The sequence below is a fragment of the Periplaneta americana genome, chromosome 1, assembly GCF_040183065.1.
Source record: "Periplaneta americana isolate PAMFEO1 chromosome 1, P.americana_PAMFEO1_priV1, whole genome shotgun sequence".
Classification (NCBI taxonomy): domain Eukaryota; kingdom Metazoa; phylum Arthropoda; class Insecta; order Blattodea; family Blattidae; genus Periplaneta; species Periplaneta americana.
Genome location: NC_091117.1, coordinates 155,335,342 through 155,407,430, shown reverse-complemented (window position 1 = coordinate 155,407,430; position 72,089 = coordinate 155,335,342).

Here is a 72,089-nt window from a genome sequence, read left to right as displayed (position 1 = left end):
AAACACAGAAGTTTGCGGCCAGGTTGCCAAATTGGATCACTCACAATGATTCACATAAACATTGACATAAACATTGCCGTTAGACGTTAACATGAAAGTTTGCAAACTCCAAACTTCCTCATGCGTATGCTTACGTGATTTGCAAACAGTACACACTCGTGAAGCGCTGAAGTATACAACAGAATGTGAGGAAATGGCGTCGTTGTTATGTTTCCATGGTTACAAAGTATCTTTGCTGTAAAGTTTACATTTTTAAGTTAACGCTTACGTTATGTTTAATTTTCATTGTGAATGAGCCTTAAGGGAATTTTTTTAGACATTCAACAATTAACGACATAATCAAGAGAGCATTAAAATCTTCTGGTATCCCTGCTATTTTAGAACCCACTGGGATTAGTCGCACGGATGGAAAGCGCCCTGTTGGATTAACCTTGGTCCCATGGAGCAGAGGAAAATCGCTACTGTGGGCTACGACATGCGTGGATACCTTAGCTTCATCCCACTTGCCATCAACTTCTAAAATCGCAAGCTCTGCAGCAGAATCTGCCGTACGAAGTAAACGTCGTAAATACGTACATCTAGTAGACAATTACAGCTTAATCGTTTTTGCTGTCGAAACACTAGGCTCCTGGTGTAAAGAAGCAAAAGACCTGCTTTCCGAAATTGGTAGAAGTTTGGTGACTGTTACTAGAGACCCTCACTGCACCAATTACCTACGGCAACGAATAGGAATAGCCATCCAACGTGGAAACGCAGCCAGCATTTTGGGAACCTTTCCAGAAGCCAATTCTCGGGATGAGATTTTCCTTATTTGAATATCTGAAGTAATTGCAGTTTTCGTTTCCTAACATATTCATATAAAAAAAATCAGGAATCACAATGAAATTTTGTATTTACACACATTTAAACTGAAATTGTAACATTTTTCATCTGTAAATTTTTAAATCTAATAAATAGCCAAATTCAGAAAAAAAATTACATAGCTTTAATCTCATAAAAAAAACCTAACAAGTTTTTCAGTTATTGTTGTTAAACATAATGGAAGAAGATTTTCCTGTGCATTTGTAAATAAATAAATAGTTAATTTGCGTACTGAATATTTCTGACATTTCTTCCTCTCTCCCAGTTTGTCAATGTCCGGTTGACGATCACATGAGCTTAGTTTTAAAGCACCAAATGAAAATTTGTTATGCTAACACGTGACACGCTTTTGATACTATTAATTTTGTAATATAATTACTGACAAGAACAGGTTTAGTCAAACATACAAAGTAAATGTCCATCTTGTAAATGAAAGCAGTTCAGAAAAAGCGTTGTCTGATAACGATATGTACAAATCAAATCCTACCTTAGCGTGGCATGTAGGGTAAAGTTGTCTAATTCCGTGATACTTTGTAAAAACTGAATGTCAGTCAAAGCTTTGCCGTTCGACTATAGCGCCAGACATCTTTCTCGAAAGAGTGAATTTTTTACCTACTTTTGAGACATCGGTGAACTTCCTAGCAACATACCCAATCCCGTGACATTCAGTGAAAAAACGTATCACGGAATTAGGAGTATCACGAAATTAGGCAACTTTACCCTAATTAATATAGGCCTAAACATTGTTTTGTACTTCCAAGTTCTAAATGTATGAATACAGAACTTCTGAAGGACTGAAATACAGGAAGTCACTAAAAAGACAGAGTTGCTTCTCCGCATACTTAAATAATCCATCGCGCGACAGCCCATGGAGGGCCAAAACCTACCAACAGGTTTTTGGACTCCTGTACATATGCCCCAGCAGAGGTGAACATTCATCTAACAAATACCGGGGTAAGATGTGGTTAGCACGATGATCCTTCCAGTCGTTATAACTGGCTTTCAAAACCGAATTTCGCTACTCATTGTAATTCCCTAAATTCATGACGATGCTCGATGGACTGGACATCAGTCCCATACACTGGCCAAATTTTCACGGGAAAATTTCTCTCCGCCAAGGAAACAAGAAACCATCGCTCATTTCGTAACGCTAGTCTAACAGGCTAGATCATAGATGTCCGATTGTAACTCGTACGAAGTAACCCCTGGCGTATGTAACCCGCAGCACATATTCTTTAAGGTCGTTTTTTCTATTATATATATAGAAAGTTATTGACCTTAGCAGAGCAAGCTTGACGTGCAATATCTCCGGGTTCTATAGGCGTTTGGACACCCATGGGCTAGATCACGACAGTACGGTGCGGGACAGATTTAAATTAAAAAAATTATAGTGAAACACCCCTTGAAATTCAATTTATAGGCTATATAACAGTCATTTTCAACCAGTGTGCCACGAGCAAATGAAAATAGTAAAGGTTGTCGTAACAAAACTTGGGAAAGTAAAAGTGGAAAGGGTAGTAAAAAAGTGAGTCCACAAGGGTCAACTTCCAGCATACGCGGTAATAATCAACATTCAATAAACATAGCGTAATGTGCGAGTAACAGAGAAGAGAATGACTGACGAGCAGCCATGGTTTCCAGATCAGTAAAGTTGAAATGTCGTACCAACCTTGAATTGAATTTGAATTTAAGGGAGGGAGAACTACGACCCATCACTGCCATCTTATTAGATCTATTGCGCTGACAGGACGACCACACTAAAGTTCGCTGCGTAACCAGATTTCGAGCAGGAAACCCCATTCATCCCTAGCCCAGCACTCTCAATTCGTAGCCAACCGATGTTTAGGGAACGCTATGAAATGGTGATGGAATAATGTAGATGCCTAACATGGAGAAACGGGAGAACCCGAAAAAAAATCCTTACTGCGATCTTGTCCGCCACAAATGTCACTCTGGACCAACCTTAAAAATATCGTATTTTACATGTTTTTATGAAAAAGCACCCCTATAAAAACCACCCGTTTAGATTCTATGAGTGTGTCGCGGGATTTTAAATTATAACTTGAGTGTGCCGCATGTTCAAAAAGGTTGGAAAACGCTGGTTTATAATGATAACAGAGGTAAACCCTATACGTACAAAAAGAAAATCATCTTCACACTAGTTATGGGAATGGCAAGGAGAAGCGCTTATTTCAACCATAATGTAATACTACCACGCCACTGAAGTACAGAACTAGAAAGTAATGTTGTGTTTGTTTCACTTTGTTCTGGAGAAGTTCGTAGTTGGGACTAAAGGGAAAGTTATGATGTATCGCTCCAAAGAGAGTCCTTCACATAGGTGGAGTTATGGAGGGGCATGGGGTGGGGGCGCTGCCCCCCCCCCCAAACTTGTCTCAACGCTTTTTTCTATTAACGTTAGAAAATATTGAATTCAAACAATTTTTTTTTTTTTTTTTTTTTGCTTTTATTTATGATCAAGTTTCTGTGCTTAAATTGATACATTAGTGTCTTCAGATCATGTGTCTGGACACAATATTTATTTTAAATTTCTGAATGTATAAGAATTTCTATACCTCATTTGGGGAATGGAAGCACTGTAATGTTTCTTCTGTAACAGCCTGTACTCATGTTTGCAGGTGTTCAGACCGCCACTTGGAGAAATATGAATAACATACTGCACAACAATACAGAAAAAAGAAAAGTAATCCCGGTATAATGTGTAAACTTAAAAACGAGATTAAATAAAGTAATTAGAGTTTACATTTCATATGATATCTTCAGGAAGGTAAACTTCATATAAAAGAGTTTCCGTTAGCACTGTTACGTAATTCTATTGATGTATGCATGCGTTTCTGTACGAGAGAGAAAAAAGAGGGAGATTGTTTTAAGATATGCCGTATTATAATTTGTAGTAGACCTACAGTTCAAGCCCTATACAACTCGGTCCGAAACATCGTGGATATGGATGTAACACTGTAAGAAACATGCTCTCGAAAATACCTTTTTATTGAATGATATTTCAATATACTGTACCACGGTCAAGCTACAATGGGGGAAGAGGTAAATGATGTCCCCCATAATCCCGTTATATGAAGATTCTATGGTTTTGCTTTGCCTCCCCCCCCCCCCAAGGAAACGCTTCTCTCTCCCCCTACGGACTCCTTCATCATCATCATCATCATCATCATCATCATCATCATCATCATGTTGGAACGGAGGAGGAATATTGGGAAGCAAAACCGCTTGCGAATATCCCAACTGTCGCCATTATAGAACAGTTTAGCTCTGAATGGTCACGGAAGCAAAGTAACAGAAGATCTTTATACTCAAGTTAGCAGGTTAATAAGTTGTACTTCTAGAACACACTACATAAAATCCAGATCACACAGATGCATATTACTTACATCAAACAAAATGAAGCCACAAAATTACAGAAAACTACAAACAAATCAACTGACACGCTAGAAGCGCTCGAACAAATAGTACAGCGCTAACACTCGACTAGATTTACATTGCCGATGTTGCAGCTAGACTAAGCTCTCCGAACACGGACATAGAGTGCTGTCATATCCTAAAACTTAAGTGTGTATCATTACGCGCCGCGTACGAAAATCCAGTGCTCTCCTATTGGATATCATAAATATGATTTTATTTTGTTCATAGGTTTGTTACACTCGGCCTACGGCCTCATTTCGCAAAATTTCTGTTCACAAAATAAAATTATTTTTAGCACTTGTAACATGTTACTTACATTTTCGTAAAATATATATATATATATATATATATAATGCATAATGCCGATCACAAGCCAACAATTTCCTTCATATCTTATTTATTATGTAGTATAAACTGACAAATAAAATTGTATAGTTCGTAACAAAGAGAAAATATTTCTCCAGAACAGTGAACTATTATTATCTACAGAATTATTTATACCTTATTTGTGATTTCCGTGTCAAGTTCTATAATCTGAAGCATAGAAAAATCAATATGAAAAACCACGAAACGTTCAGGTCGCGAATAGAATATTTGAATCGTACAATTCATAAATGAAGTTAAGCCTACACAGTACTTACTTATGGCTTTTAAGAAACCCGGAAGTTCATTGCCGCCCTCATATAAGCCCGCCATCAGTCCCTATCCTGAGGTAGGTTAATCCAGTCTCTACCATTATACCCCACCCCCTCAAATCCATTTTATATTATCCTCCTATATACGTCTCGGCCTCCCCAAAGGTCTTATTCCCTCCGACCACCAAACTAACACTCTATATGCATTTCTGGATTCGCCCATACGTGTTACATGCTCTACCCATCCCAAACGTCAGGGTTTAATGTTCCTAATTATGTCAAGTGAAGAATGAAATGCATGCAGGTCTGCGTTATGTAACTTTCACCATTCTCCTATAACTTCATCCTCTCAGTCCCAAATATTTTCCAAAGCACCTTATTTTCAAATAGTTTTAACCTCTGTTTCTCTCTCAAAGTGAGAGTCCAAGTTTCACAATCTTACAGAACAAACGATAATACAATTGTTTTATAAATTCTAACTTTCAGCTTCTTTGAGAACAGACTGAATGATAAAAGCTTCTCAACCGAATAGCAACACGCATTTCCCATATTTATTCTGCGCTTAATTTCCTCCATAGTATCATTTATATTTGTTACTGTTTCTCCAAAATATTTGAATTTTTCCACCTCTTCAAAGATAAATCTCCAATTTTATATTTCCATTTCGTACAATATCCTGGTCACGAGACATAATCATATACAGTGTCTTTTCAGGATTTACTTCCAAACCTATCTCTTTACTGCTTTCAAGTAAAATTGCCGTGTTTTCCCTAATAATTTGTGGATTTTCACCTAAGATAGTCACCTCATCCGCATAAACAAGGAGCTCAAGTAACTCGTTCAATTCCAAACCCTCTCTGTTATCCTGGACTGACGTTACACAATAAAGAATTAAATTGTTGTGAGACTTGTAAAATATATTTATTGTTTAAATGTGTCATTTTCACCACACAGTTCATTTTTACGACCTGGTGACAAAAAGAGGTGCGCTACATCTAAAATGTTAGTTAAGAACTTATACAAGATACCTAAGTCTCCGTGAAAGAAAAGAGATAAAGATAATTATTAATTTTTATCGTTATTATCATCATATCAAGATTGGAGGAAGCTGGGTTTGCAGTGAAAGACCTGCCCTTGGGCAGAACACTAAATGATGATGAATGATGATAATCATATCCAAACACAGCATTTACTTATAATCCTACAAAAACTTTGCAAAATTGTTGACTCCATATTGAACTTGGTAAAGAGTACTCCAAATGATCACTCGAATTCTGAATTCCGGATAGAAGAACTCCCGAAAATTGAGCATAACAATAGAACATAGAAGAAGAAGAAGAAGAAGAACAACAACAACAACAACAACAACAACAACAACAACAACAACAACAACAACAACAAGAAAACAAAACAAGAAAAAGAATAAACATGTTAATGACGAGGAAGATTAATAAGAGATTAAGTCTAATTTACAAGTTATTATCGTCATTGTTATCAACATAATCTATTCACAGATTAGGACAATTGCTCCATACCGCTTCCAAGAAAATTTTATACGAACAATCGTATAAATATTTATTCAATTATTTCTCTAAACTATTTAATTACATTGCTCATGAAGTCTGTTTCTTTCATCTCTACACTAGTCAAATACTGTCACTATAGTTTTGTAAAAATAAAATAGGATATGACAGGGTTATCTATCGGAATTCGAATAGAGAACTTTCCATCAATTATCGAGATTGAATGAGCAGCGATACTACAGCGACGGTCTGGCGTTTTAAACTTGTGTAGGTTCAATTAAAAAGTATGCTTCTAAGGTATGTATGGGAAAAGAAAACAGGTTTTCTCGTCGCAGTCAAGGACTTAACACGTGTAACTGATGTTTATTCAACTCAGATGACCACAAACCATTCTCACTCAGGCCCACAATGTGGTTAAAGATGAATGGAGAGTTCGGAAGGTCTTGGTTGCTATATCAAAATGCAGTGGTTAATGCAACCTAAGAAGAGAAGAAACACGAAATTTGCTCCTCGCCAGAGTTATTTCATTTTATACAGTTATTGGTAACGTAAATAATTTAAGAAGTTTTTTTGTATAGGATATCATATTCTGTGCTTTCCCCACATACTCAACATCTTATTTCTGAGCGAAATCTATCCAGCCTACGACCTTGCATCTAATTGCTCTCGAACCAGCCATAATATTGTCCTTACGACTTTCTTTTGGCTCTTGCTTTTAGCTTCACGTCAATTTTTACATGGTATTAGGGTACTTCTTCTTTAACTGCCTACATTTGTCAGCATTTATCTAAGCCCGTCTTTGGACTTACTGAACACAACAATACAGACGATAGAATTCGTAATATGGAATCGACGATATTATCAAATAGTCTATTCATTTAAGACAGTGGTGCATATTCAAACCCGTACGGGCTAGAGTGCGCGACGGGCAGATTCTCTGCGGGATACTTCTCTTCCTCTACTAATACGCACCGAAAGGGAGTCTATGTATAAGTCAAGTAGTGCAGCGATGTATAGAACAAGAAGGAGATGTACTCTCCTAGTCCTTAATATGTGGGAAACATTGCATTATTAAGAAAAGCAGTAATTAGAGACGCTAAGTAGAAGTGATTCAACCCAAATTAGAGCTCTTCTGTAGCCCCCATTCCGTAAATCCAGGAAATTTGTCTTCAGAGCTGCAGCTAGAATTAATTGATGTTTCATACTGAAATGTACGTATAATGACAAGAACTTCCTTAGCTATTACAACTCTTTAAACTATATCCGAGGATTCGTAAATTTGCAGTGGAAATTAATCTATTACTATTTTCAGTAGCACATTACGCATCAGTAGATTTTCATGAACCTAACAAAGCTAAGATCAAGGGCTAAGTTATTCGATCATGATAAGCGGCCTTTGCGTAGATTTGATTATTTAAATAACATTTTACGAGACGTAATAAGGCTGGTGTGACATGATGAGAAAAAGCAAATATCAGCAAATGGTATTAAAACTATTAATTTACACAACGCTATACATAATAGTGTAAATAATGTTTGATCAATGTAGGCCTACATTCTTTATGATAGTGTAAATAGTAAAAATAACGCATTGTAGTGTACAGTAGTGGCAAAAAAACCGGACCGACCCTTGTAGCTGATTTCAGAGCCTTGTTCACTCCAGAGCACGACAGACTGGTAACTAAGACTTTCGTGGTTCGAATCCTGTCTGGGAAGGAAACTTTATTTTGTTCCTTATTCAAATTTATTCCCAATACTTTTCGATTGCTGGTAAAATTCATGTTCTGGGAATAATAAGTTAATTAAGTAGTAAAATATCGCTGCAATCGAAAAGTATTGGGAATAAATTTGAATAAGGAACAAAAAAAAGTTTCATTTCCAGGCAGGATTCGAACCACGGAAGTCTTAGTTACCAGTCTATCGTGCTCTGGAGTGAACAAGGTTCTGAAATCAGCTACAAGGTCAGTCCGGTTTTTTTTCCACTACTGTGCATGGTACTGTAGTAGTGGTAAATAATTTAAATTATAAATATTAATGTAACTGTTAAACTGGTCCACGTTTTATTCTGCTCAACTTGACCAAACAGGAATCGCGTAAGCAATCAGTCAAGCAAGCACTTCGTTTGCAAGATGCACACTCGTCGTCGACTTGAAAACTCCAGTAATACTAATCTTATGATCTCCTGAGACAAAGTACGGTCCCTAATAATGACAATTCATATTCAGTGCCAGTGAAACTATATAGAGTAGGCCTAATAGTTGAATTAAGTTATGGATGAAAGAGAAAATTGACGTATTCGACCGAAACTGTTTCACAGTCGCTTATATTACTCTCGCTTAAATTTGCATTGCATCTAACTTGGGTTCCTCTCCTGAAAGTGCTGTCCAATTGCAAAGCTCTGCTCTCTACCTACTGAAATGACTTCCCTATAAAGAAAAGTAAAATCTCCATTTTCCTTACCGGTATTCGGACTCAAAATGGTTAGATCTATAGCAGCCTGAAGTACCGTTGTAACAAAGCAGCAGGCACTGTATAAAATCTGAAACACATTGCCGTGCCGAGTGGTTGTGTTGGATCCCCGGGAACACTTCAAATAAATCCAGTATTAGGGAATAATTCAGAAGCCGAGCACGCGGAGATAGGCGCCTCTTGGTGAATAATACATGCAGCATCCCGCCTTCTCTCCACGTGCCGACAGAACCACTACTGAGTCTCTAAGGTGACGACCAAGTTCGGTTCGTGAACGATTAATCTACAACTGTTAAAAGATGACCTTCAAAAACATTCTCTTAAGTAAATGATACTATTTACTACATAATACAACGTCCCGGTAGTAATTGCATACTTTAAGATAAAGTCTAGCCTATTTCAGAATTACATCGAGAGATGATGCAAGTAACCATCTTCCCATATATGCGGGAATTAATTTACTTCTTTTTTACTTGGTTATTTAACGACGCTGTATCAACTACGAGGTTATTTAGCGTCGATGGAATTGGCGATAGCGATATATTTGGCGAGATAAGGTCGAGGATTCGCCATATATTACCTGACATGATTCCACCGTATATAGTCCATACTACAGAATGTCCATATGATAAAACGTCCATAAGATCAAAATGTCCATACGGTGAAAATGTCCATGTACTAAATGTCCATACGACAGAAAGGCCATATGATAAAACGTCCGTTAGGTCAAAATGCCCATAGTGTCAAACGTCTATAATGTAAAACTTCAAAGGAAAATTCTGCTTGAATAGAACACAATAAATTTTATTCCATAACTCGTACAAATAAGTTATTAATCATCGGGAATCGGAGCCCCTTTTGAGATGGTAACTAATACTTTTAAGATTTAAGAGAATTTATCCTTTTTCTTTGCACCTGCTGTAGTTTCTCACAATCTGGAGAATTTGTCTTTGATTCGTCAAATAAGTTTCATTCCCGGCTCTTTAATTTGTTTGCTTGCAATATTTGTGTCCAAATTCCATTTTCTTCGCGCTTTAGGCACTGTATAAATCGCCAAGTGGATGGATGTACAGCCATCACGCGTTGAAGAAGATTGTGCCAGTCTTCTACCGCGTTGTTTGTGTGCTGCATGTTTTTCAGGCTTGGGAGGTTCATGTTCCTGTATCGCCAATATATTTTTGTCTTATCTCTATTAAAGTCATAATGTTGGTACAGGTATCCACGAAAAGAAAGAAGTGGTTACCCTTCTGTGATGGCACTAACTAAGGATTTCGTTCCTTCTTTAAAAATTTCAGTTCTGATGAGTTCTGCATTTGACAGTTTTTACATAGGTTACTATAACTACCATGAACAATGGATATAGTGTACATTATAGACCTATGGACATTATGACTCTGGACATCAGAGTGAAGTGGACGTTATAGAACTATGGATATTTTGACTCTGGATGATTTAACATGGACATTTTCAACGTGGACATTATTCCATGAACATTTTGACGTATGGACATTATAATCCTGGACTTTATGTCTGGTAATCACCTGACATTTGCCTTACGGTTGGAGAAAACCTCGGAAAAACCCAACTAGGTAATCAGCCCAAGCGGGAGTCGAACCCGCGCCAGAGCGCAACTCCGGATCGGCAGGCAAGCGCCTTAACCGGCCGATCTACGCCGGTGGCTAGAATTAATTTATTTGGGATTATTTCGTAAACAATAAATTCGTGAAAATAGTGTTAAAAGAGACGAAATTATTTATTTTAAAAGAGCTTATAGTTTATTGCCGTTTAGGCTACGGCAAATGGCAAAAACAGTTGCATTAACACAAGTAAAATTTTTTGATATTGTTATCAAGATTATTAAAAGTAAAAGTATTGTTAAAAGTTATCTGAATCTTTTAGTGCTATAAGGCGTTCATAATCAGCTTATTATTTTAATTTTAGTTCATATTTCTAAGTATATAGTTGCATGCACATTTTGGCAGTTTTTAGTGCATATAAATCCTCTGTCTATTCATCATATTTTCATGGTCTTAAAATTTAAACTTAAAATACTCCCAAGCACGAATCCTGGAAACGGTTCACGAAACGTCAAAATAATTGTTTTCGACATATTTATAAAACCACAGGCATAACCTTTGAGGAAGTTGTCCACAATTTGGAGACTATTAGAGGAAAGAATTCCAAAGCGTGTGCTGAATTAATATTTCGCGCTTCGTGATTTGTATCTACATGAAGATTAGTTTCGCTACTCTCGTGACAAGAATATGTTACCCGGCTATATATAAACATAATTGACGTTCCTGCTCATTTACTGGAACATACAGTGACGTCAACAGTCACAGTTTCTTAGCAACAGTAGCACTAACTACGGAGTAATACATTACATATAATCATTTTATAAATCTATGAATGCGACACACGCTTATTCTTTGGACACAGTATTAAACTTCTAAAAAGACTTACTACGTAATACCACAGTCTAGTATATACAGTCGCGAAGCTTGATTTATGAGGGTGCTAGGAACAATAGACTGTGCCGGTACTATTTCGCATTGTCTGTAATGAGGTGATATTAGCGATCCTAGTGGTTAGCAACTATCTATGGATGCATATTTACTACTTATTGAGCTTCGTGACTGTATATAGCCTACTAGACTGTGGTAATATAGTAAAAAGGTGCAAGTACAATTCTAAACAGTGGTAAAGGATTTTTTCTCTTTCTCTGTTGTTGTCTCTGAAAAAGTTTCATAGTAGATTAATGTTCTATCATGCTGACAATGAGTAACGCCATATTTCTTTATTTAATGCCCCTTTCTAACCGTTACAGAAGTTATTCTATAATAGTAGAATGATTGGTTGGCTGTTCACATATCAAACATTTTACACGGCTTATTATGATAGCCTATACATTTTCAACGTTTGTCATTTACACGTAGATGATTCTCAACCAATGAGATTATGAATGAATATGTTCCCTCTCTTCTCTACCAGAGGTAGGGGTGACCAGATTCACATAGATAAAAAAGAGGACACAAAGCTTCAAAAAGGATGACATTGTTCGAAAAAAAAGAGGACAGAAAATATGTAGGCCTACTTAGATTTAGGCTTAGGTCTATATTATACTTTAAATTACGTCAATATCTACTTTCTTAAAGCTATTTACAGTACAGATTTAGGCTTATATCGTACTTAAAGTAAGTTAATATTACAAAAATAATTATGATAAAACTTAATAATAATGCTTTTACAGTTAGCTACATATGAAAGTCAAGGGTACTATAATTATTAAAGAGGACAGAAAATATCTATCCTATTTAGATTTAGGCTCAGGCCTATATTATACTTAAAATTATGTCAATATCTATTTTATTACAGTATGCTTATGATAAATTTAATAATACAAAATGATTTTGCAGTTAACTACATACGAAAGCCAAGGGAACTATAATTATTATCAAAATACAAAAAAGACCGAACAAAATGTGAATTTAATATTACTTTGCATGCAAAGAGAGTTATGATCGTTGGCAAAGAGTTGTCGATGCTGCTGCCATCTACAGAAAAATTACTTGAAACAGGCGTCAAATCAGATAATTCCAAAATATCAGACATACAAATTACGAAAAGGAGGACATTTCTTGATTTTGTTTAAATCCGTCCGGACCCCGGACAAAGGCCTAAAAAGGAAGACATGTCCGGACAAAAGAGGACGTCTGGTCACCCTAATCAGAGATCTCCCCAATCGTTATTGGGATGACATACAGTATATTATCAGGAGTTCAAAGATGTGTAATGACAGTTCTGGATATATTATTTTGTTTTTATTCGTCTTTATTCAAGAACAAAGGGATCTTTTAATGCAGTAAGGATGTAACGGCTTTACTTCCTCATCCAAACATAATATTTGTTCCGCCTAAAAATGCATTCTCCTCTGCAGGGTTGGAAACCTCGTCCTTGGGTCGGAGATAAACACACTAACCAGTAGGCCATCGAAGAGGACAACAGAGAAAGAGGCAAATTAGTTACAAAGGAAAATGAAATTTTAGGAGAAAATTTAGCTCTGTAAACTTCAAAGAGTTTGTTCCGAATCGATATCCTATTCGGTTCCATGTAGTAGTAGTAGTAGTAGTAGTAGTAGTAGTAGTAGTAGTAGTAGTAGTAGTAGTAGTAGTAGTAGTAGTAGTAGTAGTAGTAGTAGTAGTTCGAAATTCAACATGGCTGACAAATTTCGCATCGAGCTCTCTATGTCGTAAATTTATGGAACGAGCTTCTAGATTTATTTCCTTCCCAGAGGAAAACGTGCTAACGATCTTACCACCCTTTAAAATTCACTTTCTTTTGCCGGATTTGAACCCGCGAAACTCAGACTCAACCAACGACTTGTATGGTGACCGCTAGATCACCGATTACGAACGAACGAATACAGTTGGGGAAAATCTCGGAAAAAAAAAATTCAATCAGGTAATTAACCCAAGCGAGATTCGAACCTCCAACTTAACCACAGAGTACGAGTCCATTTCGCTAATCACTGTGCTCCTCCGCTGGCGGCCATTATTATTATTAACTTATTATTATTAATCATTTACAACAACGAATTTTAAAGGTTGATCCCTTTGGCTCCTTCAGTTCTGAATAAAACGTAAACATTTATAATAGCATGTCCCGCAGCCATGTGGTCAGCAAGTCACAAATCCACGTCTCTAAGAAAACACAGAAAAACAGAAGACAAGGGACATTCAGTACCTACAGAGGGAGATAGAATCATCTTGTCACTGGAGTAACCCCAACGAACTAAAAGTAGCCTAATCTAGTTCGTTGGGTAACCCAGACGGTAGGCTCGTTTGTTCGTTGATTCAGAGTTACGCTTAGACGTGGGTTCGATTCCCGCTTGGGCTGATTACTTAGTTGAGTTTTCCCGAAGTTTTCCCCAACTGTGAGGCGAATGTCAGGTAATCTATGGCGAATCCTCGGCCTCATCTCGCCAAATATCATGTCGTTATTACCAATTCTATCGACGTTAAATAATATAATAGTTAATACAGCATCGCTAAACAATAAACTAAAAAAAAACTATAAAAGATCTCCTTTCCTTCCCGGAATCGAATTTTGACTAGTTTTCTTGTTAGAAATGCTACTATTTGACGAAGGATTATTTTTATTTTTATTGGTAGTTGCGTATACCACAGTAGGCTATTCATAAAAATTTACACACCATGAAGGCCCATGGGGGACATAGAGACAGAGCTCCATGCCTTCATGATCTCGGTATTAGAAAGAGGTATAGTGAGGATCATGTAAGAGCAGTTCCTAAAAGACTAATTTGGCCGTCTCTTCAGTGTTACCAACTAATACCAGATATCACCAAAAGAGGGTAAAATCACAATGTGATGTACTATAATAATAATAATAATAATAATAATAATAATAATAATAATAATAATAATAATCTATACTAATAATAAATCTGTAGCCGAAATTTTTCTGGTAATTTTCGATTTTCCAAAAATAATTGGTCCTAACATATATAATTAACCACCCTGAAACCGAAAATAGCTTTTTTGAAATTTTTGTTTGTATGTCTGTCTGTCTGTCTGTCTGTCTGTCTGTCTGTCTGTATGTATGTTTGTTACCTTTTCACGCGATAATGGATGAACGGATTTCGATGAAAATTGGAATATAAATTACGTTCGTTGTAAATTAGATTTTAGGCTATATGGCATTCAAAATACATTATTTAAAAGGGGAGTTATAAGGGGACCTGAATTAAATAAATCGAAATATCTCGCTTATTATTGATTTTTGTGAAAAATGTTACATAACAAAAGTTTCTTTAAAAATAATTTGCGATAAATTTTGTTCTTTGAAACATTTTGATAGGACTGATATTTAATGAGATAAATGAGTTTTAAAATTAAAATAACTGCCATCTAAGGCCGTATAATGAATTAAAAAACAAATGACTTCGTCTATAAGGGGCCTTGGAAAGCAACAATCGAAAGCTATGAAAGATAGCCTACACAGAATGTTTATGTGTTTGTATGAAGTAATATCGGAAGCTAAATTAATCAATTTGTATAATTAATTATTATCTCACCATTGGAAAGTGTAGTTTCTCTAGATGGACATAATGCTATAATGTTATTACAGTAACTTCTGATATAATATAATATAATATAATATAATATAATATAATATAATATAATATAATATAATATAATATAATATAATATACTATAATTTATAATGTAATGTAATATTATATAATAATAATTTAAGTTATTTGAAGGGTTCAGAACCATATTGGACCAAGCGCCATTTACTGAATACGTAGAAAACAAGGGTTAAAATTAAGTTATTACCATAATTAAATGGAAACATATAACAAGTAAAATAAAGTATACACATTAAATCTAAATGATGTCAATGTTCATTAAACTATGGTTGCATGTAATAAAAATTAAGAAACATGTTAAAGGAATTGTCATTGCACCAAATGAGTGGTCTCTGGGCAAAAATGATCGCATTTTAATTATTTGGATGCAATTTAAATTAAGTAACATATTAAACGATTTATCCTTCTATCAAACACGAATGTTCACTGGATCAAATGTTCTATTTTAATTATGTAATTACTTTATATTTATTTCTAACGGGTGCAGCGGAGCGCACGGGTACGGCTAGTAATAATAATAATAATAATAATAATAATAATAATAATAATAATAATAATGTATTAATGATAACTGTCTTGCTTATTTAACACACCTATTCTTTATATCGGGGAGATGTTTTCTAAATGGTTCAATAATTTATGAAAGAGTATATTTTCCTTTTGGGCCTCTCGCACATTATGTTAGTAGTTAGTAGATTAGTGTATGATCTAATATTAAAATGTATTTTGTCTGACAACATGAAATTCATTGCTTTGATTAAACAGTTTACGATTTACGAGACCTAACCTAAAAATGTATTCTGTTTGATCACGTGAACTGATTAGTACGAATTCGAAAACGAATGCCACTTTGAAATGTATGCTTAAGAATACTTACTCTATTATTGTAATAAAAGTAACACGAAAGAAATTAATTAAGATGTGAAATGGTATTTCTATCGATTACCCAAGGGTATGGATCACACGAAATATATTATATTTATTTACACTTAGCCTACATGACTATAATCTTGAATTGTAACCAAAACACAAAGCAGCACATAAAATAACTATCATGTATTAATATTAATACTGATATTAATTTATTATTAGTATGTTCAAATTCACTAGCTTCCAGTAATCGGCTCAGAAATCTAGAACAATTTGAATTTTCAGAATTTAAACTACCGACAATCTATGTCACTACTGCCGACATAAGAGTTATAAAATCACTACCAGTTGTAGTATTTCTCAGTACCGAAATTCGAAACAAAGTTGGCAAAAGAAAATTCAATCTACAAACTAGAAAAATACCATAATCTACTAGCTTATGTAGTAATGGGGGAAAAATGGTTAGGTTTCACTCTTAGGGTATTAAGTAAGCTGACCCGGACTACATTGTGGTAGGAACCACGTTTAGACCGCCTTTTACTTTTGGAAAGATCCGATATTCGATTTAGCAGGAGGCTAAGTAGATCCAGGAACAGTTCTGGAGGATTTTATAACAAGAAGAATCCTAACACCAGCAGAGATTGAACCCAGGGTTTTCCAATCCACAGCCGGTTGCTTCACAAATTGAACTAATATAATTGCGTATTTTAATTCAAACTCAGTCCCCAGAGTGAAGTATTAATGTTCTCTAAGTTCAGCTAATGATTCACTCCTTATAGAGTAATGTGCAACTATAAAACTAAAACAGGATGCATGTAGAATGTGCATTTCCTGTTCTCCATTGAGTATTAGGCAGTAAAGAAGGCACATTTGAAGCTGAGAGCATGGTGAGGCCGCCACTGACATGTCCGTATCTATCCCCTTCAGTCACTCGGTGTAATGAAGAAGAGAAAGAAGGGGGTTTGCTGGGGCAGGTCACTGACCTCTCCTCCTCTGTTGCAGTGCGTGAGTCGTGTTCACGCAACACGCATCGTCTTGAGGCCTTCCTAACAGCCAGTACGCAACAAGGTTGTGCGCACCGTCACTATTATCTTCTCTCCCAACATTCCTCCTGTCTCGCGGAGCCATCTTGTCATCTGTCATGGCAGCAACAATCGAGATTTCACTACAGATATGAATATTAATGTTTCGATGTTTATTAGAAATCTTCACGAACAGTACAGACGTTATTATGTCTAGCATAGTAAACTCACGTCTGAGAACTCGTACAAAGCTGGCACCATTTGTACCGTGAGTTCTTCTGAACTGTGTGAGTAAATTCAGTTTTAATAATCAAAAACATTTCTGAGATCACGTATCCAGTAACATATTTTTTGCATGGTTCTCCTGGAGGATTAAGACAAACGTCGGGATGAACTTTGAAAGAATGGTCCACTGATTTACGTATAGTGAATGTAAAAGTCATCATACACATATTAAAATATCATAAATATTTTAAAAAAGAGTTTTGTAACCTCACTATGATAATTTATAATAAATAGAATATGTTGAGGAATAGATACAAATATAATATAACGTATAAAAAAGAAAGAAAAATAATTCTATGGAAAAATTGTTCCGACGCCGGGTACCGATCCCAGAACCTCTGGTTGAACGTACTAGCGCTCTACCGACTGAGCTACCCAGGAACTCCACCCGACACCGTTCAATTTTTCCCGGGATCGATACCCGGCCCCAGAACAATTTTTCCCTTGAAATTATTCAAGTCTGCTACACAGGGAGCCTTACCTGAAAACTAGACTTGAAAAATAATTCTAGTTCGAATTCCGTTAAAAAAAATAGAACCGTAAAGAAACATTTCAAATCAATGCGCAAAAAGTCTTCATACACAACTAAGTATTCCTCTGAAACAGCTGAACCTCTGCTACAGGTAGGGGGTAGGGTAGTATCTGTCCAGTTCATGGTACACCTAGATACAACTGTGTATAACTCGTTGCACGAATGATTGCCGATTTCAAGAGAGGCATTGGCGCTGCGTTATACGATACATGCTGTGTTTATGCTTCAGTTCGCCTACTGGCCGCCGGCAATCATTTGTGAAACGAGTAATACCAATGCAGGCTGCATTTGTATACTGTGTTGATGTAATACAGCAATATGAAGTGTAAACGACGTGAAACAACTGAAGAGGAGAGAAGAAATATAATCAATGTAAGTCTCTCTCCAAAATATAAAAAATTGTAGGAAGGCCTAGAGCAACCATTAGACTATACGTAACTGACAGAGTTGGTAAGTCAAAATCTTTCAAAAATCGAAGGAAATCAGGCCGTCCAACGAAAGTGAGTAAACGAACTGAAACACTGGTACTCAGAAAAGTAAAAATAAATCCTTATATCAGTGCTCCGAAAATAGCTAGTGAGTTAGACCATCCTTCAATAGTAAGAAGCTGCCTAAGAAATAACAATTTTCACGGTAGAGTAGTACGTAGAAAATGTTATGTCAATGAAAGAAATACAAAAAAGAGGATCTTGTTTGCCAAAACATGACAAAGAAGTTTCGGGATAGAGTCATATTTACCGACGAAAGTAAGTCTAATGTATTTTCGTCGAATGGGAGGACACTGGTATGAAGGTGGAAAAAAAAAACACAGAGCTAGAGAACAGGAATCTTAAACCCACTGTTCTTGTTTGAGTGTGTATGAGTGCTGTTGGTGTTGGATCATTGCATATTGTTGATGGTAACCAGATTAAATCCCATAGAGACTATCTCGACACCAAAATCAGAGAAAGGCAACTGAAGAAAAAACAGGATGAATGGAATAAAATTCCGCCTTCTGAAACTATAAATTTCGTGGCATCGATGTCAAGACATCTCACAAGAGTTGTGAAAGCAAAAGGAAATCCCACCAAGTATATTAATTTCTCTTAATTTGACGAAAAATGGAACATTAATTTTTAACTGTACGAACACTTTTTTTTTTTTTTCCTGTTTTAGAGAAAACAATTATTTTGTATTAACAGAATTGGTCCTGATTAATCATGTGCATATAAATCTGTTAGTTATGTTATTAGTTGTATAAAAATAATTGTTGTTGTTTGTACTATGTAATTAAACTCCGCATATAAGATCTGTCTTCGGATAGTTAACTAAACAAACCGTTTACGTATGAAAATATTATTCATCACATCACATCACATCACAAACACATGTCTTTGGTTATCTTTTTTTTTTATTTTACTAGGTTATTTTACAACGCTTTATCAACAGCTTAGATTATTTAGCGTCTGAATGACATGAAGGTGATAATGCCGGTGAAATGAGTCCGGGGTCCAGCACCGAAAGTTAACCAGCATTTGCTCATATTGGGCTGAGGGAAAACCCCGGAAAAAACCTCAACCAGGTAACTTGCCCCGACCGGAATCGAACCCGGGCCACCTGGTTTCTCGGCCAGACGTGCTAGCCGTTACTCCACAGGTGTGGACTTTGGTTATCTAATAGGTCAATAATGTGTATTCTAACACTCACACAAGCCGCGTCTAGCGCACTACCTTCCGTCCAGAAGACGGAATCCCCGGTCAAGTCGTGATACAATTTGTGGTATAGGCCGCGCCACTGATTTTGGCATGTGAAATAAGTAATAGGAACTTTAAGTGCAAGTGCACTGGTGTGGAGTAACGGTTAGCTCGTTTGACCATGAAACAAGCGGACCTGGTTTCATATTCTGGTTGTGACAAGTTACCTGGTTGGGCTTTTTCAGGGGTTTTCCCTCAACCAGAAGCAGAAATGCTGGATAACTTTCGACATTGGACCTCGGACTCATTTCGCTATTGTTAAGACACATATCAGCATCCATACCGGTTTAAGTTCACGGTGCGGCGTGCCGTACTTGTACAAGAGCGCGGCCGTTCGGCTAAGCAATCATTCTCAGAATAGGAATGGTAAGATCAATAAGCCTCAGACTGCAGTGCAAGCCTTCGGATCCCTTCTCTCTACAAGAGGAAAAAAAAGCCTCGGCCACGCCGCCATCTTCCCGCAATAGAGGTCCAGAGTGTAAAGAGGCTGACAATATGTCAATCATAAGATAACGTTGAAATTTTAATTAAAATAAATGTATATTAATATGTTTGATAATGTACTGTATGTATGTGCCCTAAATCTCTACTGCGGGAAGATGGTCTGCAGATGCTTACTACATAGATTTTGATTACAAATAAAGACTACCTACTTATCAACATATTACATATCAAAAGTATTTCTTTGTCACATAAATTTTTGATCGAGATTATTATAAAGCGAGAATGGAACAGTCGTATTGAAGAAATACGCGTATGTTATTATAAACTGTTTTTTTTTTCAGTTAGTTATTTAACGACGCTGTATCAACTACTAGGTTATTTAGCGTCGATGAGATTGGTGATAGTGAGATGGTATTTGGCGAGATGAGGCCGAGGATTCGCCATAGATTACCTGGCATTTACCTTACGGTTGGGGAAAACTTCGGAAAAAATCCAACCAGGTAAATAGCCCAAGCGGGGATCTAACCCGCGCCCGAGCGCAACTTCAGGCCGGCAGGCAAGCATCTTAACCGACTGAGCCACGTCTGTGGCTATTATGAACACTGGAGACAATAATGCATAGGCTACTTCAGTTTATCACTTTCTGAAAATTGAAGAAATAAGGAGTCATAAATGCAGTCAGACCTCTCTTCCGTAACAAGGTGTGTGTGTCTAGTATTATGAACGGCTCTTAAATTACAATAGCTAATCGAAATCAATACATCGATGGCCCAGAACCAGACTGTTCCAAGTCCATTTTACTATTTTTTTTTTTTTCAAGAGAGCTATTTTAAGCTCCTGACATTCAAAGCTTCATGAAATAATTTGGAATAGCTTCATAGCAACCTTATGGAGAGGAATATTTACAATTTTGTTCGATTCATATATGCAGACAAGAACTGGAACACAATGAAACACAGATTTCTTTCCTATAAAAAATTGGACTGGTTCTCAGCCATCGACATGATGGTATAACAATACGAAACACTGAAATTAAAATGGAAGAAGAAATAGAACGTTTCTAAGAAAACCTTCCATCTAGCACAAATTTCACAAAATCTATCGAGAATCTAATCCTAACTACATTCATAATTAGTAATAAGTACTTAACGTCGCTTTTAAACTCAGAGGCTAATCAGAGATACCTAATCAGAGCGTGGTATAGCGATAGCCGTGCAGTGATGGAATGAAAACGTCATAAAAACCTAAGCACATGGAGGAAATCTGCCAGGCAGTCACTATGGCCAAAGCATATCATAATAAAAGACTCAGGAGATTTCTTCGTAAGACGGTACATCATCATGTATAAGATATTTTGGCCTTCCATTGTACAACCAACACTAGATTTTCCCACATCACGGGCCCTTTCATTGAACAAACAACGCTAGATTTTTCCACATTAGGGGCCTCCCTGGCCGTCTGGTCAGCATGACACAAAGCCATCGCGGAGATGTCGCAGGATAAGTACAAGACAAGAAACAAACACCCGATCCTCTGGAATGGAAGTAAATCTCTGCCCTAGCCGGAACTCGAATCACGGACCGCCTGATTGGGATGCTCAGACGCTAGCCACTGATTCATAGCGGCGGACAGGAGGAGACTATTTATGCCAAAGAACACGTAACAACAAATAACATCTGAAATATTCACCCGTCCGTTCATATTATGTAGGCTTATTCACTAAAAAAAAAATGGCGATTTCAGGCAAGAGAGCTACTGTTATTCGTATTATGGACACTGGCAAGGACTGAAGAGTAAGAGAAATATCACATTCGTGGTAAGAAAACACAGATCTGCTTCACAAGTACAACGTGTACAATAGATAGCCTACTTCATTCAATTCTGTTTGTACATAGTGTTATAAACATTACCAATTTAATTGTGGAAATATGGTGTTCTTAAAAAGAGGCACAGACTGACTGAACTTTTTCCATTGCTTTAACGAATAAGGAATTCACAATTATATTCTTATCACTAATAACCTGCCCATTACGGATTTCATAGCCAATGACAGTACAGTACACACCAACATCAGCTTATCATATAATTACTGGTAGGCCTACTTGGAATAGGAACAACTGATATTTTAAGTTCCGTGTAAGTCATTTTAAACAACAGTAACTTCCATGAAAATGTCACAAAACGCGTAAGATAACTACCAGTAGTAATGGAGCATTCAATTTGCTTGAACTTACCTGCCTTGTGTACAGCTCGTTTGCGACCGCTCTACAGTTCCAGCCAACGCATACTGAGACTCGAACCCTGACTAGTATGTCCGTACCGGATCCACTCTTGCTATAATGTAAGTAATGTTCAGATGTTATTCATAAAGAAAAATGTAACAGGCATTTTTACAACCGCATTATTTACAATCGATACACGTCAGAGTTACGAAATATAAACATAGATATAAGCATCGTCGCATAACATTATTCATTGCTTTCAGCTTTCTATAAACGGCGATTTATCCGTGGCTCGGTGAGTTTGTTAAGACTTGAAACCGAGTTTCGAATCCAAAGTATTTCTATCATATCTGTCGTGCTCTGTTATCGCCATATCACAATTTCACCGTCTCCCAGTAACATTTATAGTTCAGAAGGAAAGTTATGTAAGTAAGAAAAGTACATTATGCTTATTTAAAAAATAAATAAATAAAATTGTAGAACATAAGGTAAACATATGATTTGGGACATACAGGTGACCCTTGTAGGAAGGAAAAACCACGACTTCCTTCTTAAAAATGATCACATCACACATGGTTAGACGAAACAAAGGAGCATAACATTTTACATTATAGATTGTCGTGGTATGTGATGCAAATCAACAATTAAATTTTTTAAATATTTTGTAGCAATTATTTGGAGAACTCTCCAAAAGGTAAACATACGGTAATAGTATAACAGTAACGCATTATATAGGTACCCATTGCTGAGAGCTGCAAAGATAAATTTGATAGTAATATGATGCTTCTAACAATAAAACTTAATTCGATAAAAACACAGTCTAGTATATACAGTCACGAAGCTCAATACGTAGTAAATATGCATCCATAGATAGTTGCTAACCACTAGAATCGCTAATATCGCCTCATTACAGACAATGCGAAAAAGTACCGGCACAGTCTATTGTTCCTAACACCCTCACAACTCAAGCTTCGTGACTGTATATACTATACTGTGATAAAACCTTAAAATTTCCTATACTTTTTAACTTTATTCATTTATTAGGCCTAAATAAAAAAGCTAATTTTTATTATTCTATCAACACAGAGACGAAGGCATTAGGTCTAACTAAAGAATTTTGTTGACTCACGTTTTATGATCCCTCGGAAATGGAAAGTACGATTTGGAGCAGTTTGTAATGCTGTAATTGTAGTAGTTATAAACAGCACATATACATCCTGACATTTTAACACATCAATAATTAACAAAACTACTGGGTGTTCAGTTCAAAATGTGTCATGGCTCGCTGTATGCCGTCATGTGGCTAGCCGATGAGCCTAGAGAATTCAATCTTCCTACACTTCCGCAGAGGTGTATAACCTAAGAGGCAGAGAAGTTGCCCAGTAAGTACGGCGTTCATTCCGAAGAGTACGTACCGATACGTACGGTAACGCCGGTAGTGGCAGGAATGTGAACTGTTTGGAAATACGTACTGTCGGGATATGGGGAGAGGGTTAAGACGATTACTTACGTATTTGTTGACATTAACTTCGACGGTCAACTTGGACACGGAGCATTTGATTTGTGTTGTGGAATGTTACCGTACGCAACCGATGATAACAAATACCCTGCGTACGACTTGCCGGCGCAAAACACAGTTCGAAAGAGGTTATGGTAGCACACAGACCGTACAGACCGCCATCTGTTGCTACGACGTTCAAGTTACACCGTACACGTTCTCAAGTTCAGATTGAAGAACGCCTTAAATAATAGGCAACTTCTCTAACATATAAACAGAAACTCGCTTCAAATCGGTGACCCAACAACAGTGACGTCATGACACACTTTGAAATGAACACCCAGTATATACTAGCCCAGTAACAATTCACATTATAGTAGATTACAGCTTGCTTCGCGGTAGCCGCCTAGGTAGCAGCACCTGCGCCGTTCGCGCGCAGAACTGCTAGCTGTCCGGTATTATTATAGTAAGGTATTTCGTGGTATGTCATGCAAATCAACAATTAAATTTTTTAAATATTCTGCAGCAATTATTTGGAGAACTCGCCAAAAGATAAACATACGGTAATAGTATAACAGTGTTTTGAAGTAGAATCATAAACAAAGTTGCCATTTTAGACCTCGAAGCGGTCATTGGCGTGCTTAGGACTGCTGCGTTTGTTTCCATATAAGTATCACGTGACGTGAGCAGAGAATTTCGTGATGTTCACTTTTTCGCATCAGCGCTAACTACAGGGACAATAATGAAGTATGAGGTGACTGTATGAGCCTGAAAGATAACGCATGAGATGCTGGATAATTTATTGCGTTCACCGTTTCCACCAGAGCATAAAAGCAAGGACGCTAAAAATTGCGAGTTAATAGTGGGGATTTTCCGTTTCAAGTCCGGCTCACGGTTCGCGGTCTTGAGCACTTTGTATACAGTGTAGTATAATGTTTTCCTCATTTTAAGTAAGTAATTTTATTATCTGTTTCTAGTAAATTACGAACATCTGCTGTTGCCATATAATCCTAAGTAAAAGTAACAATGAATTACAAATATTACCAAACCTAACATGGAAGGAAAAGGGGAGAAACAGAGCAAGAGGAAGAAGAAGGATAAAAGTAAACAACAAAGATACGAAAACTAAGATTAAGAAGAATTATTAGGAGGCGAAATCACAGGATTAGACGGAAAAAAGAAGATAAGCGGAAAGAGAACTTACACCACTAGGAAGAAGAAAAGAAGGAAAGGGATAAGAAGAAAAATAAGAAGAAGAAAATTATGAGGACGAGGAATATAGAGTAGAAAGAAAGAATAATATGAAAAAGACGAAAAATAGAATTAAGAAAGCAGGAGAGAGTAAAGTGAAAGGAAAACAAGAACATAAATCAATAAAGGGTGAAACTAGTGGGGACTGTCATTTCAAGAGAAAAGAAATTTCTGATTTTCTTACGACTGATTGGACGAAAATATTTTACTTTTGTAGTATGGTATGACGTGACTACAACATTTACTAAATTTCTACTAGCGGGACCTAAAGTAAACATCGAGTTTCGAACTCACTACTTGGCTTGGTTTTTCGAGGATTTGACCAGAACGGATTTTTACACTTAGGTTTCCTTCAGTCCACTGTGTCCCTATATATGCGGTGACTTCTAACAAGCAAACATTCTGATGGTAGGAAAAAAGTAATTTTTTTTCTTCCACCATGTTAATAATGACAAAAGAAATGCTTATACAAATTTTGGCCATTCGAGCGCAATTACGAGGCCATCCAGAAAGTGATTTTCCCTGGGGGCCGTTTACAGATAAAAACCACAATTGCATGAAAAGATTTATTGATACAGATACAGCAATTGTTGCAGTATTTGTCAACATATCCCACACTGGAATTGAGGCATTTTCCATACCCTGGGATCAATTTTTGTATCCTTATATCGTAGAAGTCAGCCGCCTGGGATCGGAACCAGTGTTTGACAGCCGTCTGCACCTCTCTGTCGATCCCATGATATGGCAAGTGTCTCAATTCCGGTGGGGAATATGTTGAAAAATAGCTCAACAATTGCTGTGTCTGTTCCAATAAATTTTTCCAACGAAATTGTGTTTTCTTTCTGTTAACGTCCCCTGACGAATTAATTTTTACGGGCCTCGTAATTACAGTCGAGTGGCCAAAATTTGTACAAGCACTTCTTCTGACATTATTAATATGGTGAAAGAAAAAAATTAAACTTTTTTATCTGCCCACATCAGAATGTTGCTTGTAAGTCCGACTGTGGTCCGGGTAGCATTTGTGAATCCGCTGCTAACAGGTCGGCCATCCTGCCTCAGCCCTGACAGAGCCAGACGAGTAGGCTGATAAGCCCCAGGGCCCGGAGCCAGAAGCCCTTCCTGTATCAGGTTCGAAAATCCGTATACTACCACCAGACTATTTTAACTACTATAGATGATAGGTAAAATGAAGGGAAGATGAAGAGTGTTGGTGGAATGAAACAGACAAACGGATGTACCCCAAGAAAAAATTATCTGCAACGTGTGCTTTGTCCAACACAAAGTCCATCTATCGAGCCCGGCCCGCCTGAATGGAAGACGAGGCGCTAGCGCTTGAACCATAGACATGCCTACTGCCACAAAAAGTCACGGCTGCGCCATTTCGTACGTAACGAAATGGGAAATGTCACTGCGATTATTGAAGTTTCCTGCAAGATACTCATTTAATCAGTAGAGTATCCTGTGTTAGTTACGTAAGTGCTGATAATCAGCTTTGTTTAGGTATTCGGATATTGAGCTCATAAACTGCAGAAATGTCCACTTCCTTCAACTAACCTTGTATAAATTTGTGTTATCACATGGGGACGTTAAGGGGAATTTTAGCTTAACTCTGGTATGTTTAACTCAGATATTTTGAAAAGCTCATAGTGGGCCAAGCGCCATTTATTAAAAACTGAGAAAGCAAGGATTAAAGTTAAGTGAATGCCATAGTTTAATGAATATTGACATATCATTTAGTTTTAATGTGTAGGGGAGCCGAGGGCAAAGTGGAAGGGGAGGGCAAAGTGGAAAATCGTTGTTATGCTCTTACAACAATAGAGAGCAGCACTATTCAGTATAATATTCAAAGCTTATGGTAGTATGTATGTTTCTACTTAGCCGCACAGTGCTAGTATCGTTGTACATGGTGGAATTGTGATTACAATGAAACGAGCTGCAAGAAATTATTTATGGTAAGTAATCTGTAGGCATCGCCATATATATAAAACATCTGATTTTATTATTAATGTTTAAAGCACAGTTACAAGTGTTGGGAAGAAGTTGTGATGACTAACTTTTTTATAAAAATTCATTTGGCAAGATACAACCACATCTAACCTGCAACTCACGTGGAGGGCAAAGTGGAAACTGAAAGAGTGAACTTTCCACTTTGCCCATGTAGTTTGGAATTCACTCATAGAGTCTGGATTCCCTCCTAATATGCAATTGCAAATCTAGTTAATGCATTTGGCTAATAGTTTACGTTTTTTTCTTGTTCTACGGAGGAGGGACCCGAAGGCTTACACTGCTACCTGAGGCTTATTGTGCTCACCACTCCTATTCTGTGAATGATTGGGTTACCGAACGGCTGTATTGTACAAGTACAGCACACTGCACCATGAACTGAACCCGGGATATGGTATCAATAATGATGATATCATTGATATGTGAATTAATGATGGCGAAATGAGTCTGAAGTCCAACGCCGAAAGTTACCCAGCAATCTTGCTTCAATTGGTGCTCCGAGTCTGGCTGGATCAAATGCAGATAATTTTTTGCACTGGTTGAAACTGTTGCAGAAATTGTCAGACCTAACAAAGAAAAGCCAGTGTTGTTGGTTCTTGACGATCATACGTCTCACCAGTCATTGCAAGCTCTTGAATTCGCTTCAGAAATTGGGATCATAATCTTGTCGGTTCCTTCACACACAACACACAAGCTGCAGCCTGTCGATGTTGCAGTTCACAAGCCATTCAAGACGCATTTTGAAGTTGCAGTAGACAAATTCCAGAAGAACTATCCAGGAAGACACATCAGTGAATATGATGTGGCAGGTCTGATCCGTGAAGACTTTGAGAAATCGTTCGTGCTTCCGAATATCACTAACGGATTCTCAAGGACTGAAATTTTTCCATATGGACGCAACATATTCACAGAAGATGATTTTGCTCCATCTTCTGTCCATTATTGCCAGTACAGCCTAGTAGTTACATTGATAAGCTATTCTTTGCGAAGATAGGTCTCCCAATGAAGCAGGAGAATACACAGATAGATGCCTGAAGTGTGGAACATCGAATGCGCAGCCTCATGTGACACCAAAAGATATTGCTCCACTCCCCAAAGTAAGCCTAGGCGTACTGCTTCAGACTGGTGAAACAAACCGAAAACGACGTTGTCAGAAAACTGAAATACTGACATTTCCATTTAAGAAGGCAGTCCGCGAGAAGCAGATGGGAAACCTGGCGGCAAAGGAGTGAAAACGAAGGCCGGTAAGACGATGCCGCCAGTACACTAAACCACACGCCTAGGTAGCAAGATGTTTTCTGTTTGGACTGTGGAGAGCAATATTCTGACCTACCATCGGAAGACTAGATTATGTGTTGTAAATGCAAAGACTGGACTCATTACCTTTGTGCTGATATTAATCTCCAGACTATGTAGGCTAGCCTATGTGACAACTGCAGTGCTTCAAAATGTTTTAAATATGGACAGTTATTTTATGTTTTACGTATCTTAAACAATATTTTCAATTATATAGTATGTTATGTAATTTCCACTTTGCCCTCTCCGAGTTTCCACTATGCCCTGTTGGTGAGGGTAAAGTGGAAAATTAAAGGGTCCTCTTATTTTTCTAATTACTTTGTTGTCTTCATTCATTATAAGATTATTTTTGTGTTTAAATGTTGACAGATGTATAACGTTTAGTTTGTGTATAAAAACTTTGTGATACAACTAAACACAAAGACAGGATTAGATGATATCAAAATCCATTCCACTTTGCCCTATCCTCCCCTATACTTTATGCTACTTGCTATATGTTTCCATTGAATTACGCCAATAACTTCATTTTAATCCTTGTTTTCTACGATTTTAGTAAATGCGCTTGGCCCACTAAGGTTCTAAACCCTTCCTTTAGACCCCTTGTGCTTTAGATCCCTCAATTCAAGTGCCCTGCTAGCTGCAACCAATGACGCTGTATAGTTACTTACCGACTCCATTCTTCTCCACATTCATATTTCAAATGCTTCTAGTCGCGTCTCTTTACTTCGTCGTAATGTCTATATTTCTTTTCCATACAATGCCACACTCCATACAAAGCACTTCACTAGTCTCTGCCTTAGTTATTTTTCCAGAGGTCCGCACAAGATGCTCCTATTTCTATTAAATGCTTCCTTTGCCATTGATATTCTCCTTTTGACTTCCTGGCAGCAGCTCATGTTACTGCTTATAGTACACCCCAAGTATCTGAAGCTGTCCACTTGCACTACTGCCTCATTTAGAATTCGCAAGTTTACCTTCTTCACTTTCCTTGCGTCAACCATGGTCTTCGTCTTGTTTGCATTTATCTTCATCCCATACTGCTCACAGCTGTCATTTAGCTACAGTAGCATATCCCTTAGTATCATCTTCTCTTCTGTTAACAACGCCATATCATCAACAAACCTTATGCACTTTATTTTTCTTTCTACAACTATCACTCCTCCCATGTTCTGAAAACTGTTCTTCACTAAATTCTCCAAGTAAATTTTGAATAGAGTAGGTGATAAAAGACATCCTTGACGTACTCTTCTCCCTATTTCATTTCCTTCTAACATTTTTCTTCCTAGCCTGACTTTGACACGTTGTTTCATATAAAGGTTACTGAATACACTCCTCTCTTTCCAATCCACGCCAATTTTCTTTAGGATCCCCATCAGTTTATGCCAATCCACTCTGTCAAATTCGTTTTTGTAGGTCCACAAATACTATATACACTTCTTTATTCTTCTCTAGAATCTTTCGCCGATTGTCCGTAGCAGTCCAATAATTGCAACTCTCCTACTTTTTTCCTTCCTGAAGCCAAATTGCTCTTCTTCCAACTGTTCTTACATTTTAGAATATAAATGTCGATTCAGTATTCGCAGGAGAATCTTCGCCGAGTGCGATATTAGACTGATAGTCATGAACTCTTTACATCTCTTGGCATTATTTTTCTTCAGTATTGAACGCAACTCTATCTCCGTCAAATTTTCAGGCCATTCGCCTCTCTTATATGTTTCGTTGCATAATGACAGAATTTCTTTCTTGTCTTCACCCAGGCTTTTCACTAATTCAATGGGGGTTCCATCATATCCTATTGCTTTCCCATTCTTCATTTCCTTAAGCGCTAGTACAAGTTCTTCCCTTTTTCGTTTTCTGATACGGCTGGTTCGTATTCTATAGCTAAGTCATCTGGAAAATTCCCTGTCTCATATAATTCTTTTACATATTTCGTCCATCTGTTCATCATTCCTGATTTGTTTGTTGTAACGTGGAAATTGGATCTACGTTATAAAATAAAGTAATTCCATGGCGCTAAGCCTTTGCAGGGCCAAGACCGACCAGCCGGCTGCTGGCCTCACGTCCACATGCCGAAGCAGAGATGGACGATCATCCAACCAGAATGGAGGTATCGTGTGGTTAGCACGATGATCCCCCCCAGCGGATCTACGTTATAGGCCTACTACGTAAATAATAATAATAATAATAATAATAATAATAATAATAATAATAATAACAATAATTTGTAGAGGTATTGTGAAGTGATGTCAAGGGACACGGGAGTACTCCGCGAAAACCAGTCCCAAAGAGACTTCGTTTGCCACAAATTAAACGTGGACTCGCCGGAATTTGAATCCGAATTTCCGTCGTGGGAAGCCAACACTCTAGCCGTTCGGCTAACAGCGTGTCTTGCCGTCTATATTACATTTATAAAATTTTAAAACGTAGTCTATTTATGAAGCGCTCCTTAGAAAGTAAAAGATTTAAGAATGAAACAGTAGGGGAGAGTCGGGTAGTATCGGACAGCGGGTAATATCGAACAGTGAGTTTCTTTCATCTACCACACGATGATAGCACCTGATTGACATGGTTACGTTTCTGTGATGTCACATAGAGAAACGTAACCATGTCATTCAGGTACTACCATATGGTGGTAGATGAAAGAAACGCACAGTCCGATATTACCCGATGTCCGATACTACCCGACTCTCCCCTAATACGAGTACAAGACGACGAGACTACAGAATCAGATGGTACCTCTCTATACCTGCCGGTAAATATCTCTCACTTGCACAATTTATTATGTTGCGACAATCTGCCACAAAGAATATGATGGTGAATACAACGGGTGGTGGAGTAATTACATAGTGGCTTCCACACTGTTCAATTATTTGTGTTATAGGGTATATCTCTTACTGGATCACGAAATTCACATATTTCTGCAGTCTGCCATTCCCAGACACGCCCCTTTTATAGCATTAATATTTCATCAAACAAGGAAATGAATTAAACGACAACTGCCAATGTTAGAACAAAAGAAGCACGCCACATAGAGGGCCCGAAATTCTTAATAATTCTCCTGTATTTTTGTCTTATGATTATTCTTTTATTTATTTAATAATGCAAGCAGTTCTTTAAGATGGTATACAATTTATTTTAAATAACTTTTACAACTCATTAATAAAAAATACTTATTCAAGGAACATAAATGTCGTATCTTTCATAATGTAATTCAGGGTAATTTTCTCTCTCTTTGTCTTCTTTCTCTCTCTACGTTTTCCTGAAAATTTCACCTCTGCTCTATAAAAACTAGTACTCCATATATACGGTACCGAAATTCCTAGCCATACAATAGTGTGAAAACTGCCGAAGTTTTATGAGGCCTACATTAAGCCGTATTTTTTTAACTTAATTTAACATTTCGAAATAAAGCATTCTTAGAAAAAGTTCCAAAGGATATTTTAGTTACATTATGACATATACGTTGTGTAACTTTCTTCATTCTCCTGTAACGTTATTCCTCTTAGCCTCAAATATTTTCCTAAGCACTTTATTCTCGAACAACCTTAACCTCTGTTTCTTTCTCAATGTGAGAGTCCGAGTTTCACAAACATACAGAACAACTGGTAATATAACTGTTTTATAAATTCTAACGTTCAGATTTTTTGAAAGTAGATTGGATGACAAAAGCTTCTCAACCGAATAATAACAGGCATATCCCATATTTATTCCATGTTTAATTTCCTCCCGAGTGCCATTATATTTATTACTTTTTCTCCAAGATATTTGAACTTTTCCACCTCTTCAAAGGATAAATTTTCAATTTTTATACTTCTAATTCGTAGGCAAACTATGTTCTGGTCACGAGACATAATCATATACTTTGTCTTTTCGGGATTTACTTCCAAACCTATCTCTTTACTTGCTTCAAGTAAAATTCCCGTGTTTTCCCTAATAGTTTGTGGATTTTCTCGTAACATATTCACGTCATCCTCATAGACAAGCAGCTGACGTAACCCGTTCAATTCCAAACTCTCTTTGTTATCCAGCACGTTCCTAATGGCATATTCTAGAGCAGGCCTGCACAAGGTTTGCGCTCTCCGACCCGGCTCACAGCTCATGAGCGGAATGCAGATATTAGCTGCGCTCTGTATAAGGGTGGACTAGAAGAAGGGGTGATCTCGTACAAAATATACACAAAAGGAAGTACTGTTACGAGTGCTTATGAAATGAATTCCCGTTCAGTGTTTGCAAAACTATCTTGGACTATTATTAATTAATAAAGAAATATTTATTTTACAGACATAATTAATAGAACTTCTATAGCTACTTAAATGTACAATATCATTTTGTTATATTTTTATTTATCAGTACATCAAAACGAGGTTTTATGCTGTTGGCAGTTGAAAGGAACAGTAGCCTACTGTTCGTAATGAAACATCAGTTACAGATGTTCGATGTCTGCCTTTATTAAAGTTGATTATAGAAAACAGTTGCTCACAAATATAAATGTTGAGCCAAACATAGCAGTCATTTTCACAGACAGCCTGTGTAGTTGTGGATATTATTGCTAATGTTTAGTCTTGTAAAACTCAACCAGACTAGTAGTATTATTCATACGATCTTTAGCTCTTAGGTCACATTGAAGATCAATAAGTTCGAGCTGTAAATCGTTAAATGTTATGTTCCGTCTTTAGATTCCTCCATACTGTACTGTAGCAGTAGGTAAGCAACGTGAAACAGTTACTGAGACTAGGCCTATACACTGCACTCCACTAGATAGCTGAGTGGTCGTTTCCCTCTCCTCTACCTATAGCAAGTCTATGTCATTCTGACGCATCTTCCTCTCCGTTTCGGCGAGCGGTAAACACGGCTCTCCTGCTCCGAAGGAGCGCCCGCGCTCGTTGAGCGCTGTTTGTGCAGGCCTGTTCTAGAGCATAGTTAAAATGTAAAGGTGATACTGCATCTCCTTGCTTTAGCCCGCAAGGCCTATAATATTAGATTCTATTTCAATGATGATATTCGAATTGAATTGAATATCGGAAAGGAGGGCACTACGACCCAGAACTGCGATCTTTCAAGATCTATTGAGCTAACCCTCAAGCTAGGCGCATTTCTAAACACACAGGCTGACGCTGCGTACTGAGGTTTCGAGCAGGCAACCCCGCTTGTCCCTAGGCCAGCCCCCTCCGTACGTCGCAAGTCGGCGTTCGGGAATTACTATAGGAGTATAGAATGATGACGGAATGATGTAGATGCCTAATAACTTGTTCCCTGCGGTGGCTGAGTGGTAAGACCTTCAGCCTGTCACGGCAGTTTGAGCGCGCGTCCCGGTCAAGCCTTGGATTTTTCATTGAAAATTCCATAGTGACATTTAGCCTATGGCGGAGGAGGTCGCAGTTTGGTTTACCCGTTTCCCCATATCAGGCATTTACATTATTCCACCAACATTTTTCCATTTTGTCATCATTCCGTAGCATTCCTCGAACGCCAGCTGGCGGCGCACGGAGAGAACTGGCCTTGAGACAAGTGGGACTGCCTGCTCGAAACCTGAGTAGTCAGCAAACCTTAGTGTAGTCAGCCGGTGTGCGTTTGGGAATGCGCCTAGTTTGAGCGTTAGCGCAATAGATCTTGGAAAGATGCAGTGCTTGATCGTAGTGACTCCTCCCGAAATTCGACTCCATTTCATTCCGCCTAATAACTTATAGGGAGATGGGAGAACCCCGAAAAAACTCCAAATTGTTCGCCATAAGTGTCACTATGGTTTTTATAATGAAGATCCCAGACCTGACCGGGGCTTGAAATCGGACCACCTGCGTGACAAGCTTGAAATGTGACTACTCAGCCACCGCAGGATATGATGATATTTATCTCGATATTATTTTAAAATTGAATAATAACTGCTTAGACAAAAGCAAAAGACTATCAGCTTATTTTCAATTCGCATCTGAATAACCTCGGTACTCGTACTCAAAGGCTGATCTCGGACGTGGGTTGAAATACAGTTTGGGGTCATTATCTGGTTGGGTTTTTACCGAAGTTCTTCTCAACTGTGAGATGAATGTGAGTTAGTCCTATGACGAATCCTTGAATTCATCTCGCTGTCTTTAATCCCATCGACACTAAAAGCCGCGTAATTGATAAAGTGTCATTAAAGAACTGATTTAGAAGGCAGCCTATATGAATGGAAACAGACGCCAATATTTTAGCCTGATAGTCTAGATTCCACCTGAATAGAAAGAGATTATAAAGGTTGTTTAGGTCGACGAAGAACTGTGGTTAATTTTTTTAACTTGGTTCTTCTTCTTCTTCTTCTTCTTCTTCTTCTTCTTCTGCTTCAAGCTGTAGGTTTTAAGCCCGTTGCGGCTCCTTTATTTCTTGTATCCACTTTTTTGCTGGTCGGCCGATACCTCTTTTTCCAGTGGGTACGTAGTCAGCGATTATTTTCGGAATTCTATCTGGCTCATGCTTTGTACGTGTTCCCACCATTTCTGTTTATACTCATCTACAGTTTCTAACAGGCTGTTAACTTTTAGATTATTTCTTATTTCCTCATTCCTGATGTGATCCATTCGAGTTACTCCTGCTACACTTCGAAGAAATCGCATTTCAGCTGCCTGTAGTCGTCTTCTACCTTTCTCTTTTAAGGTCCAAGTTTCACTCGCATATAAGCCCGTTGGTATTGCCATAACTTTATATAGTTTAATCTGTGTATCTTTCCTTATTTTATTTCGGAGTGTTCTTCTAATGGTCGCACATATATTATTGAATTTAGTAATTGAAGCGTCGGCTGGAACAACGTTATGTTACATTTGGTAAAATTTACAGGAGCTGCAAAAATGTGTACGCGTACAACGTTGTTCTTATGAGGGTAGCAAACTTTTGAGTGGACAAATTTCACGTACTGCATTGATGGACAGTTGCAAGCCAAGGAGTATAACAAAGTAACGTGACATACAACATTATTACACGGAAACACGCCGAATGAAAATTTTGTAACTTACAACGTTGTTCCAGCCGACGCTTCAATTGTTATTTAACCCTTAAATTAGCAAAACTTAATTTCTCACACTAGTTTATTAAACCTTGTCGGACAATTTTATTGTTTAAAGGTGGCGAAAACAAGGATCTTTCCAACTGGCGTCCTAACACCATCCGTTCGGTTATTCGAAGAGTCATCGAACGTGTTTTAGATTCACGACTTCGAATGTATGTTGAACTTAATGAAAACCAACGAGGATTCGTCAGTTTACCAGGTACGCTAATAAACACCTCCATACTCAATTCCGCTCTAAGATCTGCTAAAACAAAAAAAGATGACGTAACAGTTATACTATTAGACATAAGAAAAGCCTTTGACAACGTAGGTCATACTCACCTTAATAAAACCCTACGAGCTGAAGGAATTCCTTCTAGATTAACCGATTTAATCATGAATTTGCAATCCAATAATATCACTCAAATTGAAACCCCTCATGGCAAGACGAAAGCAGTCTCATTTTTACGAGGCGTCATGCAGGGGTCACTGTTATCGCCAATATTATATAATATCGCAACTAACCATATCCTCGACGAATTAACTGAAGATAACATTTGTAAACATTATGGCAAAACACTAAGCCCAGACCTGCCACCTCTTACAGTTTTGGGTTTTGCCGACGACACCGCAATCATTGGCAAACGTAGAGAAGCAGCTATAGAACTAACACGCATAGCTATGCAGAAATTTAATGAGATATGCCTCGAAGTAAACCCAAGAAAATGTGTTGGCATTCGTATTGAGAAAGAGGAACTTGTAGAAGAACCCTTGGATCTAGATGTTAATTGTCGGATAAGAGTATTGAAACACGGAGAATCAATTAAGTATCTCGGCGTCACGTTTAATGATTCCCTAAATTTTGACTCTAAAGGTACAATTCAGAATCTACATAAAAAACTCGATTTACTGGCTTCTACACCCTTATTGAAATGTGAACAAAAATTTCTGGTTTTAAACACATCTATTTGTACATCGTTGATTTATCCCTTCCAGACCGCGGAGCCGAACAAAATCCCAATTAAGTTTCTTCAAGACAGTGATAAACTTATCAGAAGTGCCCTCAAACAAATTCTACAGCTTCCAACGGACACGCCAGACCATATGATTTATTCAGATATGAAGTGTAAGTCTTGGTATCTTCAAAGCAGAGTGGGAAGCCCATCTTCAGCACGCCAATACTTGTCGCGTCCTCGCACTGTCAGCCAATCCCTACGTCACAGCCACTCGAGATCTCTTTACTGAAAGCATCGAATGCGTCAAATCTTTGCAGTTAACCGAGACATCCGACGTAATTAAAGGCCCACGAACCAGTTTGTATGACGCTCGACGTATGAGGAAAAAACTGCGAGAAAAGGAATTAGAGGCGTGGGCTAAGCTACCTCAGAAAGGTCTTGGCGTAGAGCTATATAGCGAGTTTACTCCTGCGAATTTCTGGATACGACATCGTGAAGGCCCAACCTCTAGCGAGTGGCGCGAAGCTATTAAAATGACTGCACACGTGTCTTCTGTACGTTCCCTTCCGGGCAGGACTCGGGACAACATCCTCTGTCGGCGATGCCACAGAGAGCCAGAAACACTTGCACATGTCCTGGGCTCTTGTCCGCACGGTGAAGTACTCCGTAACTCACGACACCATAGAATTCGTTCGATGATCGCCGAACAGTTTAGATCAATAAATTTTCAAGTGTTCGAAGAAGTTCACGGACTGGCAGACAATGGCAGTACAAGAAGAATAGACATGATTGCCATCCCGCCAAATAACAACAATGGCTACATCATCGATCCCACCGTTAGATTTGAAAAACAAAAGAGCCAACCTGAAGATGTAAATAGGGGAAAAAAACGACATCTATGTACGTACCGTTCCATATTTCATGGACAAATACGGTCTACAACAAATTGAAGTAATAGGCCTTATGGTTGGAGCGCGCGGAACTATTCCCGGTTTCTTCTTCCAGACCTGGCAACGTTTCGGCCTACAGAGGAAGGCAATTGATGACATCGTTCTTAGAGCTCTGAGAGGATCAATATTTATACTCCGCAACCATCTCTACGGTCAACAATGATCTTCAACTAATTAATTAGTAGCTACTTATTTATTCAATCATTTCTTGTCATTGTTGTAAGACTCCCTTCAACTTAAACATACTGTATGTGTATTATTTATACTTCTAACTGCCTATTGCTCAATATGCTCTGTCTTTGTGGCAGACTGTTAATACAGGGAGCTGTTATCGTTTAGATAAATAAATAAAAACAACTATCGCAATGTCCATATTATTTATGTTGTACAATATTATAGTAGGCTATCTATACTAATAATAAATCTGTAGCCGAAATTTTTCTGGTAATTTTCGATTTTCCAAAAATAATTGGTCCTAACCAACCCCGGGCAATAAGTTTGAAACGGTGGAACCAAAAAGGTGTACTAGTATGGCCGCCAAATTACCCATAGTTCATCTCTTTCCCGGTGTGTTAAACAGCTGTTATGTTCGCAGTATTACGATTACGACTTCTGTTTTGTGTTGTGAATATTTTGAAAGTCCAGTAAAATTCAGCGGGTGTTATTTTTATAAAAGCTAATATTCTTTTCTGTTGGTGAATATAGTGAACAGCAATAAAAGAATGTAGAAATGAAGTGTTCAGTCCATGTAACAACCATAATACGTTTAATAAAGCTACAGTGAAATGTACATTGATGTAATAATCTACTAATTTACTCCTGTTCTTTCCACATCTATTCTAAGCCATTTACGTAAGACAAAATATAATTTTTGAAGCTTCATGTGTTAGATAGAGCATAGGTGGACATATTGTGCTGTTGAGTCTAATTTTTTAAATACCTGGCCTTATAAAATACCGTAAGTTACTATGCAGAAAAGTACATTTTTTATAGTACAGGGTGAAGGTTAACCATGACAAATATAATTACGTAAGGTTGTTCGACAATAAAATATCATTATAGGCTGCAGTATTTTCAAAGAGTGTAGCCTATTATTTCTATCATGCAGTTGCTACATGGCCTAATACTGGTAAATTACATTATATTTTAAATATAGGCTATAAAATATTTTAAATTTTTATATACAGTACAAAGAATATATACAGCCCTATTATAATGCTAAATTACATCTTTAATGATCAATTGTTTTATTAATAAATGTTCAGAAAAGTGTAGGCCACATTTTTATAAAGGTTATGTAGTAGGCCTATCTTGTATATAGATGGACCATTATACGGCCTAACACAGTATTAAGTTATATAGCTATACTTTATCATGTCTAAATTTACAGAAAAATGAGAAAAGTGTGCATTTGTTGCATAGGCTACAGCCAGTGCTTTTCTTCTGGAGAAAAAAGTGCTGGAATTCTGTGTAGAATTATAACAGACTGGGAGGTGATTACTATCCAGTGTCATTTTTAAACTCCTTTTCGCCCAACTTTCTTGGTGTGTCAGAGTTTGATGGCAGTTCTGATGATGTTGAAATTATACAGAGACATCATTTTATTTTTACTAACATTTTTAATATTAACTTGTCTATACCTTTAGAGAACCGGAAACACCGCTTGCTCCCCCCTCCAAGACTGGAGTTCGATGATACTGGCGTAAAACACAAATCACTCTACTAGGTATAGGATGGAAGAAAAGTAGTTCATCCATTTACGTAAACTAGGAAATATCGCGATTTTGAGTTTCATAATTTTCATTAGGTTTTCCTTTAATCAAAGTACAGTACTGTATTAAGAATAAGTGTTTTCACTCACGAAGTGAGTTATCCATGCGAACGTATTCATTATGCAGTGTATACTGTCTACAGCACATTAGCGTACAATATAGAGAAAGAAGTTAAATTGAAAAATAATCATAATATGAATATTTAAACACAATTTTGAAAATGGTGGCCGTTCATTACGATACAGGCTTCAGTTCTTTTGTGCATATTATCGTACTATAGACTATTGCATCTAATTCCAATTGCCAGTTTCGTCCTTCGTACTAGTAACTCATGTTGAAATAATTCTGTACCTACTCTACGTACTGTGAATTCAATCTTCACTTCTGCCCGACCCGAAAATATAAAATTACTCAGACATGCTATCTACTGTCCGTCCAAGTGGTTATGCCGCAGGATTGTAGAAAGGGAGGAAATCACGTGACAGTTAATTACTTAACGAGGCCCTTTTATTTAAGTTAAATTAAACAGCTGTATAATATTACGTAAACGTCCAATTCATAAGAGAAATTAATGTTTTCAGAAAAGAGTTAAGACAGCCTAGCTTTTACAGAGGGGCGAGCAGAAGCAGGTGGGGGAAATCGGATGCGACGTAGGCAAACGGACAGTACCTGTGCGAAAATATGATTCAATATTGAAAGCTCTTTCGTCACTGGAAAACGCGAACGTACTATACTCAGTAACTCAGTACTGCTTACTATCTGCGGTCTTGGTTCTGTGTGGAGTTGGAACTTCCTTAGTAGAAGGGGTGGGAGTGAAGTACATTCAAAAACTCAGGTACAATAAAAATTGAAGTAAAAATAAAATGATGTCCCTGTATAAGGAACTTATTTTAGAGTCTCTGGATTATGATGCCAAACCTCAAAGGGAAGAGAAAAAAACTAGACTAATTTGTATACGAAATCTTAGTAGACTATAATTAAATGCACTGTACTTCATCATTGTTAAATTCTAAATATATATAGGTGGATGATATGCTTACATATTTAAGTCTTTCCACATGCAAAGTTGGAACTGCATTTGATTTCAGTCTAACACTAGAGCAGGAGGAGGACCTGTCAAAACATTCTTCCAGGAAATGTTGCGAACAAATAACGCTTCTTGCCGTTGGCTGCCAATTTGGCTTATTTATCAATTTTATCCATTCATTTTTACGACTTAAATCTTTCGGAAATGTGTAAAGAACGTAAGCCATAATGGTTAGGCCTACATACTATTACTTGAATTCCATTCATTATGCATAAATATAACAATATAATGCTTAGATATGAAAGGTCACGGTATTTCCTGAAGATTTTGGTTTAGTTGTTACACCACAAACCCAACAACTAACCATTATTAAAATCTGAATTAGACATTTAAATTTCGCCATGTGACATAACAGCCTGTAGCAAAATTAAATACTTGGCGGTATTTCGCGGAGAATTATGGGACAAAAGGTGTAGTTGACGTCACATCCGTCCCATCGCTTGCAAGCATTTCCCCTTGGATCGCTCCCTCCTTTCGTTTTATCCTCTCAGGTCCTAACATATATAATTAACCACCCTGAAACCGAAAATCGATTTTTTGAAATTTTTGTTTGTATGTCTGTCTGTATGTTTGTTACCTTTTCACGCGATAATGGCTGAACCAATTTATATGAAAATTGGAATATAAATTAAGTTCGTTGTAACTTAGATTTTAGGCTATATGGCATTCAAAATACTTTATTTAAAAGGGGGGTTATAAGGGGGCCTGAATTAAATAAATCAAAATATCTCGCTTATTATTGATTTTTGTGAAAAATTTTACATAAGTTTCTTTAAAAATGATTTCCGATAAGTTTTATTCTTTACAAAATTTTGATAGGACTGATATTTAATGAGATAAATGCGTTTTTAAATTAAAATAACGCAATCTAAGACGGTGCAATGAATTAAGAACAAATGACTTCGTCTATAAGGGGCCTTGGACAACAACAATCGAAACAGGGGCCTTGGACATCAACAATCGAAAGCTATTAAACATAGCCTACAGAGAATGTTTCTGTGTTTGTATGAAGTAATATCAGAAGCTAAATTAACCGATTTGTATAATTAATTATTATTTCACCATTGGAAAGTGTAGTTTTTCTAGATGGACATAATGCTATAATGTTATTGCAGTAACGTCTGAGTAAATCGAGGACAGGTAAGATTATAATAGCTTCTTATGCACAGAAAATTTGATAGGCTATTTTGTACATTCGTTTTCTGTATTCTTAAAATAATATTTATATACACTCATTTTAATCTCAGAGAATTAACGAACAACGAGAGTGTATTGATTTAGTATGCAGTAATAGTACGTTAGCTTAGCAATCCATTATTTTATAATTCAAATTTTAACTATGCTCAATTGAATCGTGTTAAAATACATAAAATATATATGCAATAAATGCAATGCAAAAAAAATGGGTAATGAGCGAAGTAGATTATCTTGCGCTGTTGTAAAAGTTGTTCCCTGGATCAAACATCCTATTTTAATTATGTAATTACTTTATATTTATTTCTAACAGGTGCAGCGGAGCGCACGGGTACGGCTAGTTGTAAAATAATTTTAATTTTCCTACCATTTTTTTCTATTGTTCTATTAAAATTATAGCATATAGCCTATTAACTTCTTGTATCCTATAGGATACTTTGTCAATTTAAGGGTTAACGACGCTGTATCAACTACGATGCTATTTAGCGTCAATGAAATTGGTGATAGCGAAATGATATTTGGCGAGATGAAGTCGAGGATTCGCCATAGATTACCTGACATTTGCCTTAGGGTGGGAAAAACCTCGGAAAAAACCCAACCAGGTAATCAGCCCAAGTGGGAATCGAACCCGCGCCCGAGCGTAACTGGATTGGCAGGCAAGCACCTTAGCCGACCGAGCTACGCCGGTGGCTTGGTTAAATTTACTTCGCACTATATTTATTTCACGCATCCTCGTTACAGAGGTCAATGGTTCTTTCTTCGCAAGGTGAGCGATGACGCAAATGTAAACCTCGAACTTGCTCAGAAATATTGCAGAAACGGAACGAAACTGCGGAGCGTGTAATCTCGATACATGAGAACGAATTATAGAAAGAAGAATGCTTGTAAAGCAGATGGAAAGGGAGTAATTACACGGTACGGTAGCCGCGAATCCTTAGCCGCCTTGCCAACTTGAGACTTCCAGCCCCGAATCTTATTTAAGGCCCAGGAGCCGTTTCCGCCGCTCCGTTGATGATCGTTATTTCTGTGATCACCCACTTGCAACACTGACGTCATGCGAGTGCTTTGTGCACTGCAATGTGTCCGAGCAATAACTTGATTTTGTTGCACAAAATTTGGGCTGCGATGTTCAAAGTGCGTTACAGCATTTCATTGACCTTCAAGTGACAGTGTTTGTAGCTTAAAATAAATCGAATTGTCGTTTGATACTCTGCAGGCACTTTCAGACTTACACACGGATTGACTGTAAAAATTATGGTTTATTTATCGACGCTCGCAACTGCCGCTTATATGAGCGTTGTCGGTGTGCCGGAATTTTGTCCCGCAGAAGTTCTTTTACATGCCACTAAGTCTAGTTACATCAGCCTGTCGCATTTAAACACACTTACATGCCATCGACCTAGGCCAGGATCGAACCCGCAACCTCGGGCATAGAAGGCCAGCGTTATAGCAATTGCGCCACTCAGGGCGACGGTTGTATGTATGTATGTATGTATGTATGTATGTATGTATGTATGTATGTATGTATGTATGTATGTATGTATGTATGTATGTATGTATGTATGCATGCATGCATGTATATATGTATGTAAGTTATGCATCCAATGCCTATCCATTTCACTTTACGTGGTTCGTGTTCCGCATATTGCGGATAAATGGCAGGACTGAGACCCAGTTTCTAGTTGTACACCACTTCGGCGGACCACACTGTATCAGATTTGTCATGTACTAAGATGAGTGTATGTGTAAGTGTTCGTGTAAGTCTAGTGTATGGAATGAGTGATGATGATGAAGATGAAGAAGGGAGAAGGGGAAACCCGATGCCGGCAGGTAGCCTACTCCTGTCGAATAGTACTAAGGGGGCCGCCAGACTTAACGTCCCCGTCCGTCGGACATATGCCTTCTCTTCATATGCACTGCGGAGAGATTTGGAATTTAACCCAGGCCTATTGGTGATTATTGGTGATCAGAAGTTGCGCACCGCCATCTATCTTAGTCCTGAGGTAGAAATTTTACATGAAATTTCTGACCACGCCGGGAATCGAACCCGGGCCGGCTAGTCTGGAGGTAGACACGCTATCACAGAGCTTACTCGGCGGACCACGGGTTGAATGTTAGATTATTAATTCTAATTTAAAGTTCTTTTTCAATTACAAGGCCTATTGATAGAATATAACACAACTGCATTGCGAATATTGAATAATGGCGAAATGAAAATGGCAGAATAAGTCAAAATAGCGGAAAAAACCTGCTACACACAACCGTTTTGTATCCCCTGCAAATCCCATAACATCTATTGGAAATAGAACGGGAAACCTTTCGTAAGGATCTGTGTACAACTGCGTCTCTATATTATCTTTAGCGATCACAAGATCGAATAACCCCGCTGTTGGTGGACACTAGTGCAAGTTCATTATCTTCATACGAGTGAGGAAGATTGAAAGAAAAACTTTCAAGATATGAAAAATTAGAAGACTCGTGATGATGATGATGATGATGATGATGATGATGATGATTAGGACTAGGATTTCGATGAAATTGCACCTTTTTCTAGTAGCCAGAAACATAGCTGCTTTAGTATTTATATGTTATGTGATAAACTGAATATTTTAAGACATATTTGTTAGGGCATTTTTTTTGCGTTTTTTGCCTGTTTCAACTCATAAAAGCATCTTTTGTTTTATTGGGTAATTTTTTAGGCATTTTCATTTAATTTTCGCCATAACTCTCCATTATTAATATAAAATAATGTTTATATCCTTCGATATTTTCTCTACATATTTTGTCCATTAATACCCATTGTTTTGTATAATATTTTAATCGTTTTTCTACACAAATATTGCCATTTTAACGTAGTACACCCCTTGCAATGGATCAGTCCAACCACCCCTTCAATATAGACTCCTCTATACCTGCTAATTCCTTGTAATGAACTACATAGAAACTACATCAGGTAAAATAATTAATTAAAGTGTACTACTTAGAAAAAAATATGTAAAATTAAATAAACTTAAATGTTGGTACTGGTACTAGAATTTAATTTAATTACTATTCTAAATATTAAGTAATACAAAACCTCTTTTCCTACTAAGCCAATTATGTAAGACCAATTTTTAGGGCATTTTAAGGGCATTTTTGAAAGATTTTTAGGTCATAAATACATTGTTTTTAGGACATTTCTTCATGATTTATATGTCATCAAAATCCTACGCCTTAATGATGATGATGATGATGAAGATTATTATTATTATTATTATTATTGTGGTGGTGGTGGTGGTGGTGGTGGTGGTGGTGGTGGTGGTGGTGGTGGTGGTGGTGGTGGGGTCCACGGGGTCCAAGTTCGGCGGCGGACTGCAGCCGACTCTACATCGGAGCAAGCCCGAAACCAAGGAAAGAAACGGAGGGAGATGGTGATGAAAGAGGGGAAGTGTAATTAATAGCGAAATGAGTCCGAGATCCAACGCCGAAAGTTACCTACCCAACAATTCTGCTTCGATTGGCTAAGGGAAAACCTCAGAAAAAACCTCAACCAGGTAACTTGCCCTAACCAGGAGTTGTACCCAGGTCCGCTCGTTTCACAGTCAGACGTGCTAACCTTTACTCCACAGCGGTGGACATATCCCTGGCTCAATGCAGTACGAAAAGAGGATAAGTCCCATTGTAATTTTATTTAGAACCTTGCTTCTCCCATAGATTTGCAAAATATGTGATATTACAATACTAGTTGCAGTCCGCCGAGATAGCTCTGTGATAGCGTGTCTGCCTCCAGACTAGCCTGTCCGGGTTCGATTCCCGGCGGGGTAAAATTTCAACCTCGGGACTAGGAGAGATGGTGCTCAATTTCTAATCACTAAATTGTCCACTAATATGCCTGGCTTAAATCCCAAATCTCTCCGCAGTGCATATGAAGGGAAAGCGTATGTCACTGTTGATAGTGATTCATCCGTCGGATGGGGACGTTAGGCCTAAGCCTGGCGGCCCTCTTGGTCTATTCGACAGGAGTAGGCTACGTGCCGGCACCGGGTTTCCCCTTCTTCCTTCCTCACCTTTATAATCATCCTCACCCACACTTAACATACATTTACCCTAGTACACAACTTGTCTCTTCACAGATAGGCCTACACATCATGCATAACGTGGCCCGCCGAAGTGGTGTGCAATTTGAAAATAGGTCACAGTCCTGCCATCTATCCGCAGTATGCGGAACCCGAATCACGTAAGTGAAGTGGGTAGGCATTAGATACACACACACACATTACTAGTTGCACAAGAAAGCCCTGTTTTCTACGATTTTTCTCTTTGTCACGTACAGCCTTTTTATGTCCAGTCTTCAATTGTATTAGACATGGACAAAGCCAAGGTTGTGAGGGTTGTTCTCTAAGTTTTCACGTTTTTTCCTTGTCATTACGCCAACACTGTCCACATTTCCCTTTTCATTATTATTTCTATCTCGAAAAATAGAGCACCACTTGTGTTTTCGTGATGTCCAATCAATTGTCCGTCATGACGTATGTTCCTTGCGATTTGTACAAAGATTGATGGATTACAGTAACAGAGATTCTAGACGACACATAGATCTACATGAGACACCTGAGGCCCCTGATTCTTCCTTTTCTGGCGGGGATAAGACGATTCGTTTAGATGTGGAAGATACCGCAGACCATATCAGAGGTATATATATATATATATATATATATATATATATATATATATATATATATATATGCGGATGTTATGGCTGAAGAAGAATCCATGGTGTGGAGAATAGTGGAGCCGACTTATCCACGCAGCAAAATCGGCACGCAACTCAATCTATGACGGATGCACAAAATGCCTAAATGCGCCTAAGTGCTTAGGGATGTCTCATGTCCCGTCTAATACTGTAAGCACCTACGCCTGTGGTCCGTCCCAGGAATCTGTGGAGTAGAAAAATGAAACAAGACCTCTGCGCAAGTGGTATGTGGGAGGGCTAGGACCAATGACCGCTCTGGGGAGGCATTGCTTAAACGAAGCTACCAATCGCTTACAGGAAGGGGATCATTTCTATCTGAACACTCTATCACGAGCATCTTACCCCTTAGCGGCCTCGAGCTGATGCTGCCCGCAATACACTCCGGTACAGATAGACTCCGCCCCATATGCGCCAAGTCTCTCTACAGATTCCTGGGACGGACCATAAGAATACCACTATGCGAGTTTTTATGTAGAGAACACTGTGATGAAAACAGCAAGCGAAGAAAGGAAATACCATTTATCTTCATTTCTTATTGGTCCATTCATAATTGATTTACAGACTCAGGTCAACGGAACTCAGCCGTTTTATTACATGGAGACCATGATCATGAGTTCGAGTCTCGCAACGGGTGTGAGTAGTATGAATATTTTGTCCAGTAGTGTTCAGCGTTGTCTTAAATGAAAGTTGGCATCGTTATAACCCTACTGCGTCTGTGGCTAAATGCTAGTACGCTGGTATTCTATCCAGGCATCCTGGGATCGATCTCCGGCCAGGTCATTATGAACTTTGTGGAGGATAAAGCAGACGATGCAGAGGGTATTCTCGGGGTACTCCTGTTTCCCTCTATCATTCCACCAACACTCTCCACCTCCCCTACATTTCATGTATTATTTTCAATAGTAAAAATAGACTAGGGTAAGATCTTGACGGTAGTACGGGTTTCCGATGCTGATATAGGGAGGGCTTGGCGCTACGGGCTCTTGACGATTATCAGGATATTCGTGTGCGCGTGGGACCCGCCCTGTCAGGAGCTGAGGTAATTTAGGCCACCTGTCAGAGTCGGCTGATCAAAAAGGGCTTGAGACTCCGGGCCCCTGGGACTTATCAGGCAACTCGTCCGCGAAACGGAACCTGGCTCTATCAGGTGCTGAGGCAGAATGACCCACCTGTCAGAGTAGGATTCATGAATGCCAACCAGGCCACTTATCGGACTTGGACAATTATCGCAAAATTTGGCCAAAGGTACAAACTCTTCCCGGATCCAGCCTTCGTAAAGCCAAGCCAAGCCGTTCTAACCCTACGATATGGAATTCCTGCTGAGTGTACGAATAGCCTACATGAATAGCATGTAGATCACTGTAGCCGCAGCGGTTACGGCAGCTCTTTTGCTGTAGAAAGGCCACGAAAGTGGATCTGAGAATCGCATATGATTGCCTATGGATATTGGCCCCCGTTGTTAAAGTGATGTCTTGCGTTGTCTCATGCATAGGCCCGGCGTCGTGCAGACGTCAAGTGACAGGAGTCCCTTCGTTTGTATATGCCTAAAAATGTTAGATTGCGAGAACTTCTTATAAAATAGCTCAAGGCCCATAAGAAATATACAGTATGAATGAATTAATGAAGAACATAATATACATTTTTTTAGTTTATTTATGCACGCTTTAACGCGTGTTTAGGATCTGGGGGTATACTAGTAAGCCGTTGTTACTAGGCCTATTGTCGAGTTCCTGTTTTCTATTGTGTGTTGTAGATGGCTTGTGTTCATACAACTGAATTCAGATTTTGACTAATGCTTGTCATATTGTGACTGAGGCGGTGATGAATCATGGAGTTTTGAGGGTGCTAGAAACAATAGATTGTGCCGGTACTATTTCGCATTGTCTGTAATGAGGCGATAGTAGCGATCCTAGTGGTTACCAACTATATATGGATGCATATTTACTACGTATTAAGCTTCGTGACTGTATATACTAGACTGTGGTGATAATGTCACCGAAATTAGTTCAGGATACTGCACCGAAAGCTACCCAGCATTTGCTCTTAATGGATTGAGAAAAAACCGGAAAAAACTTCAACCAGGTAACTTCTCACAACCAGGATTTGAACCCGGGTCTGCTCGTTTCAAGGCCAGACATGCTAACCGTTATTCCACAGCAGTGGACTTGTGTCGTGTTGATAACAGGACCAGAGAGTCCCGCTACCTTTGAATGCCTAATTTTGGTTCATGGGCTTGAACGCATTGAACCAAACAGTCCAATTTTTTTTAACTAGATGATGATGATGATGATGACGGATGACGACTGAAAAGAAATTGGCTTTAAATAAATATATTGAAATCTCTTCTATAGAATTTCCCCAGATTTCCTGACTCATGACCCGGCAACACTGCTAGGCTCTTATAGAACTGTTGACTGGGCTAATTAATGACTGTGATGACGCCATTCCGCCATGATGAGGTGACCTACAGGTGAAACGAAAATATACATCTCACGCACTGAAACTGCTCTGGGAAACAATAATTGGTTGCGCTTCAGTCTTTGTACGCAATGTTAATATCCTTTGCAAAAACAGGTTGACTGAGGACATGGGAATTTCCCATATTTATTAACTTTTCACACTAACAAATTGTCTCTTCTTCTTCTTCTTGCGAATTTGATATCAAAGTAAATTGCTGTCATTTTGTACACATAATTTCTCGTTAGTCTGTATGTAAATGTTGTTGCTTACATGAGACAACTTACTCTACTGTTCTTGACAGCATGTTATTTTCTAATTTTAACGTAAAAGATCTCAAGATCTTTCTTGTTTTTGTTTTTTTTATTATTATTGTCGGAGTATTATCTTCAAACCACGACCTCTTTCTCACAATTTCCCCCCTGTTCATAATTTCATTGCAGAAAATATCACCAATGTTTATCGGCATAACATTCAGAACAAAAGTATCATTGAATATTACGAGTAAAATACTGTTTTTAAACCTTTGCTTCTCATTTTAGTGGAGACTGTGTACACATTAAGAATTCACAAATAACATAACCCTAAAAATGTTCAAAATGGTATAAACCTATCATTTATACTGCATATATAATACATCGTGTCCATAAATTATCTTTACAACTTCAGATGTAAATAACTAAAGTAATGAAACGACGTATCTCAGTTCTGTTTTTTTTTTCATGTGAAAGAGAATCTCTCAAAGTTTTGTTTTTACCACCTCAATGCACTTCTATGTGTGCCCCCCTTGTCGCCCTTAAGATATGAAGGCGATAATCGATTTCGTGCCATGTCCGTTATAGTACCTTCACAGTAACTGATGCGATGGCGTCTTGTATACTTTGTCGTAAGACTTGAATATTGGGAACTGGCGTTTGGTGCACAATATCCTTTGCATAACCCCACAAAAAGAAATCCAAGAAGGTTATGTCGGGTGACCGTGGTGGCCAAGGGAGTGGGCCATCCCTCCCAATCCATCAACTACGACTGGCAGTAAGTGACATAATTCCTGACTTTGAAACTCTGTCGCAGAGACATTCTGAAGACAATTAATAAGTTGTGATGTGTCCTATGTTTTCTTGTTCATTTCTTTCTTCATTACACGTACTAAAAATTAGTTTGTAACCTTATACTGTATAAAATCATATTTGAGCCCTTGATGTAAGAAAATGAAAATCCGTTCATAAGTCGGACAGTTGCTCGACTTCCCCTTCGGGTGTCCGCCTCTCTCCATAAGTGCTATGCGCGTTGCAGGTTACACAGTGGCTCCGCGCACGATCACATTTTCGCCACGGCTGCTCTATGCCAACATGGGGTACCCAATATATTTTTGTTATACTGTATGTGGCCATGCATTCATACTGGCAATTGCCATAGTTTTCTCCGAATGGATGGCGATTGATGACTGACAATCGAATAATTAATAATGTTAATGGATAATGGATGGAAAAGTAGGAGTAGCTCCAAGACAGTCACTGTCCACCAAAATTTCTATCTGGATTCCCGGAAATTTGAACCCAGGTCTGAGTGGAACCAACCCTAAGTTCTAGGCGTTAGAGAGCAGAGCGTCCAGAAATAATATTTACATTAAAGATTAACATTATTCTAACCGCGTATAACTAAAAATTGAGAGTACAACAGTTTTATTAATAGTGTCGATAGTGGGCCTACTCACTACAAGAAAGAATTAATATTTTTGTTACACATGAATAATCGAAACTGGTTTTGATTTGCATTTGTGTTGTAAAGGCATATCGTGGTGAAATAAATATATAGCCTATTATTGTTTCATAAAATATTTATCATTGATTGTTTTCAGCCGACTTAAGGACACCTGGTAGAGTTCGCAGGGCAATTTTATGATTAATCACTGTTGAAAAGAAAGTTAGTTTCCTCTAGAACTACATTTCCTAGGATAACAGTTTTTTCACTGCCCATTATGGAATGTTTTCTGAGCCACTGCCATCAAAGATTTCTAGCTAGTATTAATTCCTTTAGTTGTACAATTGTGTTAATCTGTGCTATAATTTAAAATATATATGTAGGTACACTTTTCTCTGAAACTATATATAAGAACTTCACAAATTTTCATATTAATGCTTTTGATAAGTGTCTTTATATAGCCAGTTAACCATTAGGACATTTGGGGGCATGATTTGTGTTTTTAATAATTTCAAAAAATTGTTTGTTGTAAATTTTTATACAGTAGAACCTCTATTAACTGTGGCAATGAAGGGGGTGAACTGAATGGTTAATCGAAAAAATTGGATAATCCGTACCATGAATGATTTTCATCAATTAAGTGCATAAAACAGTTTCGTACGTAATTTACAGTTCCTGTCATGCTGCAACCACTGATGTCTTCATACTAGACACTACACTGTGCAATATTATGTTTGCAATTTGTAACAAACACATTGAAGTACAGTAATATGTACCACTTTATTCTTGTTTTCTATTAAATCGCTCACAGTTGTAACGCCGATCTCGTACCCTAACGCGACATGTACCACAGATTCTCTCTTCCAAAGCCGCACAATTATTTTCATATTTTTCCGATAATTAGCACAACAAGTTTTCTTTTGACACTCGTGGAAGACTTTTGCATACAAGTAATACAGTACGGCCACTCGAACAGGAGGATAGCACTGGATGGTGCATGGGTTTGCAGATGTGTGGAAGTTCTTGGGCAGATTCTGACTATTTTACAAGTTTGGAAAACACCCCCTCTGTTTATGTTGTCGACATCGGCAGAAGCATTCTTACTATATACTATGTAATGCTAGTGGTAAAGGGTTGTAATAACTCTCTCTAGAAAAAAGTACGAACAGTACTAACGTAATGTACACAACGTCGTATTTTTTCTGCACCAAAAAGAAAAGGCGTGAGGAAGACAGTCGAATAATCCACCGATCGGTTAATAGGGTGATGGATAATCAGGGTTCTACTGTATTTAGAATGTTTTTCCTTTGGAATAGTGTAGTTTTGTATCAAAATCTTTCACCTATTCTATGTAGTTAAACGTTCTATGCACCCACAAAAAATATCAGATTCCTAAGTTGAATAGTTTTTGAGAAGAGTGTACCTGCTTGAAAAAAAAAATAAACTTTCGGGGAATGGCAAAAAAAACACAAACAAAATGGGCATTTTTTTTTTATACTAGCTAGAAATATTTGATAGCAGTGGACTCAGAAAATATTTCATAATGGGGAGTGAACAAATTGTTCTCCTAGGTAATGTAGTTCTAGAGAAAAGTAACTTTCTTTCGACGGTGATTAATCATAAAATTGCCCTCCGAACTCTACCAGGTCTCCTTAAATAATTTCCTTTGGACACAACATTTTTTTGAACATATTACATTGGTATTAGCCTACATGCACACTATTTTCGGTCAAAATCTGTTCATGAATCTGAGATCATTAGCGGAAGCCACATAACGTACGCAGAAACAAAAGAAGATGAGAACTCGTGAAAGTCCAAATTCAGGTTAAGTCGTAATGGCAATATTGCATGTGCAACAGATTCTATATAATTGCAAAGAGCGGATATGGAGGTTGAAGAGTTAATTATCGAGCTATCAAGAGGGCCCACGGGAAGACGTTAACCCGTGCTGCTTGTCGCGTCAACGTTTATGAAGTAATTAATCCAAGTTGAATGAACGCTACGTATTTACATGTAGCCTATCCCTTTCATAAAGAAATAACATTATGCGCTGATCTACAAAAGAATTGCCTATTGGAAGGTCGAAGGCTTGACCCAATATAAAGTACATTAGGTAGACCTACTTACTTTGTAGACCGTTACTATGGTTGTGTTAAGGCGATGCGCTACTGGAAATAGTCGAATTTTGACAAATTATATATATATATATTTTTTTTTTATTTTCGCGCTAAAAGTGTACGGTCTCATGAAAATGTTATCCAATATCTTAATTATAAATACACTTTCATATAATTGGTGGAAGCTGTGTTAATGTTAATGTGTAACCAAAGCTTTAAATTTAATTAACTCAAAACAGAAATTTTCTACGTCTTCAAGCACAAGTATTCATTTTATTTCTCCGTGATAAGAGCTAGAGTGTTGAAACTTGACATACTGATTCATTAATATCTCTGTTTTAAAATGAAGGAGGGTAAAGTTGCCTAATTCCGTGATACTCCTAATCCCATGATACTTTTTTTTAAATTGAATGTCAGTCAAAGCTTTGCCATTCGACCATAGAGCCAGACATCTTTCTCGAAAGAGTGCATTTTTCACCTACCTCCTAGCAAGATACCCAATCCCGTGACATTAAGTGAAAGAAACGTATCACGGAATTAGGGGTATCACGGAATTATTCAACTTTACCCTATTTGATTGACTGTATTCAGCATAATTTTATTGCTAGAGAATTATATATAAAGCATTTATTATTTTTTACTCGTATTAACGTTTGAACATTGAAGAAATTACTCGTATGCAGGCCTATATTTGTTTTACAAATGAACAAATTAAATATGGCATTACTAATGCTCCATTGCACAACATGCAGTGTTACCTTTAAGAAAAAATTAGACTTAAAAATATATAGACCTATATTTTCTTTAGAAATAGGATTTTCACTAAGAAAATTAAAAAAAAAAAGTTTATTTTTTTTAGTGTTATGAGAAAAGATTGAACTTTACAATGAGTGATTATGATATTGATATAGGCCTACATATCCAGTCAAAATTTCAACTCTCTAACTAAAAAATTGTGGATTTTAGAAATTTCAGTAGAGCTTCGCCTTAATAGCGTGTTTGCTTCCCAACCGTGCGGTCTGTGATTCAATTCCCGGCAAGGATGGTGATTTATCTCCGTTCCACGGAACTGAATTTTTGTATTGTCTTGTATTTTTTCTGTGACGTCTTCATGGTAAGAGTATATCATGGTAACAACACGGTCAGAGAGCTCTATAATGTGACAGCCTAGTTTTGGTCCAAGCTATATCTTCCTCTGCATCGCATTATAAGTCGATACAAAAGACGGAGGTAAAACAAGAAAAAGAAAAAAGAACTTACCGATACTTATTCACACATTTCTTATTTCTTTTCGTTATTTATTTATCTACTATTTTTTCTCAAACTGTTTTTAGCTCGACTGGCTGCTGATATTTCTGTTTGCTTATTAGATATCTAACCATTTGCGTCATCCTCGTTGATTTCGCAGGCCATCATGTTGCGCGTTTCAAGTAGGTTCAAACGCTGCCAATTGCGATAAAATCTTTAACGTAGCTTCCTACAAGAGGAAGTAAACTTACGGATCCTGCATCTTAGATTTACTGTAAGTAATGTGATCCAGTCTCTGATAGTGGACTCCTGACAAAATTTGTCGGCCTTTCCTCGCCCACATTGAATTTCGACACTGAATGACCTCTGCAATTGAATTGGACGAACATTTATTTACCGTATCAGTTTTTTTCATATTTGTTTACTATTTAACAACGATGATTTACGTATCTATTTACCCAACTACCCATTTACACCTTTCATTTATTTATTTGTTTATTTATTTATATATAGTTATTTATTTACTCATCTATCTATCTATCTATCTATCTATCTATCTATCTATCTATCTATCTATCTATCTATCTATCTATCTATCTATCTATCTATCTATCTATCTATCTATCTATCTATCTATCTATCTATCTATCTATCTATCTATCTATCTATCTATCTATCTATCTATCTATCTATCTATCTATCTATCTATCTATCTATCTATCTATCTATCTATCTATCTATCTATCTATCTATCTATCTATCTATCTATCTATCTATCTGCCTGCCTGCCTGCCTGCCTGCCTGCCTGCCTGCCTGCCTGCCTGCCTGCCTGTCTGTCTGTCTGTCTGTCTGTCTGTCTTTCTGTCTGTCTGTCTGTCTAGCTATCTATCTATTTACTCATTTGCCTGACTGTCTATTTATTTTTTTATTTATTTTCTTGGTTAATTGAACACGGGTAGCTTTTCCTGCTCCGTTTCGAATACCAAGAAGGAATTTGTGTTCGGTGAAGTAACTACAGTATTGAAGGAATATGATGATCGACAGGCAAAAGAATAAATTCGTGAAGAAAGCGGCATGTAATCACAGCTTACTGCTAAGAAAAACGTTATAGAATTAACAGACTGTTATAGGGAATAATGCGTACAATCAACACGCTATTCATATTGGACCACTCCGACAGATTACCCGTATAGCAGTGTATGCTACATCACTACTCAAGATCGCATTGGTGCTTTGAAGGTTCGTACGTCGCAGTTTTCCCCTTACCTCAGATCGCAGATCCATTCTTTTTTCCTTTAGATTAGTATTGCCTTTTCTTTCTGTCCATTTCATTATACCTATTATGGACAGTGATCGAACCCAGACCTATCACAAACAGTACTACTGGGTAACAGAGTCTCAAGAAGATACGTGATTAAAGCCAAAGTAGAAGAGGCACGTGTAGTTGCACACGTTTCCCCGTTGATAACCAACAGGTTTGTCAGCCTGAATGTGCATGAAACCGCATTTCGTTACCAGGACTGTCTCTCGTCCCATTCAAACATATTCACACACAAGCATTTGCAGAAGTTCTTTTGCAAGCAGTGCAATAGATACCTGCTAAACCTGTCCGTGCAAAACCAGTCCCACTGAATGGTCTCGACGTTTTGCATTATATTAAAAAATGTTTTACCGAACTGACCTTCCTTCAGCATAAAAATATTAGCAACATCGACGGGACCCTGCTCTAAACCTGTTCCTAATCTACCCGAAACGTATTTGTGGCGAGGACGGCTTTTGTGCTCTGGTTATGACCCATGTCGCAGGAGGAGGGGGACCAGATGTTCGTATATTTTGCAACGACAAGCCCCCCTCACGTTTAAAGCACCTTCTCACAGCATATGATTGCACGGTTACATTTTCAGGCATTATGAGAAAAATGGCAGCCCGTTAGCCAAACGGCTAGTGTGTCGGCTTTCCATCATACAAATCCCGGCCAGTTCCTATGAAGTATGTCGTAGACTAAGACTTTGTGCAATTTTCCTCGGGATATTCCCGTTTCCTCTGTTATAAAGGTAAAAGAGAAGCTAGAAACGATACGATAAAAGAACTTAAATAGGAAACTTTGTAAAACAGACGTAGGAAAACTAGAATAACATCATTGTATAGAGCACATATAGGTCAGAAAGCACGGGTAGACATAGAGGCTCGGTTAGAGAAGCCAACGTACTATGGTAGGAACGATCATGATTTTAAAATCAAATGTAGGAAACAGAAAACGGATGTAGGTAAATTCTCATTTTTAAATAGAACTATAAATGATTGGAATAACCTACCTGCAGCGGTCTTTGAGGGCTGTCCTTCCTTAAGGAGATTCAACAATAACTTCAAAAATTGTGTATAAAGTGTAAATTAAAATTAAGGTGACATTTAATATTTAAATTTTTTAAGGTTACATATATTTATTTAGCCTGACGAGTTACTCCCTTGGTTTGAATTGTAAATTATTTAAAAATAGCATGTAAGATGGTCTTAGACTAGAAATGTTTAGTTTAAATGTAATTCTGTTTATAAGTATACATAAGAGTGTAATTATTTGTCTTATTTGAGCTGTTATATCAGTGAAGAGTGGTGAGAAAGTGAAGTTACGGTTTTACAGTGCCGTGAATAGTTCCGATCAGTGATAATTTATAGCGTCAATGAAATGTGTTCTATAGTGTCAGTGAAATGTGTTCTAGAGTTTCAATGAAATGTGTCCTAAAGTGTCAGTGAAATGCGTCATAGTGCCACTACAGTGAGTGAGATGAGAGTAAAGTGAAAGATTATTATCAGTACCAATGTGAAACTTATGTGGGGCCTATACATACTGTATGTAGGTTGTATTGTAAAATTAGGTTCACTTATTAATTAGATTATTTTATGTATTATTATTATTAATTGTAATTATTGTGTTAAATTGTATTGTGTACTGTTATTGTATTGTGTATGTAATTGTATTGTGTATTGTATAATTGTATTGTGTATTGTAATTTTATTGTGTATTGTTTATATTGTGTATACCACTGCCACCGGGTGCTTGCCCACTTGCAGTGTAAATACATACATACATACATACATACATACATACATACATACATACATACATACATACATACATACATACATACATACATACATACATACATACATACATACATACATACATACATACATACATACATACATACATACATACATACATACATACATACATACATACATACATACATACATACATACATAGACTACATACATAATTCCAATATCTGTCCATAACTTCGTGATCAACTTTATTACCGACATGATATGATAAATTTATTTTAAATGCTCAATCAATATGTTTTATACATTTGCAAATTTTATTATTTGCTATTACATCTTAAATAGATATGAACGTTTTCGCCTTTTCGGCATCATCAGATATTTAAAAATTAACGAAATCTAAACTTAATCCATTAAATTGTACAAAGTAATATGTATAACAAAGTTGATTGATTTTATCATGAGTTTTATGCAGTGTAAAACTTATTGGTAGGAATGTTCAAATTTGAATTTGTGTAATTTGTTTGCCGAAAAATAAAGTATGAAAATTAAGATTGTGGATGTGAATATTAATACATATAACTCATGTTACATTGTTTGTTAAATGCCACTTATTGCGAAGATAAAAATAGTTAAAATTGATAAAATTTATAAAATATTATACTTTGTGTCTAGATAAGAACAGTTCACATACTGCTATGCAATTATTACGATGTAGTCAAATGGTGCACGTTTATGCAAATACATTTGGATCTTCTGTAGTGATCGATCGTCGAGTTCTTGGGTCTGTAACATGTTTTTTAAATAAATTTATTTATATCCAGAATGTTGAAGTAACTAACAATTTTACTATGATTAACTTAAGAAACTGTGATTAAATATGTTTTATGTTACACGTATGAATGTTTTAATTGAACAATTGGTGGGAAAACTTACCTGTTATGTGCATGTGAAATGAGTACTCCATTCATTCATATTGATTGTTTTAAATGTACCAATTTTTGCTGATCGTTTTGAATTTGAACATGGGCTTGTAGACCTATATGTTAAGGGCGTGTTAAACTGATTATTACACTTTTACTACGTCACACTACTTTTGACCAATAAAACGGTACGAAAGGACGTCTTTCAACCAATCATGGCTGCTTACCGCACAATTTTATCGAGTCTCTAGCATTTGTTTAATTTTATCGCGTCCCTAGCATTTGTTTAATTTTATCGCGTATCTAGCATTTATTTAATTTTATCGCGTCTCTAGCATTTGTTTAATTTTATCGCGTCTCTAGCGTTTGTTTAATTTTATCGCGTCCCTAGCATTTGTTTCTTTGTTTGCCAACATTTCAAATTGCACTGGTCTGGACGTCAAAAAACAGAAAATTACAAACCACTCCAGTCGATGCACAGCACTTTCAAATATGACTCGCATTGGCATTCAAGAACAAGAATTAATAAAGATCACTGGTCATAGCTATGCATCTTCCCTGAAACCCTATTCACTTCTTTTACGCACACGTCCAATATAACATCAACTGAACCACCAACCACTAAAACATTCAAATTTGAAAATTGTACTTTCAATAATTGTTTCTTTTAAAATTATTCATTTTATTTTTTATTTCATCATCGTTAATTAAAACGTTTCTTGTTTATTTCATCATCCCTAATTAAAACTTTTCTAACACTCATTTATATTATTTAGGTTATGTTTGTTATAGCTTCTGCTATATGATATCAGAGACTGTTTAATACTAAGATTTATTGAAAATCATCTGTCAAGTGACGTTGATTACTGGTATCCGGATGATTGAAGTGGAATGCAAATGTTTTGATAAAAATGAAACTGAATCAACAAAGCCTTCTTGACTAGTAACCGTCCACAGAATTCAATGAAAATTCCATAGTTGGCACAAATGATAACAAGAAAACAGCTAATCATAACACACTACTGCCATCTAGCGTAATGTTGAGATGGTACAATAATACATTTGAAGACAGTTGTATTTTCGTAAGTCAATTAATATTTTATTGTATTGGAGTACTTTGTTACTTCTAATCTTTATATACTTTCTTCTAATCGTGTAATAGTCAATTAAATCCCACTCGAGTTTTGATTTTCTCTAGATAAATCAAAACCTCTAGTGAGATTACTGTTGAAAATAAAGTTCGAAAAACATTATGAATGTAAAGAAAATTAGGTGAAAAGTGTTTAATTTAGATAAATTAAAGGTTTTATTCTGAATTGGTTTAAATTGAAAAACTTACATATGTATTTTTGAGGACCTGTGTAATGGTTGTACCAAAATGAATTGTAAAATTTATTACCGATGCAGAAAACAATTGAGAGCAATAGCTATAACGTAACAACTTCACATGGCAAATACCCCATGAACAAATAATCAAACGAATTCTATATCCGTGCTTATGCCAAGTTTTTCAGGAAGGCACGATAATAATGGCAATGTTGATAATGATTTATAAAATGGCAGTTTAATGATACTGTACCAACTGCGAAATTTAGTTCTGATAAGTAATAGCAAGATGAAATTTGATGTGATGAGTATGAGGATTTGTCAGGGAATTAACTGGCATTCGCCTTACAGTTAGGGAAACCTCGGAGAAGAAAATCCAATCTGGCACTCCCTCCTAGCTGGCATATGCTGATGACATCCATAAAGTATCCCGGAGACAGCAATAACTTGAGGAGAGCCTAATGACATTATAAATGGTCTGAAAGCGGACAATAAATAAAGCAAAATACAAATTCTCAACCAGAAGAAAGCAGATTGGTTTAGTCCAGAGGGTTCAATTAAATGGAAAGAATTATGAAAAGCACCAACATTTTAAATACCTGGAGTCAATGATAACAGAAGATAACAGTAAAGGAAGTGTTACAAATATTGAATACCATTTTGTTTGTTCGTTTTAGAATCTATATGTTTTGAATACTGAACGTAAAGTATCGTCCTGTTTATTACTTAATGTCCCTGTAAATGGTACATCGGACTTAGAAGTTCGTAAGATGTTATAAAATGTTTGAAAAAAAAAATAATTTCCTTAAAATTTAACATATTTCCTTCATAAAAATGCAGGTGCAAGTATGGAATACTATTAACAAGTTACAAGATTAACAAAATTGCAAAGTCAAAATGGACTCTGCTAAGAAAAGCACACAACAAGCATTCAGCATCTTCATTAGAAGGTGTTTTCCCAATCGTAATACTGGATCCAGATGAATCGTCTCTCACGTCTTTTCGCGAACATCTTTTTTGTCTTCTTGCATTGCCTTTTCATTCCACTGTTTTCTAAGTTTGTTGGAAGATGATGTTTCCTCTCCTTCTATAGGTGCCAACACTAGTAACGAAACAGAAAACCAGGTTATAAAGATGGAATAATAATAATAATAATAATAATAATAATAATAATAATAATAATAATAATAATAAAATAATCCGAGGCACGACAGCTCATGAAGGACCATGACCGATCAGCCGGCTGCTGGACTTACGTCCACATGCCGAAGCAGAGGTGGACGATCATCCAACCAGAATGGACGTATCGTGTGGTTAGCACGATGGTCCCCCCAGCCGTTCTAACTGGCTTTCGTAACCGGATTTCGCTACCTGTCGTAGCTCCCCAAGTGCATCAAGATGCTGGGTGGGCACTGGTCCCATACACTGGTCGAAATTTCATGAGAAAATTTCTTCCCCCATGAGGATTCGAACCAGCGCGCATTCCGTAACGCGAGTCCTAGGCAGGATGCCTCTTAGACCACGACGCCACGGCGCGGGACATAAAGATGGAATAGGCTACTAATAATACTATAGTCGCGACGCTGTTATTTCCGGCTTGACTCCGCCTCTTTGCTTACGCCTTAGAAAGTGAAGGCTCTATAAAGTCTAGGTAGGTAGTATCATTCGCCATTTTTGTTCTTTCGTTGCCGAGTTACCATACGAGGAATCTATTTGCCACACCGTTAAACATTATCATGTCGTAGCTTCTATGATAATAAATCAAACGCACTGTAATTCAGCAAATAATTGAGCGGCAAATAACGTCTTCGTGTGCTTTCTGCGAACGCAACGAAAGAGCTAAAATGGCGGGCGATTATATTAAGTATTTATCGAACCTTAAGAAATGAATCAGCGAATCACAAGACGCACACGTTTAAATGTAGCCGACCTGCAACGCGATTGGCTGCCGGAAATTAGAGCGACGGGATTATAGTATTTCATATTTGTGACATACTGAAGTTGCAAGTCATAACCTCAAAACATATCATAACTTAAAAGTGAAATCAATTAGACATGTATTGCTATAAACGTAGATTATTTCTTTTTAAGAATATATATCATTAATATTTCTAACATTGAGGAATAACGATGTATATTCAAGAAAAGAACTTAGCGCCAAAATTTTCACTTTCCTCGAAAATGCAATAATGATAAACGTTTCAACTGTTCGCCTTGTAACTGCAAACTAAAACATTCCCGCAAAAGAAAGGGCGTCCGCTAAAATACAACACGTCCCAGGTCATATTTGTAGCACTTCCACTGAGTGTAGAAATAAGAACTAGAATAGCGGGATGGAAAAATATTAATTAGAATTTAGAAATCTTCTCACCATTCGTGAGTTGCCACAAGGGACAAAGAGTACTTGACCATATACTGTACCTAAATGTTACCAGTTCATTGAACCATTGATTTTGTTTTGACAATAAAACTCCTACAACTGCAAATACATTTTAGATTAGTGGAAATATATCTAGTTTTAGAGAGAGAGGTAAGTATTACTGTATGTCACTGATGTAAATATTAAAGTCCCTAATAATTAGAAGTAATTCAAAATTGATCATTTACACCTGAGTGATCACAGCGGTAATGTGTAGTTCAGAGATATGGACATTAACAAATGCAGAGGAGGACAATTTTAGAAGATTGGAGATTAAAGTATTGAGAGGAATACATAGACCAGTCAAGGAGAAGGAACAATAAAAGGTAAGAAAAAATGCGAAACTCCAAAAATTATACAATAAATCTGACATAGTAACAGATATAAAGACTAACAGACTGGGGAGGCTCGGTCATGTAGCTAAAGTGCCTGATCAAAGAATGGTAAAGAAGGTTTTCACTGAGAAACAAGAAGGGCGTAGATTGAGAGGCAGACCTAGGAAAAGATGGTTGAATGATGTAGACGAGGACCTGAGAAGGGTACAAATCAAGAGATAGAGAATTAGAGCAGAGTGGAGTGGGCTAGTATTATTACTCAAAAGACCAAGGCCCTACATGGGCTGTAGCACCGAGGAGTAACCAAGTAATCAGCTGTAGCGGGATTCAAACCCATGACCGAGTGCAGTCTCGGAACACGAGTTCAATCGCTATCATCTGAGCTACGCCAGTGGCTAATGATGATGATAATGAGACGATGATGGTGTTGCAAAAATATTACTTCAAGATTCTGATCGATTTATGCGGTTGCACCATACCCCAGATCATGTATATAACAGATTGCTCATCCCTATGTTAAAATCGGTAGCACTTTAAAGAGAACAACCGCCAGGATCACCACCCGTCCGCCGTAAACGAACACGAGATGGCAGTACAGTCGCTAATGCAATTCAAATGGGAGTTATGACGTGACTCCTTATGTAACAACTAGATGGCAGCATAGTAAACCTGACATAAATTGTTACTGTCAAAACCTATAAGGCCGAGCAATCTGGATATATATGATTTAGGACCATACTAACAAAGTGGCTTTTAGGTATTTTAATCGAATGCCTACCAGTAAGCTAATCAAGAATGAGAAAAGCACTCTGTAACCGAATGCTCAGCTTTCACCTTTTCATCTACGAATAGTAGGGTTCGAACCTGGGCAGTTCTTTTTCGGTTACGGAGGCATTTATGGATTAATAATCATAAGTAGGAGACGGATGTTGTTAAAATGATAATTAAAATGCCCTTAAACTGATGGAAAAATTACACAAAATTAAAAAGAAAATGACATTTAAATACTATTCACCGTACTCGCACCATAACTTCTTAAAAATTAGTCACCTTCTTTCAATAACTGCCCTGCAAATCTCGGAGAGAGGAGGTAACTTCCTGTAATTTGATTAAGATAAAAAAAAAGAACATGCAACAAAATGAAGGTTTTAAGGGAAAACTATAGATTTGAATGAGGATTTACAATGTGTTTCAATTAGGGGTGGTCCATGTCAGTGCCTTCATTCTCCATCTCCTCCTCCTTCCGCGCTTCACTTTTGTTACCAGATCTTCCAGATGAGGGAGTGTGAAAGACAAAACAAATTGTGGGCCCAGCGTTCATTCTTGCAATCTTTGTGTTAAAAATACTGTCTACTAGAGTAGGCATCCCTTCCGAACCATGTTGAGGACACAACGTCCTGTCCAGGACATGGTGAAAGTTTCCTCCCTTCCAAACATAAATTATAAAGACACCCTCGTACTGGCAAAAGAACAGTAGCGGTCAAAGTCCTCACTTAAACTAAGCTGCTGTCAGGCATTTTATATTACTTCCGTTGTGTAAAGTGAAGTCTTCAGTGAAATGAGAGATGGACTTAGAGTCTGTTCCAAACTATAAAACTCAAACTTCACTGTTATTCACTTATTCAGTAGGTAATTACTACTGACCTATTTGGTTAGAAAATGATTTAACAGACCTATCGGTAAAGAAGAAAGTAAAATGCATCTCAAATTATCTAAAAGTTCTTCAAAGTATTAAAAATGACCAAAAAATGCCGAAAAATATATAAAAATGACCTATTAGTTAAAAAACGTAAAAAGAATGCAAAAAATGCAATACAAGAAATTACTTTTTTACGTTGATATTAACATAAAAATGATTTCTATATTAATAGGCATCGTCCTAATGTGAAGAATAAGAAGATCATAAGACAATGATGGATCAATAGCGGAAAAATAACGCGAGGGGAAACCGAAGTATGTACGCCTATTAAAAAAAAAACGTTTCACAGTCGCTTCTTCCATTTTCACTTTCCTAAAATTTGTCAATGAATGAATTACGTCCCCATGTAGAGAGAAGCCGCCATTGTCTGAGCTTCAGCTAAGCTGGCATACGACCAAGAAGTCCTGGTATTTGTGAATTAGTATAGCTTTATATTCCTCAACAACGAAACGAAACGAAGCGATCAATTCTTGACAGTGAATTGTGATTATTATCATGACTGATTATGGCCCAACGTTTTTCTGAAGAGTTGGGGGAAAATGACACTCAATTTCTATGAAAACATATGTCGGGGATCAAATTATGCGCTTCCGAATACCAAGTCTTCTCTGTATACATCGCAACTGTCTCAGCAAAGCGGCACATCTTCACAGAACTAGCGGCAGGTCCTGAAAATGTGAAATAGGAAATGGAATCGTGCACGTTGGTTGCGTGTGTGTTTAGAATTTCTTGTTGCTGCCCCGACCTCATCCCCAGCCGTTGGCGTAGTCATGGAGCTCGGAATCTCCGCCGTTTGTTTGAGTAAAGAAATAACTGCTGGAGTCGATGTCTTGTTCACATCAAGTCACTGCTTCGTTATGCGTATGCAGCTATGTTAAACATCAAGCTCGCCAGTGATGTCCAAACTACAGAGAGAATCACGGCCGCCGCTCCTATTTGTATTAAGTGACTTCATTCCCGTTTTAGAAGCCGTTTTACGCACAAAAATGCGTTTCCAAAGATTATGATGTGCAATTAAAAAATAAGACATATCTTCTTAAATATGTACCGGACAACTTAACATAATTCAAATTCTACTTATCCGATCGAGTAATGTTTCCGTTCTGTAAGGACAATTTATCAATTTAAGTGATTTGTTACCATCGGAAAAATAAAATAATCTATTTAATTATGAAAATGAGTACTGTCAGTGGATTATTCCCATTGCCTATGAAGAAAAATAAATAAAGGATAGTCCTACACAAAGAAAGGGAAAAAAAAGAATATTGCAGGAGCGAGTGAGTGAGTGAATGAGTGACTGTGAGTGAGTGAGTGAGTGAGTGAGTGAGTGGTATTGTATTGAATAAATGAAAGAAGGAAAGCAAGGAATAAATGAAGAAATATTAACTAAAAGGGAAACAAGAGTGAGGAAAAGGTCGCGATAGAGACAAAGCGAGAATAAAAAACAAAAATTAAACAGAAAACAATATAAAGAGAGAAAGAAAGACAGACAAAGAGAAAGGAAGAAAGAAAGAAAAAGAAAGTAAGAAAGAAAGCGAGAAAGACAGAGTGAAAAGAAGAAAGAAAGGACAGAGAGAAAATAAGAGAGAAAGAAAGTAAGAAAGAAAGAGAGAAAGACAAAGTGAAAAGAAGAAAGAAAGAAAGAAAGAAAGAAAGAAAAGAAGAAAGAAAAAATAAAGTAAGAAAGAAAGAGAGAAAGACAGAGTGAAAAGTAGAGGCAAGAAAGATAACAGAGAGAAAAGAAGAAAGAAAGAAAGAATGAATGAAAGAGAGAAAGACAGAGTGAAAAGAAGAAAGGAAGAAAGAAAGAAAGAAAGAAAGAAAGAAGGAAAGGACAGAGAGAAAAGAAGAAAGAAAGAAAGAATGAAAGAAAGAAAGACAGACATAGAGAAAAGAAGAAAGCAAGAAAAAAGAAAGTAAGAGAGAAAGAAAGTGAGAAAGACAGAGTGAAAAGAAGAAGGAAATAAAGAAATAACAGAGAGAAAAGAAGAAAGAAAGAAAGAATAAAAGAAAGAAAAAATAAAAGAGAGAAAGACAGAGTGGAAAGAAGAAAGAAAGAAAGGACAGAGAGAAAAGAAGAAAGTAAGAATGAATGAAAGAAAGAAAGACAGACAGAGAAAAGAAGAAAGAAAGAAAAAAGAAAGTAAGAAAGAAAGAAAAAAGAAAGTAAGAAACAAAGAGAGAAAGACAGAGTGAAAAGAAGAAAGAAAGACAGAGTGAAAAGAAGAAAGAAAGAAAGAAAGAAAAAAAGAAAGAAAGAAAGAAAGAAAAAAAGAAAGAAAGAGAGACAGTAAGACAGAGTGAAGAGAAGAAAGAAAGAAAGAGAGAGAGAAAGACAGAGTGAAAAGAAGAAAGAAAGAAAGAGAGAGAGAAAGACAGAGTGAAAAGAAGAAAGAAAGAAAAAAAGAAAGAAAGAGAGAAAGACAGAGTGAAAAGAAGAAAGAAAGAAAGAGAAAGACAGAGTGAAAAGAAGAAAGAAAGAAAGAAAGAAAGAAAGAAAGAGAGAAAGACAGAGTGAAAAAAGAAAGAAAGAAAGAGAGAGAGAAAGACAGAGTGAAAAGAAGAAAGAAAGAAAGAAAGAAAGCGAGAAAGACAGAGTGAAAAGAAGAAAGAAAGACAGAAAGAGAGAGAGAAAGACAGAGTGAAAAGAAGAAAGAAAGAAAGAAAGAAAGGACAGAGAGAAAAGAAGAAAGAAAGAAAGAATGAAAGAGAGAAAGAATGAAAGAGAGAAAGAATGAAAGAGAGAAAGAATGAAAGAAAGACAGACAGAGAGAAAAGAAGAAAGGAAGAAAAAAGGAAGTAAGAAAGAAAGAGAGAAAGACGGAATGGAAAGAAGAAAGAAAGAAAGAAAAAAAAGAAAGAAAGAAAGAAAGAAACTAAGTATAAAATCAGTGTCATTGATTTCACACATTCTTCCTGATAACACGTTACATGTGTTTCATAACAATTCAGTGTTTATTATTATTATTATTATTATTATTATTATTATTATTATTACTACTACTACTACTACTACTATTACTACTACTACTGCTACTACTACTACTACTACTACTACTACTACTACTACTACTACTTTACCAATGATATTGCCGTTTATATGTTTGTATAGTTTATTTATTATTAAAAAATCGTATGTATTTAAGTAAATGTTTAATTTTAATTTTGGATTAAACACAAAAGTAATTTTTATCATGTCAGAAAATAAAATATTACACCTAGTACATTTCGTTCATAAATTGTACGAATTAAGTAGATGTACATAAATAATAGTGCATAAGTTCATTAAAACACCTCTTGGTGTATCTACATAGCCTAATAACTTTATTTAAAAAAACTGGATATTTGAAAGTCGCATATAAGGCATTCCACGTCAAATCGAACAGACTTGTGACTTTGATGTTTCGAAACTGTTCGAAGATTGTTGTGTGTTTGAGAGTTTAAAAAAAGAAACCCCGTATAGCTATTTTTATTTCAGAAAAAAAACTTTTAGAATATAAATTAAAATTGAAAAATAAAAAATGGGCGCGCATTGATAGACATAAACTCTTATAGTTTGATTCTGTGTTTCGCACAGAGCTCATCTTAGGCTCAATTGAAAGTTTAGGAATTGTAATTTTATTTCGCATCACTAATATGTTTTTTTTTTTTCGAATAATTTACTGTAAAAACAACACTAATACATGTTTCAAGTTGAATTTTTAACATGTTCGCGAGAATTAAAAAAAAAAAATTAATAAATCATCAATTTTATTTATTCTCCGTTTAATTTTCTGAATGTGTGTGTAATTTGAAGATAGAATTGCTGAAACTGAATTGTAAAGAGATAGTTTTGAAAATGAGTGCGCTGCCTGTACTCGTAGGATGCATAGCTCCGCTCAGAGATAAGGATCTGACGGGATATATATATATATATATATATATATATATATATATATATATATATATATATATATATATATATATATATTTCGACCGTCATAAAAGAATACATCAATACTATTTCCTTGCGGGAAATTACACTAATCCTCATCCCATCGGTACATAAAGACTCCGCATAATAATAAACATACCACAAAACACTTCCGCGTCCCTACCGATAGTTGATGCTGTGTTCGCACCAGAAAACGTCATGCATCGACACGTGTGAAGGAATGACAGATGACGTGATGTAATAGATCATTATTTTAAACCAACAACCCAACATAAAACATCGAATGCATGAGTCGGCCTCGGTATCGCAGTTGGTATAGCGCTGGCCTTCTATGCTCGAGGTTGCGGGTTCGATCCCGACCCAGGTCAACGGCATTTAAGTGTGCTTAAATGCGACAGGCTCATGTCAGTAGATTTACTGGCATGTAAAAGCACTCCTGCGGGACAAAATTCCGGCACATCGGCGACGTTGATATAACCTCGGCAGTTGCCAGCGTCGTTAAATAAACCTTAATTTAAATAAATTCGAATGCATGCGGGATTTTTACAAGAACGTACTTACATTACGAAGTAGACTATCCACTTCAGGTAAGGGATTGTATCTAAAGGATTTTTCCTTATTATCATATGATGTTTTAGACCTGAATTACCGGTAACAGCTAGCCATTATATTGTCTGTAATGAGGCGATAGTAGCGATCCTAGTGGTTAGCAACTATCTATGGACGCATATTCCCTACGTATTGAGCGTCGTTAACAACACGCAATAACACTGCACAGCACCGACAAAGTACGCGTATTATACTAGCTACAGAACAAAGAGCAAATTAATAAAAACTGACTGACCGACCATGGCTTCCACATCTCTTTGCTTTAGCGTTTTGAGTTACGACGCACTATTACAGGACATCCTTCTTGGGTTATCACGCCTCATTGCAAAGTTTCACTATGGACCCAGCCTACAAATCACATTATTTCGTGACAACCTTAATTAGTTTTCCAGCTGCTTCAAATATCGTATTGCTTCCGCGTGTTTAGAAAAACAGCAAGTGTGTCATTAATACTTCGAAAATGTATAACAGATGTGTTTCCAGAAAGGGGTCTTATTTAACAACTTGCGAGATTTTTATGAAAAAAACATTATTGAGAAAATTACTTACAAGCAATGAGTGACAATATTGATGTAACAAATTTAGAAATTATAGAGTCACAAGATGATGAATTTTTTTACAAAAATTTGTCCCCAAAATTAGAAACCCTTGCACCCCATGCGTTTATTTGACAACTGCAAGCTAAATTTCTCAGAGAACGAAAACGTACAGGACAGAGAATGCTTAGTCATATGTGAACGTCATACCTTCGTCATTCAAGATTCTGTACAGGGTGTTCACTGGAATAACGATCATGCCACAAACCACGGTGCATCCATTTGTACCTATTTCACACAAGGATGTGAAATGAAACACAGGAATCTAGTTGTAATATCTGAGTGCCTTAAACATGAAACTAACGCAGTCAATCTTTTTCAGCATTATACAGGGCTTTCATTTCAAAACTTCCTAGTCTAAATAACTAATTATTTAAATTAAATTCAATTTAAACAAAAAACACGTCAATTCAGATATTCAGGGGAAAGTATGAAACCAGGCTTAATTGCATTTTAGATTTCACCCCGCCCCCCATCCCCAGCCTCCAGCACTTTCAAATTTCAAATGGCACCCCTATATTTTTATACTTAAATATGAAAGAGCATTCAACTGTTTCTCGGAGATTCACTAATATATTATTATGTCGCTATTTCTTACATATAAGAAATATAAAAATTATATTCTTAGGATATGGAGTAAATTAACATTCCACGCCATCTCCTACTTCAAGGATTGTGACCTCTGGCACCAACCGGCAACTTCTGTGAGGATCTATCATACATCAACATTACACATCAACAATTAGCGGGACTCCGTGGCCACGTAATCAGCATGGTGTATGGCCACTACATGGCACAACACAGGAGAGACAGAAGCGAAGGAACACATGTTCAGTACGTGAAGTCAGTCTCAATGGGCAAGAAATAAATATAAATCGCTAATTTAGTTCTCATTTTAAACGTCATTCTAGGTTTAACAAGAATTATTACACGAATGGTATATTATATGTCCCGCGCCGTGGCGTCGTGGTCTAAGGCATCCTGCCTATGACTCGCTTACGGCATGCGCGCTGGTTCGAGTCCTCATGGGGAAAGAAATTCTCATGAAATTTCGGCCAGTGTATGGGACCGGTGCCCACTCAGCATCGTGATGCACTTGGGAGCTACGATAGGTAGCGAAAATCTGGTTTCGCAAACCAGCTATAACGGATGGGAGGATCATCGTGTTAACCATACGATACCTCCATTCTGGTTGGATGATCGTCCACCTCTGCTTCGGCATGTGGACGTGAGGCCAGCAGCCGGCTGGTCGGTCTTGGCCTTTCATGGGCTGTAGCGTCACGGATTTACTTTTTTTTTATAGAATATTATATGCATCACTTCGGGAGGAACTGATTCGTTAAAACTTAGTACGTTCTAAACCAAGAGACTGCATGCCAGAAATATTCCTCTTCGCAGTGGACATAAAAAGTATTTTCCTTGAAAACACCGAAACAAATGTGTTTGAAACATGAAAATACATTCTCTTTATGCGCCGAGTAGTGAGAAAGTGTACAGAAATATTGCGTAAACTGTTCAGCTGCGTCACATCACACCTACTGAATTGCAGCTGTCTCGATTGACTACTCGTCCTGTCCCCCTGTTTATTAGACTAAATGCACTACATAAATTCCCTAATTGTATTTACAACCATGACAGTTCGGCTAGTTAACATTTCTTTATGAGTTCCTTTCTTTTACGATCGGGAGTCAGAGTAGGGGATCTCTCATCGCTTCAGAACATTAAAGGCTGATTTAAACTGTAGGTACCTACGTACGTTAACACTCAGATTCAAGCCAGTTTCGTATCTCTCAAGCATTTTCCCGAACTCTACTTAAAATAACGTTTTCGGCTTGAAATTCAGAGATGGTGATATGAAAAGATAGTCGGCAGCGACATCACAACGGCTTCGACGTGGAAGCCACGATCATGCGTTTGAATTCCACCTAAGGACAAGGATATTTTTCCATTGTCAATGTAATGTCTTGTGTTGTCTTAAGTGAAGGTCTCGTGTCATGCAGAACTCAAGTTACAAGAGTCTCGTTTCGAAAAAAAAAAAACCATAAACGTAACTATGTCAAGGGCATTTTTCTATTGTAGAGGATAATGAAGAAATTGCAGGGATTTTTTCCAGTATTTCCCTCGTAAGGCAAGAAAATTCTTAATTGAATGACCATTCTGAACTACGAAGGCTATTTTCACATAGGCCTACATACAAGATTATATAGTAAGAAAAAACAGTGATGAAACTAAAGTCATCAGTCCGCCGAGTTAGCTCTGTAGTAGCGGGCCCGGGTTCGATTCCCGGCGCGACCAGAAATTTTCTAGTAAAATTTCTACTTCGGGACTAGGAGAGATGGCGGTGCACAACTTCTAATCACTATATTGTGCACCAATATGCCTGGGTTAAATCCCAAATCTCTCTGCAGTGCATATGAAGAGAAGGCATATGTCACTGTTGATAGTGATTCGTCTGTCGGACGGGACGTTAAGCCTGGCGGACCCTTAGTGCTATTTGACAGGAGTAGGCTACGTGCCGGCACCGGATTTCCCCTTCTCTCTTCCTCATCTTCATCATCATCAATTCGTCACTCATTACTTACACGAACACTTACACATACACTCACCCTAGCACACAACATAATTCTCCACAGATACACATCATGTACAGCGTGGCCCGCCGAAGTGGTGTACAACTAGAAAAATGGGCCACAGTCTTACCATCTATCCGCAATATGCGGAACCCGAATCACTTAAAGTGAAGTGGGTAGACATTGGATACACACATACACACACACTAAAGTCACCAAGAGATTAAAGCATTCGGCGCAAACATGGCTCTCAAACTGCTTTGTTTAATGCAGATTTTGTAGGATTTGTCAGGGACTGAACCCGCGGTCTCTTAAAAAACCGTCAGTAGACTGATGTATGGCCGGGCCACTTAGCTACAGAGACTAACATTTTAGACTACAGACGCTATTGAGGTTAATTTGGCCTATGTTATCTGAAGAAGAAACCTTACACCATGCTAACCACGTAATTAAAGAGTCACGCTAACGACGGACGTCCAGTATTAATTCATAATCCTCAAAGGAGTAAGAACGAGATGGATAAACATCTTAGTCATTAAAAGGGAATAATAATAATAATAATAATAATAATAATAATAATAATAATAATAATAATAATAATAATACTTACTTATAAATGGCTTTTAAGGAACCCACAGTTTCACTTTCGCCCTCACATAAGCTCACCATCGGTCCCTATCCTGTGCAAGATTAATTCAGTTTCTATCATCATATCTCACCTCCCTCAAATCCATTTTAATACTATCCTCCAATCTATGTCTCGGCCTCCCCAAAGATCTTTTTCCCTCCGGTCTCCCAACTAACACTCCATATACATTTCTGGATTCGCCCATACGTGCTACATGCCCTGCCCATCTCAAACATCTGGATTTAATGTTCATAATTATATCACGTGAAGAATACAATGCGTGTAGTTCTGCGTTGTGTAACTTTGTCCATTCTCCTGTAACTTCATCCCTCTTAGCCCCAAATATTTTCCTAAGAACCTTAATCTCAAACACCTTTAATCTCTGTTCCTCTCTCAAAGTGAGAGTCCAAGTTTCACAACCATACAGAACAACCGGTAATGTAACTGTTTTATACATTCTAACTTTCAGATTTTATTATAGCAGACTAGATGACAAAAGCTTCTCAACT